Source organism: Ovis aries, chromosome 2 (genome assembly GCF_016772045.2).
Source record: "Ovis aries strain OAR_USU_Benz2616 breed Rambouillet chromosome 2, ARS-UI_Ramb_v3.0, whole genome shotgun sequence".
NCBI classification, from domain to species: domain Eukaryota; kingdom Metazoa; phylum Chordata; class Mammalia; order Artiodactyla; family Bovidae; genus Ovis; species Ovis aries.
This window is the reverse complement of record NC_056055.1, coordinates 47,093,762-47,165,850: the sequence shown is the minus strand read 5'-3', so window position 1 is coordinate 47,165,850 and position 72,089 is coordinate 47,093,762. Positions and strand designations below refer to the sequence as shown.

General features: G+C 38.9%; 1 pseudogene; it reads right to left on the bottom strand.

Annotated features, from left to right (window-relative positions):
- Positions 1-23,188: 23,188 nt before the first annotated feature.
- On the bottom strand, positions 23,189-59,999 carry LOC101102044 (nicotinamide/nicotinic acid mononucleotide adenylyltransferase 1-like; annotated as a pseudogene).
- Positions 60,000-72,089: the final 12,090 nt, after the last annotated feature.

Genomic DNA, 72,089 nt, shown 5'->3' with positions numbered 1-72,089 from the left:
ATCATTTACAAAGTGTTTCCATATTCTTTGCTCCCTGCTACTCTCATAATCCCCTGTTGGGGAGAATGGGCATGGGTCACCTTGCAGTGACATCTGAGCAAAGTTAAACAAGGTGTCCATAGTCGGACCCAGAGGTCCTACCTCCCAATCCAGGCACTATTGGTCCAGTGAAGCCCACACATGTCTGCTGGGCAACACCCATTTCCAGACCCCTTATGGCTTCATTCTACACACAGAATCTAGGAAATATCTGGGTTCTGCTCTCCTTCCCAGAGCTTCCCTGGGTGTTCTGTTTACTGTGGGATGGCCCCGCCACTGGTCTCCTTGAAATTTGTGGAACTGGGCCATCATGGCTGAAGAAGTGAGGGCTAACACCTGGGGCACACAGGACTGAATGTCAGAGCTTACCTTTCAAAGCTCCATTTCTTATACTGCTCCTGCTTCTTCCCCTTCACTCCATTTGATGCTGAGAGATAGAAAAAACAAGGACCCAGGACCCAATTCTCTCTCCTCTCTAGACAAGCATCAAACAGTGTCCATATATAATATGACGTTCTATGTGTCACTAACAGAGCTCTGTGGTCTTTCATTCTTTAAATTCATATTTAAAGTGTATAAAAATATTTTCTATTTCCCTTTTTTGAAGACTATAAGGATTTTCAGGGATTCCCTGATAGCTCACTTGGTAAGGAATCTGCCTGCAATGTGGGAGACCCCTGTTTGATTCCTGGATTGGGAAGATCTGCTGGAGAAGGGATAGGCTACCCCCTCCAGTATTCTTGGGCTTCCCTTGTGGCTCAGCTGGTAAAAAATCTGCCTGCAGTGTGGGAGATCTGGGTTTGATTTCTGGGTTGGGAAGATGCCCTGGAGAAGGGAAAGGCTACCCAATCCAGTATTTTGGCCTGGAGAATTCCATGGACTGTATAGTCCATGGGATCTCGAAGAGTCAGACACGACTGAGCTACTTTGACTCACTCACTCACTCACAAGGCTTTTCAAGTGAGATTCACCCTGGATCTTTCATCACTGTTGCTCTGCTCAAAAAACACATGCACTCACAGACCTATGGGTGAATCTGAGGTCCATCAGGTAACTCTATGCTTCTTGAAGCCAGAACTCCACTCCAGCCCCTGCTCTGAGGCTCTTAGGATTTGACATTTGTTCATGACTGGTGAACTGGTGCTCAGAGTTCTGTGTTTTGGCTAACATAAGTATCCAATCCTTGGCCCCTGGTCACTTTGTTTGGGGCATGCTATGGAGTCCCTATCACACCAGGACAATTGGTCTGAGATCTTTGGGTAGAAATCCTAGCGTTTACTCTCTCCCCTGCCCAGCCTGGTTTGTCCCTAGAGGCATGATGTTCTACTCTTCCTTGAGAATAGATGCCCTGTCCTTTCTCATTTCAAAAGCCTCTAGTTGATTTAGAAAAGTGAAAATAATAATAGAAAAGAAGAAAGAATCATGTGCTTGTGGGTCTGGGCCAAGTTTCCTTACTTTTCTGATGTTTCCATGTTTCCTAGGGGGAACAAAGGATGGGTTACTCTCAAGATAGGGAAGGATCAGGAAAAAGAGCCCCAGTCCACACAGAAAGGCGAGGATGGTATCTATCACCCAGGAAGTGGAACTGGAGTTCAGCCAAATATCAGAAGTGTTTTTCAGAAAAAAGAGAGGATTCTCCTTCATCTGAATCACACCACTGCCCTCAGGAAACTGAGCCAGGGTGTGCACCTGGGGACTAAAGTACTAGGCTCACATCATAGAGCTGTGGTCTGGTCACAAAGGGCTCTTGGGGGTAAGAGGGAGTAGCAGAGGAGGAGGCTGGACTATAGCCCCTCCCTAACCATCCAGCCCCGCAGCCTCATTCATCTCCCTTCTCTGAGCCTTCCCATCCTACCTTCTCATCCTGTTAGACAGAAATGTTAGTTAAGTTTCAATGCATTGCATCTCGAACTCAGAAAATACTGGATTTCCCCCCACCCCCATCAAATCTCTATTTGAGCCCCATAAATGGCTTTTAAAAATCTGGAGTTGTCCCTATAGTTTTGGTTGATTCCAGGAATTCTCACTCTCTGGATTCCCTTGTCAGTAACTCCAAATTTTCCACATAGTATATTTTTGCCTTGCACCAACGTGGGCATTGAACTAAAATTTCTTTCATATTTCTTTAGCCATGTGAAATTTGAAAATATTAAGAAAATTGTAAAATTTCATTTAATTTTCGCTAGATACAGATACAAGGTCTTGGAATTAAATCAATAACCATATGAAATTTACAAAGTTATGAAGTATAAAACAAATTCTAATAGTTAAAGCTTCAAAGTAGATTTTTCATAAGTTTCCAGCATCTTTGTTTCTGAAATCAATAAACTCAACAAAAACTTTTGGAACATTTTTTACAGATACATACTCATCTTTAATGAATCAGTCCAGTATTTTCAAATCTAAGAGAACCAAGCTTTTTCATTTTTCCTATTCAAATGTCTTCCTTCAGTAATTATTATACGTTGGAATGTTAGCAGAAAATTCTCCTGGCCTTTGTTTATCTGAGAATATTTTTATTTTGCTGCCTTTTAATGTTTTCCATTAGACTTGATGTTTCCAGCCATTATGTCTACAAGTATTTTTTTCTTCCTCCCCTTTCTCTTCCTGCTTTCTGATACTCTCTCCACATATGCCAGTGTGCTTAATGGGTCCCCTTGCTCATTTTTTCTCAAAATCTTTTCATTTTTTACATTGATTTCTATTAATCCATCTTCAAGTTTACAGTCTTTCATCTACCATCTTACACATGCTATCGAACTTCTCTAATCATTTTTTCATTTCAATTATCATAGTTTTCAATTCCAGAATTTATATTTGCTTCATTTTTAATTAATTTTTAGCTGTTTGAGTTTCTCTATTTGTTGCCTTATCATAATTTCATCTAATTCTTTAAATATGGTTCCTTTAGTTTTTTATAGTTATACTTATTTTTAATACTTTAATCTTTTTCTTCATACTGGAATTATAAATAGTATACTTACATGACTTATAATGATATGTTATATAAATGCTTTACTCACCACCCTTACAATGTTGGACTTTTCTGAATCTAACTGTTTACTTATCTGTTCCAGGGAGTTTTATACTTTGTTATATTTTTGTTTTACTAATTAACATCTTTTTATTTCAGCTTGTAGAACTTCCTTTAACATTTCTTGTAAGATCGATCCATTGGTGATGAAGTCCTTCACTTTTCGTTTACCTGGAAAGTTCTGTCTCTCCTTCATTTCTGAAAGACAATGTAGTTGTGTCATCTAGGAATTCTTAGTTGTGACATGTGAGATCTTGTTCCCTGACCAGGGATTGAACCAAGGCACCTTGCATTGGGAGCACAAAGTCTTAGTCATTGGACCACCAGGGAAGTCCCCCATAGTTTTTTATTTGTTAAGGAAAAAGAATTCTCTTTGAAAGCTCATATATCTAGTCCACACAGAAGTGGCCAGCAGTTAGTCTTGTCATGAAGATTTAGACATGAATCTGGCTATCAGAAGCCAGCCCAGAACAAGGACAATAAGCCATAAAGAGATAGAAAGCCAAGGATTATGGGATTTTCCTCTTTCAGGATGTAGGTTCCTGTAGTGTTTTATTTTTAATGGGAGTAAACATAGTAAGTTTTTTAACAGATTCACCCTGGTTGAGAAAAGGGATTTTGTACTTGTTATACAGAACTAATTAGAATGTGACAAAAGGCTGAAAAGGTTGGATGATATTCAAATACCACTTTGAATTTGGACTATATGTTAACTACTTACTCCATTTAACTTAAATATTGGCATAAAAACTTAAATTCACGTATGCTTGAAGATCCTTCCCCAAGTCATTAACCAGAAACGCATGCTGGTTTCACTTTAAAATCCTGTAATCCATCGCTCTCATGCCTGTGATTTCAGTTAACACTTATGGGCTGAGCAATCATACAGCCTCAGCCTCAACTTGAAAGTATTGATCACTTGTCAGCCATGTTAGGGATCATCAAATACATATCCACTCTGCCATATTTGAAATTGAATGCATGATCGCACAAGGGGCAATATTATCTAATAGGTTAAGCTAAATAAAACCCCAGCAATCATGTCTGACATCTTTGTCTCTTAATATGCAGTAATCCTGGTCTTTTCATAAGTATATTTCAAATTTGGCTACATAAATTCTTCTTCCTTCAGTTCAGTCAGTTCAGTCGCTCAGTCGTGTCCTACTCTTTGTGACCCCATGAATTGCAGCACGCCAGGCCTCCCTGTCCATCACCAACTCCCGGAGTTCACCCAAACTCATGTCCATCGAGTCAGTGATGCCATCCAGCCATCTCATCCTCTGTCGTCCCTTTCTCTCCCAGCATCAGAGTCTTTTCCAATGAGTCAACTCTTCACATGAGGTGGCCAAAGTACTGGAGTTTCAGCTTTAGCATCATTCCTTCCAAAGAAATCCCAGGGTTGATCTCCTTCAGAATGGACTGGTTGGATCTTCTTCCTTAATGTCAATCAAATCCAAGTTACCTCTTTTCTTTGACTTCTGCAGGAAACTCATAACTGTTACACCTGCAACCACATTTGACTCCTGTCATATCTTTTCCAATCACAGCTGGAGTAGTCTTTTCAAAATGTTTATCAAATTGGTCAACGCCCTTCATAATACATTTAATGACTTTCCATTGTTTATGGGCTAAAAAGAAGAAAGAGCCTTAACAAAACCTGCACGAGTCTTCAGGATAAGGTGTCAAACTCCACTTCCAATGTCACATTCCCCCACTGTATAGAAGTGTGGCTATATATACATACACATATCATAAAGTATTAGAGTAGGAAATAGCAACCCACTCCTGTATTCTTGCCTGGAAAATCCCATGGACAGAGGAGCTTTGGTGGGCTGCCAAGATATCCAAGGGTCAATTGTATAGGTATAGTGTTCATTATAATGATAAAATTGTATTTAATGTGTGTAATAATTATATAATTCATAAACATACTTATGTACTATGGATAATAGGGTTTCCCAGGTGGCGATAGTGGTAAAGAACCCACCTGCCAATGCAGGAGACTTAAGGGTTGCAGGTTTGATTCTTGGGTTGTGACGATCCCCTGGAGGGAGGTACAGCAATCCACTCCAGTATTTTCACCTGGAGAATCCCATGAACAAAGGAGCCTGGAAGGCTATAGTCCATAGCGTCCCAAAGAGTTGGACAGGACTGAAACAACTTTGGATGCACATTATGGATAATATCCACATATATATACAACCACTGAAAGAAATAGTTGGTGTTGTTATTCAGTCACTAAGTGGTGTCTGACTCTTTGCAAACCCACGAACTGCAGCACACCAGGCTCCCCTGTCTTTCACTATATCCCAGAGTTTCCTCAAACTCATGTCCATTGAGTCAGTGATGCCATCCAACCATTTCATCCTCTGTTGCCCCCTTCTCCTGTCTTTAATCTTTCCCAGCATTGGAGTTGTTTCCAGTGAGCCAGCTCTTTGTATCAGGTGGCCAAAGCATCAATTCTTTGGTGCTCAGCCTTCGTTATGGTCCAACTCTCACATCCATACATGACTACAGGAAAAACCATAGCTTTGACTATGTGAACCTTTGTTGGTAAAGTGAGATAAATATCATTAATGAAAACATAATAAAACAGTCAAAACATTGTTGAAATCGATTATATGCACCCTGGTCCAAAAACACATTACAGAGACATGAAAGTATTCTGCTTCTCCTTTAAATGATCCAGTCTGGGTGATGGGCTTCCTCCTGTTTTGAAGACTGAGACTAATTGAATTTATAATAAGGCTACATTTCTTCAGAGAGAAGTTATCTACCCTTTCCCCTGATATCTGTGAAGATTATGTTTTTTTTTATTGAGGTAAAGTTCACATGACATGTAGTTTACCATTTTAAAGTATGCAATTCATTGGAATTTAGTTCATTCATGATTTTGTGCAGCCATTACACCTGTGTGCTTAGTCATTTAGTCTTGTTGGACGCTTTGCTACCCCATGGACTGCAGCCCATCAGGCTTCTCTGTCCATGGGGATTCTCCAGCCTAGAATACAGGAGTGGGTTGCCATGCCCTTCTCCAGGGGAACTTCCTGACCTAGGAATTGAACCAGGCCTGCATTGCAGGCAGATTTATTGCCCCTAAAGGAGATCCCATACCTTTAAACAGTCACTTCCTATCCCCTTCTCTCTCAGCCTCTGGCAGCCACTAATCTGCTTTCTGTATCTATCAGTTCAGTTCAGTTCAGTCGCTCAGTCATGTCCGACTCTTTGCAACCCCATGAATTGCAGCACGCCAGGCCTCCCCATCCATCACCATCTCCCAGAGTTCATTCAAACTCACGTCCATTGAGTCGATGATGCCATCCAGCCATCTCATCCTCTGTCATCCCCTTCTCCTTCTGCCCCCAATCCCTCCCAGCATCAGAGTCTTTTCCAATGAGTCAACTCTTTGCATGAGGCAGCCAAAGTACTGTAGTTTCAGCTTTAGCATCATTCCTTCCAAAGAACACCCAGGGCTGATCTCCTTTAGAATGGACTGGTTGGATCTCCTTGAGCCCATGGGACTCTCAAGAGTCTTCTCCAACACCACAAAAGCATCAGTTCTTCAGTGCTCAGCTTTCTTCACAGTCCAACTCTCACATCCATACATGACCACTGGAAAAATCATAACCTTGACTAGATGGACCTTTGTTGGCAAAGTAATGTCTCTGCTTTTGAATATACTATCTAGGTTGGTCATAACTTTCCTTCCAAGGAGTAAGTGTCTTTTAATTTCATGGCTGCAATCACCATCTGCAGTGATTTTGGAGCCCAGAAACGTAAAGTCAGCCACTGTTTCCACTGTTTCCCCATCTATTTCCCATGAAGTGATGGGACCAGATGCCATAATCTTAGTTTTCTGAATGTTGAGTTTTAAGCCAACTTTTTCACTCTCTTCTTTCACTTTCATCAAGAGGCTTTTTAGTTCCTCTTCACTTTCAGCCCTAAGGGTGGTATCACCTGCATATCTGAGGTTATTGATATTTCTCCTGGCAGTCTTGATTCCAGCTTGTGCTTCTTCCAGCCCAGCATTTCTCATGATGTACTCTTAGATGTGCTTATTTTTGACGTTTTACATAAATTGAATTTTAAATATGTGACCTTTAGTATCAGCCTTCTTTTACTTAACTTTTTTTTTTGAGGTCATCCATGTTGCAGCTTGCTGGAGCTTGTCTCAGAATTTTATTACATATTGTAATTGAATAATATTTCATTATATGGCTAGACCACATTTTATTTATCTATATCCTGAATATACTCCCTGTGGGATTTTCTGTCTTCACCCAGTTCTCCTTAGGTACTGGTTTCTCCTGCACCCTAAGGCATTTGTATAATAAAGTTTCCTAATTAAAAAAAATTTCATTCAGTTACTTAAAATCAAGCTAATCAAATTCTTTAGTACAGAGTAAACAGTGGAAACAGTGTCAAACTTTATTTTTTTGGGCTCCAAAATCACTGCAGATGGCGACTGCAGCCATGAAATTAAAAGATGCTTACTCCTTGGAAGGAAAGTTATGACCAACCTAGAGAGCATATTCAAAAGCAGAGACATTACTTTGCCGACTAAGGTCCATCTAGTCAAGGCTATGGTTTTTCCAGTAGTCATGTATGGATGCAAGAGTTGCACTGTGAAGAAGGCTGAGCGCCAAAGAATTGATGCTTTTGAACTGTGGTGTTGGAGAAGACTCTTGAGGGTCCTTTGGACTGCAAGAAGATCCAACCAGTCCATTCTAAAGGAGATCAACCCTGGGATTTCTTTGGAAGGAATGATGCTAAAGCTGAAACTCCAGTACTTTGGCCACCTCATGCGAAAAGTTGACTCATTGGAAAAGACCCTGATGCTGGGAGGGATTCGGGGCAGGAGAAGAAGGGGAAGACAGAGGATAAGATGGCTGGATGGCATCACTGACTCGATGGACATGAATCTGAGTGAACTCCAGGAGTTGGTGATGGACAGGGAGGCCTGGGGTCGCAAAGAGTCAGACAAAACTGAGCGACTGAACTGAACTGAAAATAATCTTGTGTATGCAAAAGACCAGTGGTTTCTTATGTTATTTTTCTATCTTCATCCTCATACTATTTCTATTCCTTTCTCCACAAAAACTGTCAGTTTAATATGTTTGGTATGTGGTGGCAGCATTGTGAAATATGTGATTGTTTTGAGCGTGTGCTTTTAATCTATGTTAATAATTTTCCATTAGTATAACCCTTAGAGCAGCGGCTGTGCTTTGCTGGAACAGCTGTGAAGAGATACCCCACGCCAAGCTAAGAGAAACCCAAGTAAGATGGTAAGTGTTGCAAGAGGGCATCAGAGGGCAGACACACTGAAACCATACTCACAGAAAACTAGTCAATCTAATCACACTAGGACCACAGCCTTGTCTAACTCAATGAAACCAAGCCATGTCTATGGGGCAACCCAAGACGGGTGGGTCATGGTGGAGAGGCCTGACAGAATGTGGTCCACTGGAGAAGGGAATGGCAAGCCACTTCAGTATTCTTGCCTTGAGAACCCCATGAACAGTATGAAAAGGCAAAATGATAGGATACCAAAAAAGGAACTCCCCAGGTCATTAGGTGCCCAATATGCTACTGGAGATCAGTGGAGAAATAACTTCAGAGAACATGAAGCGATGGAGTCAAAGCAAAAACAATACCCAGTTGTGGATATCACTGGTGATAGAAGCAAGATTCGATGCTGTAAAGAGCAATATTGCATAGGAACCTGGAATGTCAGGTCCATGGATCAAGGCAAATTGGAAGTGGTCAAACAAGAGATGGCAAGGGTGAACGTCGACATTTTAGGAATCAGTGAACTAAACTGGACTGGAATGGGTGAATTTAGCTCAGATGACCATTACATCTACTACTGCAGGCAGGAATCCCTCAGAAGAAATGGAGTAGCCATCATGGTCAACAAAAGAGTCTGAAATGCAGTACTTGGATGCAATCTCAAAAATGACAGAATGATCTCTGTTCATCTCCAAGGCAAACCATTCAATATCACAGTAATTCAAGTCTATGCCCCAACCAGTAGTGCTGAAGAAACTGAAGTGGAACGGTTTTATGAAGACCTACGAGACCTTTTAGAACTAACACCCAAAAAAGATGTCCTTTTCATTATAGGGGACTGGAATGCAAAAGTAGGAAGTCAAGAAACACCTGGAGTAACAGGCAAATTTGGCCTTGGAATGCAGAATGAAGCAGGGCAAAGACTAATAGAGTGTTGCCAAGAAAATGCACTGGTTATAGCAAACATCCTCTTCCAACAACACAAGAGAAACTCTACACATGGACATCACCAGATGGTCAAAACCGAAATCAGATTGATTATATTCTCTGCAGCCAAAGATGGAGAAGCTCTATACAGTCAACAAAAACAAGACCAGGAGCTGACTGTGGCTCAGATCATGAACTCCTTATTGCCAAATTCAGACTTAAATTGAAGAAAGTAGGGAAAACCGCTAAACCATTCAGGTATGACCTAAATCAAATCCCTTATGGTTATACAGTGGAAGTGAGAAATAGATTTAAGGGTCTAGATCTGATGGATAGAGTGCCTAATGAACTATGGAATGAGGTTCGTGACATTGTACGGGAGACAGGGATCAAGAACATCCCCGTGGAAAAGAAATACAAAAAAGCCAAATGGCTGTCTGGGGAGGCCTTACAAATAGCTGTAAAAAGAAGAGAGGCAAAAAGCAAAGGAGAAAAGGAAAGCTATAAGCATCTGAATGCAGAGTTCCAAAGAATAGCAAGGAGAGATAAGAAAGCCTTCTTCAGCAATCAATGCAAAGAAATAGAGGAAAACAACAGAATGGGAAAGACTAGAGATCTCTTCAAGAATATTAGAGATACCAAGGGAACATTTCATGCAAAGATGGGCTCGATAAAGGACAGAAATGGTATGGACCTAACAGAAGCAGAAGATATTAAGAAGAGGTGGCAAGAATACATGGAAGAACTGTACAAAAAAAGATCTTCACGACCCAGATAATCATGATGATGTGATCACTAATCTAGAGCCAGATATCCTGGAATGTGAAGTCAAGTGGGCCTTAGAAAGCATCACTATGAACAAAGCTAGTGGAGGTGATAGAATTCCAGTTGAGCTGTTTCAAATCCTGAAAGATGATGCTGTGAAAGTGCTGCATTCAATATGCCAGCAAGTTTGGAAAACTCAGCAGTGGCCACAGGACTGGAAAATGTCAGTTTTCATTCCAATCCCAAAGAAAGGCAATGCCAAAGAATGCTCAAACTACCGCACAATTGCACTCATCTTACACGCTAGTAAAGTAATGCTCAAATTCTCCAAGCCAGACTTCAGCAATGCGTGAACCGTGAACTCCCTGATGTACAAGCTGGTTTTAGAAAAGGCAGAGGAACCAGAGATCAAATTGCCAACATCCACTGGATCATGGAAAAAGCAAGAGAGTTCCAGAAAAACATCTATTTCTGCTTTATTGACTATGCCAAAGCCTTTGACTCTGTGGATCACAATAAACTGTGGAAAATTCTGAAAGAGATGGGAATACCAGACCAGCTGACCTGCCTCTTGAGAAATCTATATGCAGGTCAGGAAGCAACAGTTAGAACTGGACATGGAACAACAGACTGGTTCCAAATAGGAAAAGGAGTATGTCAAGGCTGTATATTGTCACCCTGCTTATTTAACTTATATGCAGAGTACATCATGAGAAATGCTGGACTGGAAGATACACAAGCTGGAATCAAGATTGCTGGGAGAAATATCAATAACCTCAGATATGCAGATGACACCACCCTTATGGCAGAAAGTGAAGAGGAGCTAAAAAGCCTCTTAATGAAAATGAAAGAGGAGAGTGAAAAAGTTGGCTTAAAGCTCAACATTCAGAAAACGAAGATCGTGGCATCTGGTCCCATCACTTCATGGGAAATAGATGGGGAAACAGTGGAAACAGTGTCAGACTTTATTTTTTGGGGCTCCAAAATCACTGCAGATGGTAACTGCAGTCATGAAGTTAAAAGACGCTTACTCCTTGGAAGGAAAGTTATGACCAACCTAGATAGTTTATTCAAAAGCAGAGACATTACTTTGCCAACTAAGGTCCGTCTAGTCAAGGCTATGGTTTTTCCAGTGGTCATGTATGGATGTGAGAGTTGGACTGTGAAGAAGACTGAGTGCCAAAGAATTGATGCGTTTGAACTGTGGTGTTGGAGAAGACTCTTGAGAGTCCCTCGGACTGCAAGGAGATTTAACCAGTCCATTCTGAAGGAGATCAACCCTGGGATTTCTTTGGAAGGAGTGATGCTAAAGCTGAAACTCCAGTACTTTGGCCACCTCATGCGAAAAGTTGACTCATTGGAAAAGACTCTGATGCTGGGAGGGATTGGGGGCAGGAGGAGAAGGGGACGACCCAGGATGAGATGGCTGGATGGCATCACGGACTCGATGGACGTGAGTCTGAGTGAACTCTGGGAGTTGGTGATGGACAGGGAGGCCTGGCGTGCTGCGATTCATGGGGTCAGAAAGAGTTGGACACGACTGAGCGACTGAACTGAACTGAACTGAACTGGACATGGAACAGTGGGCTGGTTCAAAATTAGGTAAAGAGTACCTCAAGGCTGTATATTGTCAGCCTGTTTATTTAATTTATATGCAGAGTACATCATGTGAAATGCCAGACTGAATGAAACACAAGCTGGAATCCAGACTGCTGGGAGAAATATCAATAATCTCAAATATAAGACAACAACACCTTACGGCAGAAAGCAAAGAGGAACTAAAGAGCCTCTTGATGAAGGTGAAAGACAAGAATGAAAAAGTTGGCTAAAAATTCAGCATTCAAAAACTAAGGTCATGGTATCTAGTCTCATCACTTCATGGCAAATAGATGAGGAAAAAATGGAAACAGTGACAAACTTTATGTTTTTGGACTCTAAAATCACTGCAGATGGTGACTGCAGCCATGAAATTAAGTCATCTGCTCTGTGGAAGAAATGCTGTGACAAACGTAGACAGCATATTAAAAGCAGACACATTATGTTGTCAACAAAGGTTCATATAGTCTAAGCTATGTTTTTTTTTCAGTAGTCATGTATGGATGTGAAAGTTGGACCATTAGCATTGATGCTTTTGAACTGTGATGTTGAAGAAGACTCTTGAGAGTCCCTTGGGCTGCAAGGAGATTAAATCAGTCAGTCCTAAAGGAAGGTGAAGGTGAAGTCGCTCAGTCCTGTCCGATTCTTTGCGACCCCGTGGACTGTAGTCTACCAGATTCCTCCGTCCAGGGGATTCTCGAGGCAAGAATGCTGGAGTGGGTTGCCATTTCCTTCTCCAGGAGATCTTCTTGACCCAGGGATCGAACCTAGGTCTCCCACATTGGAGGCAGACGCTTTAACCTCTGAGCCACCAGGGAAGCCCATATCCTAAAGGAAATCAACCTTGAACTGATTTTGAAGCTGAAGCTCCAATATTTTGGCCACATGATGTGAAGAGGTGACTCATTAGAAAAGACCATGATTCTGGGAAAGACTGTGGGCAGGAGGTGAAGGGGCCAACAGAGGATGAGATGGTTGGTTGGCATCACCAACTCAATGGAAGTGAGTTTGAGCAAGATCTGGGAGATGGTGATAGACAGGGAAGCCTGGTATGCTGCAGTCCATGGGGTCTCAAAGAGTTGGACGTGACTGAGTGACTGAACAACAATAGCAACAACAACCCTTTTTCTGTATCTTACCCTTTCCCTTCAGCATTATAGATCTGCCTATGTTGCCATATGTACTTCTACTTTAGTGCTCTTTGCTCCAGAGTATTCTGTAGCTTGCACCACTCACAGTTTTCCCCATCCATTCACCTAATATTAAAGATCACATTATTTCAAATTCTCTGTCACAACAAACCAAGCCCTTTTATATGTTTCCTTAAGGACCTGTATAAAAATATCTCTGACATACATACCAAGAAGTGGGATCACTGGTCATAGGATACATACTTTATTTCATTGAATATTTTCCAGATTCCTTTCCAGAAGGCTCTGTAATTTACACTCACATAGAAGGGCTTGAAAAATTCTGCTTCTTCACATTTTGGGCCAACACATATTATTATTATCCATCTTCTTTGTCATTTTTTTCATGTCATTAATTTTATTTTTAATTTATTTTTTGATCAAAGGATAATTGCTTTACAGAATTTTGTGGCTTTCTGTCAAACCTCAACATGAATCAGCCATAAGTATACATATATCCCCTCCCTTTTGAACCTCCCTCCAATCCCTCTTCATCCCACCCCTCTAGATTGATACAGAGCCCCTGTTTGAGTTTCCTGAGCCATACAGCAAATTCCTGTTGGCTATCTATTTTACATATCGTAATGTAAGTTTCCATGTTACTCTTTCCATACATCTCACCCTCTCCTCTCCTCTCTGCATATCCATAAGTCTATTCTCTATGTCTATTTCTTCATTGCTTCCCTGTAAATAAATTCTTTAGTACCATTTTTTCTAGATTCCATATGTATGTGTTAGACACGATATTTATCTTTCTCTTTCTGACTTACTTCTGTATAATAGGCTCTGTATAAAGGCTCTAGGTTCATCTACTTCATTAGAACTGACTCAAATGTGTTCTTTTTTATGGTTGAGTAATATTCCATGTGTATATATAACACAACTTCTTTATCCATTCGTCTGTCAATGGACATCTAGGTTGCTTCCATGTTCTAGATATTGTAAATAGTGTTGCAGTGAACAATGGGATACATGTGTCTTTTTCAATTTTGATTTCCTTAGGGTATATGCCTAGTAGTGGGATTGCTGGGTCATATGGTGATTTTATTCCTAATTTTTTAAGGAATCCCCATACCATCTTCCATAGTGGCTGTATCAATTTACATTACCACCATCAGTGCAAGAGTGTTCCCTTTTCTCCACACCCTCTCCAGCATTTATTGTTTGTAGACTTTTTGATGATGGCCATTCTGAAGGGTGTTAGGTGATATCTCATGGTAGTTTTGATTTGCATTTCTCTAATAACGAGTGATGTTAAGCATCTCTTCATGTGTTTTTTAGCTATCTGTACATCTTCTTTGGAGAAATGTCTGTTTAGATCTTTTCCCCATTTTTTGATTGGGTTGTTTGTTTTTCTAGTATTGAGTTGTATGAGCTGCTTATATATTTTGGAAATTAATCTTTTGTCAGTTGTTTCATTTGCTATTATTTTCTCCCATTCTGAACGTTGTCTTTTCACCTTGCTTATAATTTCCTTTGCTGCGAAAAAACTTTTAGATTTAATCAGGTCTCACTTGTTTACTTTTGTTTTTATTTCTGTTACTCTAGGAGGTGGGCCATAGAGGATCTTGCTGTGATTTATGTCATTGAGTGTTCTGCCTATGTTTTTCTCTAAGAGTTTTATAGTTTCTGGCCTTTCATTCAGCCGTTTAATCCATTTGGAGTTTATCTTTGTGTATGGTGTTAGAAAGTGTTCTAATTTCATTCTTTTACATGTAGCTGTCCAGTTTCCCCAGCACCATGAATTGAAGAGGCTGTCTTTGCCCCATTATATATTCTTGACTCCTCTGTCAAAAATATGGTACCCTTAGGCACATTTTTTCCCCCTGGGCTTTCTATCTTGTTCCATTGGTCTATAATTCTGTTTTTGTACCAGTACCATACTGTCTTGATGACTGTAGCTTTGTAGTATAATCTGAAGTCAGGAAGGTTGATTCTTCAGCTCTGTTCTTCTTTCTCAAGACTGCTTTGGCTATTTGCGGTCTTTTGTGTTTCCATACGAATTGCAAAATTTTTTGTTCTAGCTCTGTGAAAAATGCCATTGGTAATTTGATAGGGATCTCATTAAATCTGTAGATTGCATTTGGTAGTATAGTCATTTTCACAATATTGATTCTTCCTACTCAGGAACAAGGACTATCTCACCATCTGTTTATGCTGGCTTTGATTCCTTCCATCAGTGTCTTATAATTTTCTGTGTATATTTATCATTTTCTCTATAGTTCATCTCCTTAGGTAAGTTTATTCCTAGATATTTTATTCTTTATTTTGCAATGGTGAATGGGATTGAGTCCTTAATTTCTCTTTCTGATTCATCATTGTTAGTATATAGAAATGCAAGTGATTTCTGAGTATGGATTTTGTATCCTGTAACTTTGCTAAATTCACTGATTAGCTCTAGTAATTTTCTGATACTATCTTTAAGGTTTTCTATGTACAGTATCATGTCATCTGCAGACAGTGAGAGCTTTACTTCTTCTTTTTGTATCTGGATTCCTTTTATTTCTTTTTCTTCTCTGACTGCTGTAGCTAAGACTTCAGAACTATGTTGAATAATAGTGGGGAAAGTGGGCACCCTTGTCTAGTTTCTGATCTTAGGGGGAATGTTTTCAGTTTTTCACCATTGAGAATAATGTTTGCTGTAGGCTTATCATTTATGGACTTTACTATGTTGAGGTAGGTTTCTTCTATGCCCATTTTTTGAAAAGTTTTAATCATAAATGGTTACTGAATTTTGTCAAAGGTTTTTTTCTGCATCTATTGAGATGATCATATGGTTTTTATCTTTCAGTTTGTTAATATGGGGTATCACATTGATTGATTTGCATATGTTAAAAGAATCCTTCCATCCCTGGAATAAACCCAACTTGATCATGGTGTATGAGCTTTTTGATGTGTTGCTGAATTCTGCTTGCTAATATTTTGTTGAGGACTTTTGCATCTATGTTCATCAGTGATATTGGCCTGTAGTTTTCTTTTTTGTGTGTTGTTTTTGTCTGGTTTTGGTATTAGGGTGATGGTGGCCTCATAGAATGGGTTTGAAAGTGTTCCTTCCTCTGCAATTTTTTGAAAGTGTTTTAGAAGGATAGGCATTAGCTCTTCTCCAAATGTTTGATAGAATTCTCCTGTGAAGCCATCTGGTCCTGGGCTTTAGTTTTTGGGGAGATTTTTGATCACAACTTCTGTTTCAGTGCTTGTAATTGGGTTGTTCATAATTTTTATTTCTTCCTGGTTCAGTCTTGGAAGATTGAACTTTTCTAAGCATCTGTCCATTTCTTCCAGATTATCCATTTTATTGCCATATATTGTTCATAATAGCCTCTTCTAGTCCTTTGTATTTCTGCATTATCTATTGTAACTGCTCTTTTTTCATTTCTAATTTTGTTGATTTGATTCTTCTCTCTTTTTTTCTTGATGAGTCTGGCCAAAGTTTTTTCAGTTTTGTTTAATCTTCTCAAAGAACCAGCTTTTGGTTTTATTAATCTTTACTATTGTTTCTTCTATTTACTTTTCATTAATTTTTGCTCAGATCTTTATGATTTATTTCCTTCTACTAATTTTTTTTTGTTCGTCTTTTCCCAGCTGTTTTAGCTGTAAAGTTAGGTTGTCTATTCAATGGTTTTCTTGTTTCTTGAGGTACAATTGTATTGCTAAAAACTTCCCTCTTAGAACTGCTTTTGCTGCATCCCATAGGTTTTGAGTTGTCATGTTTTCATCATAATTTGTTTCTAGAACTTTTTTTGACTTCCATTTTGATTTCTTCAGTAACCTGTTGATTATTTGGAAATGTATTGTTTAATCTCCATGTGCTTGTGTTTTTTTTACAGCTTTTTTCTTGTACTTGAGATCTAGTCTCATAGTGTTTTGGTCAGGAAAGATGCTTAATAGGATTTCAATTTTATTAAATTTACTGGGGTTTGATTTGTGACCCAAGATGTGGTCTATCCTGGAGAATGTTCCATGTGCATTTGAAAAGAAGGTGCATTCTTCTGCATTTGGATGGAATGTCCTGAAGATATCAATGAGATCCATCTCATCTAATGTATCATTTAAGACTTGTGTTTCCTTAGTAATATTCTCTTTTCATGATCTGTTCATTGGTGTGACTGGGTGTTAAAGTCTCCTGATATTATTGTGTTACTGTTAGTTTCTCCTTTTATGTCTGTTATTGTTTGTCTTATGTATTGAGGTGCTTCTACGTTTTCCTCTTGGACAGATCCCTTGATCATTATGTACTGTCCTTCTTTATCTCTTATAATCTTCTTTATTTTATGCTCTATTTTGTTTGATATGAAGATTGCTACTCCAGCTTTCTTTTGCTTCCCATTTGAATGAAATATATTTTTACATCCTCTCACTTTCACTCTATATGTGTCTTGAGGTCTGAAGTGGGTCTCTTATAGACAGCATATATATGGGTCTTGTTTTTGTATTTATTCAGCCAGTCTGTGTCTTTTGGTCAGAGCATTTAATTCATTTGCATTTAAAGTAATTATTGATATATATGTTCCTATTGCCATTTTCTCAATTGTTTGGGGTTGATTTTGTAGATTTTTTTCTTCTCTTGTATTTCTTTACTCTATGAGTCCCTTTAAAATTTGTTGTAAAGCTAGTTTGGTGGTACTGAATTCTCTTACCTTTTGCTTGTCTGAAAAGCTTTTTATTTCTCCATCAATTTTGAATGAGATCCTTGCTGGGTACAGAAATCTCGGTTGTAGATTTTTCCCTTTCAGACTCTAAATATATCCTGCCATTCTCTTCTGGTCTGCAGTTTCTGCTGAAAGATCAACTGTTAAACGTATGGGGTTCCCCTTGAATGTTACTTGTTGCTTTTCTCTTGCTGCTTTTAATATTTTTTCTTTGTGTTTAGTCTTTGTTAGTATGTGTCTTGGTATGTTTCTCCTTGGGTTTATCCTGTATGGGACTCTGCACCTCTTGGACTTGATTGACTATTTACTTTTCATGTTGGGGAAATTTTCACCTATAATCACTTCAAAAATTTTCTCATACCTTTTTTTCTCTTCTTCTTCTGGTACTCCTATAATTCAAATGTTGCTGTGTTTGATATTTTCCCAGAGGTCTCTGAGACTATCCTCAGTTCTTTTCATTCTTTTTGCTTTATCTGCTCTTCAGAAGTTTTTTTTTTTAGCTATATAAATTTATTTAAAACAGTTGGAGACAATTTTAAAAGTATAAGATCAATACAAGTTGAGTTAACACATAATTTAAACTTTTATGCACATACCAAAATGGCCTCAAATATTTTAGAAACAAAAAGCCTTAGAAATGCAGATAAAGATTGACAAGTTTGCATTACAGTGGCAGATTTCAACTCACTTCTCTGTTATTATACAATAAAACACAAATTGTGGAAGATTTGAAAACATTTGAATAAAATTGATAGAATAAACATATATACATCTCTGTATCCCAACAGAGAATACACAGTCTTGTCAAATTTATATGGGACATTTATAAAAATTGGCAATTATTAGGCCATAAGGCAAGTCTCAGAAACTTTCAAAGAATGCTCTTCAGAAGTTATTTCCACCGTTTTATCTTCCAGCTCACTGATTTGTTCTTCTGTTTCAGATATTCTTCTATTTACTCCTTCTAGAGTATTTTTAATTTCAGTAATTGTGTTGTTTGTCTCTGTATGTTTATTCTTTAATTCTTCTAGGTCTTTGTTAATTGATTCTTGCATTTTCTCCATTTGGTTTTCAAGGTTTTTCTTTTTATCATCTTTATGTCATTATTCTGAAATTTTTTCAGGTAATTTGCCTATTTCCTCTTTATTTATTTGGACTTCTGTGTTTCTAGTTTGTTCCTTCATTTGTGTAGTATTTCTCTGTTTTTTCATTATTTTTTTTTAACTTATTGTGTCTGAGATCTCTTTTTCCCAGACTTCAAGGTTGAATTCTTTCTTCCCTTTGATTTCTGCCCTCCTAAGATTGGTCCAGTGGTTTGTGTAAGCTTCATATAGGGTGAGATTTGTGCTGAGTTGTTGTTGTTGTTGTTGTTTTCCTTTTTCCCCCTCTGATTAGCAAGGCTGAGTGGGGTGGTAATCCTGTCTTCTGATGACTTTTTCATATTTTTGTTTTGTTTGTTGTTTAGATGAGGTGCCCTGTACAGGGTGCTACTGGTGGTTGCATGATGCTGGGTCTTGTATTCGAGTGGCTTTTTTGTGTGTGAGTTCTCACTATTTGATACTCTCTAGGGTTGTGAGAGTTGGACTGTGAAGAAGGCTGAGCGCCGAAGAATTGATGCTTTTGAACTGTGGTGTTGGAGAAGACTCTTGAGAGTCCCTTGGACTGCAAGGAGATCCAACCAGTCCATTCTGAAGGAGATCAGCCCCGGGATTTCTTTGGAAGGAATGATGCTGAGGCTGAAACTCCAGTACTTTGGCCACTTCATGCGAAGAGTTGACTCATTGGAAAAGACTTTGATGCTGGGAGGGGTTGGGGGCAGGAGAAGGGGACGACAGAGGATGAGATGGCTGGATGGCATCACTGACTCGATGGACGTGAATATGAGTGAACTCCAGGAGTTGGTGATGGACAGGGAGGCCTGGCATGCTGCAATTCATGGGGTCGCAAAGAGTCAGACACAACTGAGCAACTGAACTGAACTGAACTGAACTGAGGGTTAGTTCTCTGGTAGTCTAAGGTCTTGGAGTATATTCCCAATCCAAAAGCTTATGGCTTGACCTCTTCATCTAGGACTGATGAGATGAAAACAATCTCTTTGTTTTTCAGACCTCCTGTTGTAGTTATTTCCAAAATCTGGTCAACTACATCTTCAGTTTCTCTGCATCCAGTGTGCCTCAGGAACCACAGTTCCTCTTTATTGGCCTTATTTGTCATTTTGATGGATGTGAAGTGTAGCTCATTGTTGTTGCTAGTTTTGCATTTGCTTTATTTAACATTTTCTCTTTTTAAACTATAGATTCAGATCTGACTATATGATTGCCCAATTTTAAGTATTTTTTTCGCTGCAGAATTATAAACCCTCCATCAGGTGTAGGTATGAAATATAAATGCAAAAAAGTAAATTATTCTGTTTTCATTGCAAATTTAACTTTAGTCCTGTTTCTATCACAGAATGACTTTCATGAACATGAACTAGTATATAAAAAGCTAACTTAGTCCTCTTGCTTTATAAGTTGGTGAACACTCCACAAAATTTTAGTCAATAGAAAATTATATAACAAGCTTATGTTTTTAGTATAAAGCTAAACTGGGGCTTCCCTGGTGACTCGGTGGTGAAGAATCTGCCTGCCAATGTAGAAGACCAGATTTGATCCCTGAGTTGGGAAGATCCCCTGGAGAAGGGAATGGCTACCTATTTCAGTATTCTTGCCTGGAGAATTGCATGGAGAGAGGAGCCTGGAGGGCCACAGTCCATGTGGTCATGAGTCGGACACGACCTAGCAACTAAACAACAACAATGACTTTAATTATTATTTGGGAATTCTACTTTGCTTAGAGTCTATATAAAAGGACAAGAAGTAAAAAAGCATAAGAAAAGGGACCCTTTTTCTGTTTAAATTAACAAATGGCAGATTCAGAGTGAGCTGGAATAGAAATAGTAGTGCTCTTCAGAAACTCCAGAGTTTTGGATTGAGATCACTGGGTGTTCTTCTACAAGCCATTCATCAGTGCCCCAAATCCTGAGCTGAAGGATCTTCCAGGGCGAGCCAGTGTGGCATTTCTCACACCCATTCATCTTTTTGATGATTAAGCTCTCAGTAAAGGCAAGGAGATCCAACCAGTCCATTCTAAAGGAGATCAGTCCTGGGTGTTCTTTGGAAGGAATGATGCTAAAGCTGAAACTCCAGTACTTTGGCCACCTCATGTGAAGAGTTGACACATTGGAAAAGACTCTGGTGCTGGGAGGGATTGGGGGCAGGAGGAAAAGGGGACGACAGAGGATGAGATGGCTGGATGGCATCACCGACTCGATGAACGTAAGTCTGAGTGAACTCCGGGAGTTGGTGATGGACAGGGAGGCCTGAGTGCTGCGATTCATGGGGTCACAAAGAGTCGGGCATGACTGAGCGACTGAATTGAACTGAACTGAAAGGCTAAAATCATTCATATTTCATAAAATCCTTGAGTAAGATCTGTCATTCTCTATGGTTCCTTCTGTTCTAGGAAGGATGATGTCATCTTTGAAGTTGTTCCTAAAGACCAATGGTGGATGACCAGTACTAGAACATGAGCCACAACAGATTAGTGTGAAGAGAATGTACCTAAGACATGTAAGGGAGAGGCTTTCTACCTCTCGGGCAGCGGGGGCAGAGGGGAACAAAAACCCCTGTGCAGCTTTCTAAAGGACTTAGACCCCTTTCCCTTCCTCCAAAGGTGGTGCTGCTGGCAAGTGCGTCTTGGCAAAGTTTCACTGGATTTCAGATGTGTGCTGGAGAACAAATTATAGGTATAAAGTTTTTGCCAGAAGCACTCACAGCCTGTATTTTGCAGAGCTGGAGATGACTGATCAGTGGTACATTTTACAAGATTGCTCTTTTAAGAATTACTTCGTTGGCCATCCTGGGGGAAGACTGCACAGAAAAATATATGCATAGAATGTTAGTTCTCTTCATCACTGTAGTAAGGATCTTAAATGCACCCGTGCTTGTCACTCTGTTTCTCTTATGTGGTAAAGCCAGGATGTTCATTTTGAATTCTTTTTTGTAGTTTGATTAAATGTTCTTCTGGTTGTAGTGCTGCTGATCCCTTGTTTTAAAGCTAAAGCAATGGTAATCACTTTGTAATGTATAAAAGGACTGAATCACTGTATTGCGTACAATGTTGTGGGTCAATTACACTTTAAAAACCAGACAGAAAAACTCCTAAAAAAAGAGATCAGATTTGAGGTTACCAGAGATGGGGGAACTGGATGAAGAGAATCAAAGGGTAAAAACTTCCAGTTATAAGATAAAAAGTACAAGAGTTGTAATGTACAACAGGATCAATATAATTAACACTGCTTTGTTTTATATATGACAATTATTAAGAGAGTAATTCCTAGAGTTCACATCACAAGAAAACATATTTTTTTTCTTTTTACTTTGTATCTATATGAGAAAATGATGCTTGCTAAACTTACTGCAGTAATCATTTCATGATATATTTAAATTAAATAATTATACTGTAGGCTTCAGTCAGTCAGTCAGTCAGTTCAGTTGCTCAGTCATGTCTGACTCTTTGCGACCCCATGAATCGCAGCATGCCAGGCTGCCCTGTTCATCATCAACTCCTGGAGTTTACCCAAACTCTTGTCTATCGAGTTGGTGACGCCATCCAGCCATCTCATTCTGTGTAGTCCCCTTCTCCTCCTGCCCCCAATCCCTCCCACCATCAGTCTTTTCCAATGAGTCAGCTCTTCACATGAGGTGGCCAAAGTATTGGAGTTTCAGCTTTAGCATCAGTCCTTACAATGAACAACCAGGACTGATCTCCTTTAGGACGGACTGGTTGGATTTCCTTGCAGTCCAAGGGACCCTCAAGAGTCTTCTCCAACACCACAGTTCAAAAGCATCAATTCTTTGGTGCTCAGCTTTCTTGACAGTACAGCTTTCACACCCATACATGACCACTGGAAAAAACATAGCCTTTAAACAGACCTTTGTTGACAGAGTAATGTCTCTGCTTTTGAATATGCTATCTAGGTTGGTCATAACTTTTCTTCCAAGGAGTAAGCGTCTTTTAATTTCATGGCTGCAGTCACCATCTGCAGTGATTTGGGAGCCCCCCAAAATAAAGTCTGACACTGTTTTGACTCTTTCCCTATCTATTTCCCACGAAGTGATGGGACCAGATGCCATGATCTTCATTTTCTGAATGTTGAGCTTTAAGCCAACTTTTTTCACTCTCCTCTTTCACTTTCATCAAGAGGCTTTTAGTTCCTCTTCACTTTCTGCCATAAGGGTGGTGTCATCTGCATATCTGAAGTTATTGAGATTTCTCCCTGCAATCTTGATTCCAGCCTGTGCTTCTTCCAGCCCAGCGTTTCTCATGATGTACTCTGCATATAAGTTAAGTAAGCAGGGTGATAATATACAGAGCTTAGGCAGTGCTGTATGTCAGTTATACCCCAACACAGCTGGAAAGACAAAAATAGAGATAAAAGGATTTGTACATCCTGAAAAAGAGAGACCATATTGAAAACATTCACCTTGGCAACTTCTGATAGACAGACAAAACTGATTTTGATTTACTACTGATTTTTATCAAACTTTTAAGTTTTAGTTTAAGTAACAGGATCACAATTCTTTCCCCCAGTTACTAACACTTTGATTGTCTCAAATTCCCCAAAGGAAATCCAAAATATCATGCTGTAGAATTTTTTATGACTTAGAATCTGCACTATTTTTCTGCAAAGGAGCCAGTATCATCCCCAAATGCCTCTCTTCACTCTTGGAGTCATAAAAATTATGCTTTTCAGTATACTCTTGGACAAGATCTAGTACCAAATAGTGAATGCTCTAACTCCTTCTGAGGGCTTGCTGGGTCTTTGTGAATAAGATGTCATTGGTAATCCATTCATTCACCAGAAGAATGTTGTTCTGATGGTTTCACAGAACTTCTGGTTCACAGATGAATTTCTGAACAACAGTTCCAGCCTGAGTAATACCTATGAGCTCATACTTTCTTACAATTTGGGTGAAATCCTCATTCTTCCACAGGTTGGGATCACCAAAGGACCCCAATAAATCTGCCCCACACAGCAAGATTACCTTTGGCACGCCTTTTGCTTCTGACCCCATGGATTTCTTTTGACTAAAATTTTGACTTTGTTCAGCCAACTTCCTCCTACATTCCGATCTTTCTGGCATAGGTGAGTCCTTCTGGTGATCACAGCTACTAGCCTCCAATTTCTCTCGATGGTGTCTGAGCACCTTAGCAGTCTCTAGCCACTCATTCTGAAGGTTTTCCCATGCACCCACTTCCACCTACTTTGAATTCTTGGTGGCAAGATATGCAATGATAACTCGGCAATGGGCAAAGAAGAGTTTGATGCTTCTTATATACCTTGCTGAAAGGATAAATTGTGCCTTGTCTAACTGTATATTTTCCTATTGTGTTCATGTAGTTCTTGACCAGTTCAAACAACCTGAGGTGCATGTTGATGACTGAAATAAAAAAACCACAAGCAAGAACCATAGTTGTCTTCTCAGAATTTTCTAGGCTAACAATCTTCAGTTGTTGGTCTAAGTGCAAAACCCTGATACGTCCTTTGTCATTTCTACAAAGGGAATTCTGTCATTCTGAAGCATTTTTCAAGGTTGGGTATCGGAGTCATTCCAACTTGTGTGTCAACAGTCTTCTTCAAGCTGAGCTAGAACAGAGGATCCACATGCATATTGTAACTCATGTCCTCAAGGTTGACTGACAAGAATCCTTGTATCTCATTGCTTTAATTTACTTATCTTAGTTTATCAAATGGAATTTTAAAGTAGTTTGGGGCTGGTGCATGGGGATGACCCACAGAGATGTTATGGGGAGGGAGGTGGGAGGGGGGTTCATGTTTGGGAACACATGTAAGAATTAAAGATTTTAAAATTAAAAAAATAAAAAACTAAAACAAACAAACAAAAAAATAAAGTAGTTTTCTTGTTATTGCCCATTCATATCCTTTGTTGATTTTTAAAAATAAGAACTCCTTAACTTTGTTGCTTTTGTGTTGTTATTTGTTGTCATCTTGTTGTTGTCATCATCTTGGTAGTTCATTTGTAAGAATTTTTGGGTATTTTCAGTTCAGTTCAGTTCAGCTGCCAAGTTGTGTCCGACTCTTTGTGACCCCATGAATCGCAGCATGCCAGGCCTCCCTGTCCATCACCAGCTCCTGGAGTTCACTCAGACTTACATCCATCGAGTCAGTGATGACATCCAGCCATCTCATCCTTGGTTGTCCCCTTCTTCTCCTGCCTATTTTAGACTTTGATTCATTGTCTTTTACATATGTCCCAAAAACTTACAGTATGCTTCATACATGTTGTTCCTTGTCTGTTAAAGTGTTTTAAAACACTCTATGGGTATCAACTGTTGATTGAAAATGTTAATTGTCTTTAATGTTTTTGGTGTATTTATATGGTTTTCCCTATCCTTAGGTTAGCTTTTTTTTTTTCCTTACTTTTGCTCTTTAATCTATTTAGAGTTCAATTCTGTCTCCAATAACTAGGTAAATAAAGAGAGGGAAAGGGAAAAAGCTTCCTTACAGAAGAATTCCAATTAATAAATGTGGGCAGAATGAGGAAAACCAGAAATTACCACTAGAACATCACAGTTATATTGTTGCAGGCAATATCCATGGATGAATGCCAAATACTTATTAATTGCTATGGTGATTGTGACATATGTCTGCAAGTTCTTTGTTATTTCTCTCTCCAGGAGGTGAAGGTAAATTCCCCTCTGTTAAGTGTGGGCTGGACTGTGACTGTCTTCTAATAAATAGAGAACAGAAAGGAAAAAATAATAACTTTAGAGCAGAAAATATGGGCAGACACCAATTAACCTAGTGACCAAATTAAGGTTGCCAGTAACAAATCATTTTGACATCATACATCTTCTGATAAAATGTGATGAGACAGGCAAATCACCCTTATTGTATTTTTATAAAAATAAATTCTCCCTCCAATTTTTCCAAACTCCATCTAATCAAGGGACAGCAATAGACAAACCCAAACTGAAGGACATTTTACAAGATACCTGACCAATATTCTTCAAAAGCATCAAGAGAAATAAGACAGATTGATAAACTGTCTGATTAAAAAATATTTAGAAATGTGATGACTAAATGCAGTATGTGGTCTTGAGAAATCAGTGGAAAAATGGGTTACATTCAAACAAACTTTAGTTGATAGTAATGTATCAATGTTAATTCCTTAGTATTGATGAATGTGCAATGGTTATGTAAGGTAACACTGGGGGAATCTGAATGAAAGATAGATATAAAGAAACTCTTTGTACTCCTGGAAACTCTTCTGCAAATCTAAGTGAAATTTGTCTAAATAAAAATATAAGTGAAATTTGTTTAAATAAAAATGTATTTCCAGACGAATGGATAAGAAAGCAGTGGTACATATACACAATGGAGTATTACTCAGCCATTAAAAATAATACATTTGAGTCAGTTCTAATGAGGTGGATGAAACTGGAGCCGATTATACAGAGAGAAGTAAGCCAGAAAGAAAAACACCAATACAGTATATTAATACATATATATGGAATTTAGAAAGATGGTAATGATAACCCTGTATGCGAGACAGCAAAAGAGACACAGATGTATAGAACAGACTTTTGGACTCTGTGGGAGAGGGAGAGGATGGGATGATTTGGGAGAATGGCATTGAAACATGTATACTATCATGTAAGAAACGAACCGCCAGTCTAGGTTCGATACAGGATATAGGATGCTTAGGGCTGGTGCACGGGGATGACCCAGAGAGATGATATGGGGAGGGAGGTGGGAAAGGGGTTCAGGATTGGGAACTCATGTACACCCGTGGCAGATTCATGTCAATGTATGGCAAAACCAATACAGTATTGTAAAGTAAAATTAAAAAAATGTATTTCCAATTAAAAAAATTTTTTTATAAAGCTTAACACCTTGCAAGTAGTATAAAAAATCTCGGGGGATTTTTCATAGCAATATGATGTGCGTTTTGGAGACTGACAAACTTGACTTAAAAATTGTCTTTCACTACCCTGTATGCGGGACAGCAAAAAAGACACAGATGTGTATAACGGACTTTTGGACTCAGAGGGAGAGGGAGAGGGTGGGAAGATTTGGGAGAACGGCATTGTAACATGTATACTATCATGTAAGAATCTAATCGCCAGTCTATGTCTGATGCAGGATACAGCATGCTTGGGGCTGGTGCATGGGAATGACCCAGGGGGATGTTATGGGGAGGGAGGTGGGAGGGGGGTGCGTGTTTGGGAACGCATGTACACCCGTGGTGGATTCATGACAATGTATGGCAAAACCAATACAGTATTGTAAAGTAAAATAAAACAATAAGAAAAAATTTAAAAAAAAATAAAAATTAAAAAAAATGTCTTTCAGTAAAAACAATAGGGCAAAAAGACATACTTTACTTAAAACCAATAGTTACAAAAAAGCAAACAGGAGATTGTACAATACCATGCATAGGAAGGGATCTTGGGTTCATAGTATCCTGGACACTCAGGATCCTGGGCACTCCCACAGGTAGAAAGGTGCTTTCAGTGAGCTTGAAACAACTTCACTTCAAAGTTGTTGTGAACATATCTCACAGCTTTGTGCTGTCCCTGAGTGCTGGGGGTGCCAGTCAGAGTGACTCTAGTCATTGTCCACATCTTGTCTTGAATCCTTGATTCTAAGACAATGGTCATAAAGACTGGATAGACAGCAAAGTGACACATTAGTTTTCAGAATTTTGAGTGTTACTGATTCCTGCATCTGTGGTGTTGCCTGTTTCCCTTTCTGGCAGCGGGGGTACTCAGAGCAGAGAATACCACTTGAGGACAAAGTGTTGCAGCTCACCTGGTTCTAAAGACCTTGTAATTCTCTGAGAGGGGTGGGAAGACTAGGCAGGTGCTGCTCTGATGAAGTCAGAGGAGTATGCAGGGAGGAAGACCTGCTCTCTGCCACTGTGTCCAGGTCTTACCCATCCCTCCCAATCTTGTCACAAACGTTTTTGTGACTTTCCAGAGGGAAAGACCAGATGAACCTTATCCCTCAGTGAAAGAGGAGGAAAATGGAATGTGTGCCACCTCCACCACAACAAAGATTGTGTGCCCCAGGTATGCACTTTCTGTCTAGCTCCTATTGGGTTCTCTATTTCTGTTGGCAGTAAACACTGCAAATGTTTCCGGAGTAAAAATCATTGTCATTTCTGGAAGTAACTGCCCCTGAAGGCTTCTTTTTCCTCTTTTCTCAGTCTCTAAAATATAGGATCATTCTTCAGATGCCTTTCAGTTATTGCAGACTTTGAGTACTCCCATGTTAATCTATTTCCTTATAAATCCTTCTTGTAAAAATCAATTTCTCCTTTTGCCCTCCTACTGTCTGCTCATATTCTTTAATTCAAACACTTATAATAATTTATTAATTCATCATACTACTTTTAGCTTCTTTAGTTTATCCTAGGAATAGCTGAAAAAACCAATTTTTTGTATAAGCTATGGCTTGACAGGCATATTTTTCTGGTCAAATCTGTGCAACACTCTCTATTACCTACAAGCACCCTTCTAAAAGTCTTGGTCTAGACGTCCAGCCTTGCTGTCCATTATTTTTCAACATTATGTCCATTGTTTCTCAGCCTGGTTTCCATGGTTACCTGCAGGATTCACAGTAGGTAGTGAGGAGGCATAATTACCACAAACTGTATTTGTTGTTCAGTCACTAAGTCATGTCTGACTATTTGCAACCACATGGACTGAAGCACAGGCTTCCCTGCCCTTCACTATCCCCCAAAGTTTGCTCAAACTCATGTCCATTGAGTCAGTGATGCCATCCAACCGTCTCATACTGTTACCCCTTCTTCTCTTGCCCTCAGTCTTTCCCAGCATCAGGGTCTTTTCCAAAGGGTCAGCTCTTCACATCAGGTGGCCAAAATACTGGAGCTTCAGCTTCAGCATCAGTCCTTTCAATGAATATTCAGGGTTGATTTCCTTTAGGATTGACTGGTATGATCTCCTTGCTGTCCAAGGGACTCTCAAGAGTCTTCTCCAGCACCACGGTCTAAAAACATCAATTCTTCAACCTTATTCAAGGCCCAACTCTCACATCCATACATAACTACAGGGGAAAACCATAGCTTTGACTAGATGGACCTTTATAAGTAAAGTGATGTCTCTGCTTTTTGATACGTTGTCTATGTTTGTCATAGATTTTTCCAAGGAGCTAGCATCTTTTGATTTCATGACTGAAGTCCCCATCCACAGTGATTTTGGAGGCCCCCCCCCAAAAAAAAAATTCTGTCACTGTTTCCATTTTTTTACTGTCTGTTTGCCATGAAGTAAGGGGACTGGAGGCTATGATCTTAGTTTTTTGAATGTCGGTTTTAGGCCAGCTTTTTCATTCTCCTCTTTCACGTTCATCAAGAGGTTCTTTAGTTCCTCTTCACTTTCTGCCATTAGAGTGGTATCATCTGCAAATCTGAGATTGCTGATATTTCTCCAAGCTCTCTTGATTCTAGCAGCTTGTGATTCATCCAGTCTGACATTTTGCCTGATATTCTCTGCATATAAATTAAATAAACAAGGTGAAAATATACAACCCTGAAGTATTCCTTTCCCAATTTGGAACCAGTCTGTTGTTCCAAGTCTGGTTCTAACTGTTGCTTCTTGACCCACATATACGTTTCTGAGGAGACAGGTAAGGTGGTCTGGTAGTGCCATCTCTTTAAGAATTTTCCACAATTGTGATCCACACAGTCAAAAAATTTAACATAATCAATCAATGAAGCAGAAGTAGGTGTTTTCCTGGAATTACCTTGCTTTCTCTATGATCCAATGAATGTTGGCAATTTGCCCCTGGTTCCTCTGCCTTTTCTAAACTCACCTTGTATTTTTGGAAGTTCTCAGTTCATATAGTGCTAATGCCTATCTTGAGCATAACCTTACAAGCACGTGAAATGAGTGCAATTGGTAATTGGAACATTCTTTGACATTGCCCTTCTTTAGGATTAGAATGAAAACTGACCTTATCCAGTCCTGTGGCCACTACTGAGTTTTCCAAATTGCTGACAAATTGAGTGCAGCACTTTAACTGCATAAATCTTTCAGGATTTGAAATAGTTCAACTGGAATTCCATCACCTCCCAGCAATCTTAGTATTAAAATGCATTCAACTTTATCCATGTATTTTATATCTATGTTGTCACATGAATCAATGGTTTGTTCCTTTTGTTAAAGAATAGTATTCCACTGTTTGGAAGTACCATGCTTTGTTAAACCACTCATCTGTTAAAGTACTTTTGGATTGTTTCCACTTTGGGGTGATTGTGAAAGAAGCTAGTTTTATAAACTTTTGAACTGGTAACTTTTATTCATTCACAAAATGGAACCAATGAAGGTTGGTTATCCCTACACATTCACCTTCCCTACTAGCCCTCCTGGCCACGAGCTGTATCTGAAGGAAGAAAGATAAAGGGAAATATGATTTTTCCCTACCTGCTTCCTTGCCCCCAAGAGGAAAAGCAAATGGGCCTGGAACAACAACAACAAAAACAAAAAACCTTAGGGGATAGCATCAAAATCATTACTGCTCATATAATCAAAGCTATGGTAAAATGTGAAGGTTGAATTCTCCTTCATAAAGTGAGAAACAATCAGTCAGAAAATAGAGACATATTGTGAATTAAGACTTAGAGTTTATTGCTGCTCCTAAGTCACTTCAGTCGTGTCCGACTCTGTGCGACCCCATAGACGGCAGCCCACCAGGCTCCCCCGTCCCTGGGATTCTCCAGGCAAGAACACTGGAGTGGGTTGCCATTTTCTTCTCCAGTGCATGAAAGTGAAAAGTGAAAGTGAAGTCGCTGAGTTGTGTCTGACCCTCAGTGACCCCGTGGACTGCAGCCTTCCAGGCTCCTCCATCCATGGGATTTTCTAGGCAAGAGTGCTGGAGTGGTGTGCCATTGCCTTCTCTGAGAGTTTATTGACTGAGGTATATTAGAGGAATGCCTCCGTCATACTTTGCTGTATTTCCATCCTTTGGAAAAATTCTCATTAAAAATGTCCCTCAAGTCCTCAAATTCTCACAAACTGTCCCAGAAGTTAGTTCTGGTTATATTTCCTTAAGTGTAGGTACAGGGTAATGAGAAATACAACGTTAAAGTTAAGAAATAGCATAGGTAAAAAAGCAATAATGTAAGACAACAGAGGGTAATTACATATAGGTCTCGAACTAGAAAGTAATCCAAGTTCTTAATTCATTTATTCTGATGCAATTTAATAAAGGACTGAGAACTCTTCAAAAAGTTATAGAGAAATGAGATACTGCAAATTAAATTTACATTTGAAATGTTAGCAATTTATCTAATATATATCCGCAGGATATTCTTCACTGAATAAATCTTAAGGGTGGATTTTTGATTTTATAAATTAAAACAATGATTCCCACTTAAACTGGATAGTTGGGCTTAAAAGTTGAGATCTGTGACTCAAATGAAATTGTCTCCAAGTCTCCTCCTCCTCCTCCTCACCTTCTAGTGTCCAGGATATACTCCCCAGTGCCACCTCTGATCTTTGTTTTCTCTCATATGTTGACCTTGCCTTCTGTCTCTCACATTCATTCACAGCACATCAGTTATTATTACAGTTAGCAGTTAGATGTATGGTTCTTGGCCCGTAATTCTATCATGTCTTTATTCATTTTGAAAACCTCCACTGACTCCCTTTTACCTGGGCAATGAACCTGGATGTACTTGACATGCAAGGCCCTCTGCAGTCCAATCCCAGATATTTCCTAAATGCACATTGTACCCCACACTCCAAGCAAATCAGTCATCGAACTGGACCAGCAGTCAGCAAAAGTCACTGCAGGAAGCACTCTTCTCTGCCACTGTTTCTATGACTGGTTATAATGTCTGCTTAGAATGGCTCTTTCCTACCTGTACATATTCAAATCCTCTATATATTTCAAAATTCAGTTTGCCATAAAGGCTATTGCTATGGACTGTAGGAAATAAAACTTTACGATATGAGCTAAAGCAGTAGTTCTTATACATGTACCACCTTGTGAACCCCATCTCCAGATTCAAATCATGCACATCTGTGTCTTTTAAAATGTCTTTCTTAAGCGATCCTAAGAACTCCAAATCCAGCTCTGTGCAGGCTCTGTCGGTGTTTGGGAGGCACTGGGTTAAAAAGAAGAGGATGTGATTGATAGCACAGGTGTTCACATCAAAACTTTGGGGACTGAGTACTTTCATGAGTATAAAGGGAACACGTTATGCTGGCTTATTTACTTTGTACTGAAGCTCCAATACTTTGGCAACCTGATGAGAAGATCTGACTCGTTGGAAAAAATCCTGATGCTGGGAAAGACTGAGGGTGAGAAGAGAAGGGGGCAACACAGGATGAGATGGTTGGATGGCATCACTGACTCAATGGACATGAGTTTGAGTAAACTCCAGGAGATGGTGAAGGACAGGGAAGCCTGGCAGGCTGCAGTCCATGGTGTCACAAAAAGTTGGACATGACTTGGCTACTGAACAACAGCAAATACATTTCATATCAAACTAGGAATATAAAAGAGCTGTTAAAGGTAACAAGAAAGCCCTGCAGCTTAAACTCTACTTAATAATAAAAGACTGAAGGGTAAGGAAACAGGCAAGGATATCTGCCCTCCTGATTCTTATTCCATATTGTACTGGAAGTTTAGCAATTTCAATAAGTCAAGGAAAAAAATTTTGAAAAAGGAGGAAATAAAATATTGTTTGTAGACAACATGATTGTCTATGTAGAACATTATTATTGTTTAGTTGCTGAGTCGTGTCTGATTCTTTTGTGACCCCATGGACTGTAGACCACAAGAATTCTCTGTTAATGAGATTTTCCAGGCAGGAAAACTGGAGTGGGTTTCCGTTTTCTTCTCCAAGGGATCTTCCCAACCTTAGGATTGAACCCACATCTCCTGCATTGGTGGTGAATTCCTCACCACTGAGCCACCAGGGAACCCAGAAAGTTCCTAGGACTACAAAAAAGTTCCTAGAATGCAAAAATGAGTGAGCAATATTGCAAGTTAAAAGTCGACTTGAAGAAATGAAATATACTTCTATATTTGAAAGAGTATTATTTAAAGTATTCAATTCAGTTCAGTTTAGTCACTCAGCCGTGTCCGACTCTTTGAGACCCCATGAACTGCAGCATGCCAGGCCTCGCTGTCCATCGCCAACTCCTGGAATTCACGCAAACTCACATCCATCGAGGTGGTGATGCCATCCAGCCATCTCATCCTCTGTTGTCCCCTTTTCCTCCTGCCCCCAATTCCTCCCAGCATCAGAGTCTTTTCCAATGAGTCAATTCTTCGCATGAGACGGCCAAAGTACTGAGTTTCAGCTTTAGCATCATTTCTTCCAAAGACACCCAGGACTGATCTCCTTTGGAATGGACTGGTTGGATCTCCTTGCAGTCCATGGGATTTTCAGGAGTCTTCTCCAACACTGCAGTTCAAAAGCATCAATTCTTTGGCACTCAGCTTTCTTCACAGTCCAACTCTCACATCCATACATGACTACTGGAAAAACCATAGCCTTGACTAGATGGACCTTTGTTGGCAAAGTAATGTCTCTGCTTTTGAATATGCTGTCTAGGTTGGTCATAACTTTTCTTCCAAGGAGTAAGTGTCTTTTAATTTCATGGCTGCAATCACCCTCTCCAGTCATTTTGGATCCAAAAAAATAAAGTCTGACACTGTTTCCCCATCTGTTTCCCATGGAGTGATGGGACCAGATGCCATGATCTTTGTTTTCTGAACGCTGAGCTTTAAGCCAACTTTTTTGCTCTCCTGTTTCACTTTCCTCAAGAGGCTTTTTAGTTCCTCTTCACTTTCTGCCATAAGGGTGGTGTCATCTGCATATCTGAGGTTATTGATATTTCTCCTGGCAATCTTGATTCCAGCTTGTGCTTCTTCCAGCCCAGCGTTTCTCATGATGTACTCTGCATAGAAGTTAAATAAGCAGCGTGACAATATACAGTCTTGACATACTCCTTTTCGTATTTGGAACCACCAGTCTGTTGTTTCATGTCCAGTTCTAACCATTGTTTCCTAACCTAAGTTTCTCAGGAGGCAGGTCAGGTGGTCTGGTATTCCCATCTCTTTCAGAATTTTCCACTTATATATATATAATACTTTAATATAATATAACACTATATTATATGTATAATATAATATAATAATTTAAAGTATTATATTATATATATAAGTGATTATATATATATATATATACAAATATAAATATAATTCTTAACCAGGGGTTCATAATGTCTGAAGGCATTTTTGGTTGTCACAATGGGGGTATGTATACTACTGACATCTAATAGGTAATTAGATCTATCTACTAGGTAATCACTGACTAACTATGTTAAAAACCTAATGAAATATGCATAGGATCTATATGCTAAAAACTGTAAACAGAGATGAAAGCAATCAAAGAAGGTCTATAAACAGAGACACATACTATGTTCATGTGTTGAAATATTCAATACAGTTAAGATGTCATTTATTCTCAAATTCATCAATAGAGTTAATGCAATCCCATATAAAATAGTGACATAAATTTTTATAGATAAGACAAGTTGATTCTAAAATCCATGTGAAAATTTAAAGCAGGGGTCACCACACTACAGCCGTTGAGTCAAATTGGGCCTGCAACCTGTTCGTATATGGCACATAAATGAAGAATAGATTTTATATTTTACAATGTTAGGAAAAAATCCAAAAAAGTATATTTTATAAGTTAAATTATTTGATATTCATATTTCAGTGATCATAAACTTTTATTTGAACACAATCAATCGTACTCATTTATTATGAATTGTCTACGGCTATGTCAGGCAGCTATGCCCTCATAGCTGCCCTGGGTTTTGGGCACCTTTTGAAACTGGAGAAGGAAATGGCAATCCACTCCAGCACTCTTGCCTGGAAAATCCCATGGATGGAGGAGCTTGATAGGCTACAGTCCATGGGGTCGCAAAGAGTCGGACACGACTGAGCGACTGCACTTCACATTGAAACTGAAGTCGAGTGGACCTGTTCCCCAACCCCATCCCTGCTCTCTGGTCCTTGGGTGGGTGTGGCAGCCCTGATGATCTCTAAAGCATCTTCAGAGTCCTTCCTCTCTTGTCTTAAAGAGTAATGCATATTCATAGCTGAATATGGTCGACCATGTAGAGTCTAAGAAGTCTGGCAGTTTTCCTTCCTCTTATTTTCCCAGCTTGCAGTACTTCCATTGGCACGATTCCATATCTGATCCTGTTTTTGATAAGATGATTAAGTCCTTGGTTTTCACCCACTCTATCCTCATTATCAAAAAGTTGATTTGCCACATTGTTAGTGTCCCTTCCCTAACACAAATTCTTGTAATATGAACAGACGGATAATTTCTGCTTCCTTTTTGCTTAACAGTTCCATCTGCAATTTATTTTTCTCCTCTCCATTTTACTATAAGCAGCCAGGAAGACCCAAATGACTCATTCAACACTTTGCTTAAAAATCTCTTTAGCTAAACATCCAAGTTCATTGCTTGGAAGTTCTACGTTCTACAAAATACCAGAGCACAAACACAGTTCAACCAATTTATTTGCCATTTTACACAAGGATAAAAGTTGTAATCATTGTCCAATAACATGCTCATCATGTCCATCTGAGACTTCATCAGACTGGCCTTTACTGTCCGTGTTTCTACCAATGTTCTATTCACAGTAATTTAGGCATTGGATGACATCACCGACTCAATGGTCATAAATTTGGCTGAACTCCAGGAGTTGGTGATGGACAGGGAAGCCTGGCATGCTGCAGTTCATGGGGTCACAAAGAGTCAGACACGACTGAGTGACTGAACTGAAGAAGATGAAAACTTTCTCTACAGCTCTCTTTTCTTTCTGAGCTTTTACTAGAATCATCTTTGGAAGTCTGTTCCCAGCAATCTAGACTTTGCTAGCATGCACTTCAAAAGTCTTCCAGTCTCTACCCATTCTCCAGTTTCAAAGACATTTCTACCTTTTTTTTATGGTATTTTGTTACAGCAAGACCCTTACCTCTTGGTAAACAATTTCCGTCTTAGACAATTTAGGCTGCTATAGTGGAATACCATAGAGTGAGAAGCTTGTAAGAAACACACATCTTTCATTGCTCTCTGTATTCTCAATACATGGGCATAATCTCTGTGTTCCAAGAGTGTGTCTTTGACCCAGATGCTCAGGTTAGGCAAGACTGGGATGGATGGTCTCCTGAGCCCCCTTAGTTTCTTCAGTGAACACAGAGACCCATCTACAAAAAGTTAAATCACCAATTCCCACTTTCCAAATGCTGTCATATTCAGACATTGGCATTGTTGAGTATGAATATGCCAAATGTAGAAAGCTGTGTTAAAATGGTAAAGAAATGAACTGGAAGCATTTTGGAACTAAGCATACCAAAATAACTCATCTACTTTAAGAGGGTTAGAATGTCAAAGGACTTATATTTTCTCCTACACACATTTTTAAAATTTCAGGATTTTTATAACATACACTGATTTTGAAAATAAAAAAGTTAATAAAAAAATAATATATGTGGTTCATGTATAACTGAATCACCTTGCTGCACATCTGAAACATTGTAAGTCAACTATACTTCAATAAAATTTGTGTATTATGGAATTACAAAAAATTAATAGTGGATTCCTATACAATATCAGACTTCGAGTGTTCAAAATACTTTTTGTTTGAATATGTAATTGTCATTTTCATTTAGGTTGGGCCCATGCTCTATTACAAGTTTTGATTTACCCTATTGGGTCAAAGAGAAAATAGAAATTCCATCTGTGGGCAGTCAAGTATCCTGGGACTGTCCCTTTTCTTTTGGAGCCTCTGCCATGCACAGTGTCACACCCAGGTCATCATTCTCTTATTAACTAACATTTGTGCAGTGTTGCACAGATCTTGACAGCACTTTTCCGTGACTCACTCATGCCCAAACTTGGTTCTGCACTCATTCTACAAAGGGCTGTCCAGTTGGCAAGTACATTCGTATTATTAATTCATTCAGCATCAGTGGTTATCTAATTTAGGCAATAAATAAATAGGAAAAGATAAAACCAGTTTCTTGGCTCAGGGCAAGGAATGAGAAACATATTCCATTAGAGTAAGAATAAATATAAATATGGATACATATTTATTATATTTATGCTGCATACCAAATAAAAAATACTCTGCATCTGCAGTAGTTAATGACTCCTAATTTGTGGTATCGCTGTTGGTTTTTCTCTACTGAGAAATAAGAAAAGACCTTCCTCACAGTGGTTTTAAGTTCATCTTTGTTCTGGAGTTCACACTCACTCTGCCATGCCTCTCACCCTTGTGTGCAGAAGGTGTTGTTGGCACCTACATTTTCATGATGCTAAGGCTTTATTGCTACAACGCCCAGGGCTCTGTCTGAAACTTTCTCTGCCTACGAAAGAGCATGTCTAGTTTATATATATATAAGCTTCCATATATATATATGGAAGATCAGAAGTGCCAGGAAATTAATGTCCCTGGGTTGCCGTCTCATTTCTCAGTCAGTGATACAACTGGTGGTACAATAGCTACTTCATCCTTCAGCTGGGACAACTCTGAGGTGTGTTGTCCCTCAGGGTCCCCTGTGTGCCTGAGCCATTTCTCATATTAGCCACTTGCTCATCTGTGCATCTTGAGTTGCCTTCCTTTCTTCCCTCTCACTTTGTAATGTCCCCTTCTCATGCTTCTTTGGAACTGTCTCCTTAATATTCCATGCCCCTCATATGCTGATCTCGCGCTGCTTGGGAGAACATAGGCCTCTCTGGTCCCGCGCAGGTCTGGTTACTGTGGCTGCCCTATGTATTCGAGACTTTCACACTCATTTCAGAGGTGGCTTTGTCTCTCTTTCTGTGGATCCTCAAAGTTTAGTCTTTAACGTTAGTCACCTAATGTGAAGAGCTGACTCATTGGAAAAGATGCTGAAGCTGGGAAAGATTGAAGGCAAAAGGATAAAGGGGCAGTAGAGGATGGAGATGATTAGATAGCATCACCGACTCAATGAACATGAATTTCAGCAAACTCCAGGAGATAGAGGAGGATAGAGGAGCCTGATGTGCTACGGTCCATGGGGTCACAGAGAGTCAGACATGACTTAGTGACTGAACAACAACAAGAAGAGAACTTTATTTTATTTACATCTAAAACTCCATTTTACCCCTATATTTAAAATAGAGAACCAAGAGGGACCTACTGTATAGCATAAGGCACTCTGCTCAATGTTATGTGGCAGCTCCGATGGGAGGGGAATTTGGGGGTGAATGGATACTTGTATAGGTGTGGCTGGGTCAGCCATACTCTAATAAAAAAAAAAGTTTAATAAAAAATTGAAAATAAATAAACTCTGTTTTACTCAATAAAGTTTCAAAATACCTATTGGTGATCGTAGCGCAGCCGCAGAATCCTTGGTAGCCAAACATTCAGTGTTTTCTTTCACTCCCTCACCTTCTCCTGAGTCCATAGTTCAGTGGTGGAACTTCTAGCACAAAGAGATGGCCAGATTAGGCCCACATGACCAAGCTCCCAGGATTGAACTGGAGGTGTGTTTTGATGTTTGCAGTACTTTGCTATCAATAGTTCCCCAAGTGAATGCTGTTCAATATCTAGAGATGGGAGTTGAATTTGGTAGAGGAACCCCAGATCTTCTGACTCCTTAATCCTATTTAGTGGACATGGTTTTAAAAGTCTTTCTTGAGTTAATGTTTGAATCATGACCCAAATATCTATCACTCATCTGCAGGAATAGGCTGAATAAGACTGCTGCTATTGATGGGACTTTGTTATCACCTAGCAACACACAAGTATCTGTGACCACAGGCATTATCGAGTCAGGAATAACTGAAAGTCAGGTGATGCTGGTGTTATATGAAGAATATAAGGGTGTAAGGAAATTACTCTGTATTGGTTGCACCTTGGGGAGACACAACCTGCTTCACTACTTCAAATCTCATTCACATTCACTGTTGCTGAAACAAGACTCCAGTTCATTAGCGTCCTACTGCTTGCTAGATTTCTTCTAACCAAGGACTATTCAAGCATCTCACTGGCAGGACTCCCCGCTGCTGCAGTTTTAAATAATGAACACACAAATGGTTTTATCTTCCCATTTGCTAAAGATTTTAGAGTCTTTCCCATGGTAAGTATAAAGACTTCTAATTTTTTCATACTTTATAGCATAAAAATGCATCACTATGGAGTATACAGCAAGAGATTGGTATTATTGACCAAAATTTATGTTATTTATGCTATTTGCTTTTTTTTTTAATTTTAGTTTTTATTTTTAAATTTTAAAATCTTTAATTCTTACATGCATTCCCAAACATGAACCCCCCTCCCGCCTCCCTCCCCATAACATCTTTCTGGGTCATCCCCATGCACCAGCCCCAAGCATGCTGCATCCTGCGTCAGACATAGACTGGCGATTCAATTCACATGATAGTATACATGTTAGAATGTCATTCTCCCAAATCATCCCACCCTCTCCCTCTCCCTCTGAGTCCAAAACTCCGTTATACACATCTGTGTCTCTTTCCCTGTCTTGCATACAGGGTCGTCATTGCTATCTTCCTAAATTCCATATATATGTGTTAGTATACTGTATTGGTGTTTTTCTTTCTGGCTTACTTCACTCTGTATAATCGGCTCCAGTTTCATCCATCTCATCAGAACTGATTCAAATGAATTCTTTTTAACTGCTGAGTAATACTCCATTGTGTATATGTACCAAAGCTTTCTTATCCATTCATCTGCTGATGGACATCTAGGTTGTTTCCATGTCCTGGCTATTATAAACAGTGCTGCGATGAACATTGGGGTACATGTGTCTCTTTCAATTCTGGTTTCCTCGGTGTGTATGCCCAGAAGTGGGATTGCTGGGTCATAAGGTAGTTCTATTTGCAATTTTTAAGGAATCTCCACACTGTTCTCCATAGTGGCTGTACTAGTTTGCATTCCCACCAACAGTGTAGGAGGGTTCCTTTTCTCCACACCCTCTCCAGCATTTATTGCTTGCAGATTTTTGGATCGCAGCCATTCTGACTGGTGTGAAGTGGTACCTCATTGTGGTTTTGATTTGCATTTCTCTAATAATGAGTGATGTTGAGCATCTTTTCATGTGTTTGTTAGCCATCCGTATGTCTTCTTTGGAGAAATGTCTATTTAGTTCTTTGGCCCATTTTTTGATTGGGTCGTTTATTTTTCTGGAATTGAGCTGCAGAAGTTGCTTGTATATTTTTGAGATTAGTTGTTTGTCAGTTGCTTCATTTGCTATTATTTTCTCCCATTCAGAAGGCTGTCTTTTCACCTTGCTTATATTTTCCTTTGTTGTGCAGAAGCTTTTAATTTTAATTAGATCCCATTTGTTTATTTTTGCTTTTATTTCCAGAATTCTGGGAGGTGGATCATAGAGGATCCTGCTGTGATTTATGTCTGAGAGTGTTTTGCCTATGTTCTCCTCTAGGAGTTTTATAGTTTCTGATCTTACATTTAGATCTTTAATCCATTTTGAGTTTATTTTGTGTGCGGTGTTAGAAAGTGATCTAGTTTCATTCTTTTACAAGTGGTTGACCAGTTTTCCCAGCACCACTTGTTAAAGAGATTGTCTTTACTCCATTGTATATTCTTGCCTCCTTTGTCAAAGATAAGGTGTCCATATGTGTGGATTTATCTCTGGGCTTTCTATTTTGTTCCATTGATCTATATGTCTGTCTTTGTGCCAGTACCATACTGTCTTGATGACTGTGGCTTTGTAGTAGAGCCTGAAGTCAGGCAAGTTGATTCCTCCAGTTCCATTCTTCTTTCTCAAGATTGCTTTGGCTATTCGAGGTTTTTGTATTTCCATACAAATCTTGAAATTATTTGTTCTAGTTCTGTGAAAAATGTGCCTGGTAGCTTGATAGGGATTGCATTGAATTTGTAAATTGCTTTGGGTAGTATACTCATTTTCACTATATTGATTCTTCCAATCCATGAACATGGTATATTTCTCCATCTATTAGTGTCCTCTTTGATTTCTTTCATCAGTGTTTTATAGTTTTCTATATATAGGTCTTTAGTTTCTTTAGGTAGATATATTCCTAAGTATTTTATTCTTTTCGTTGCAATGGTGAATGGAATTGTTTCCTTAATTTCTTTTCTACTTTCTCATTATTCGTGTATAGGAATGCAAGGGATTTCTGTGTGTTGATTTTATATCCTGCAACTTTACTATATTCATTGATGATCTCTAGTAATTTTCTGGTGGAGTCTTTAGGGTTTTCCATGTAGAGGATCATGTCATCTGCAAACAGTGAGTTTTACTTCTTCTTTCCGATTTGGATTCCTTTTATTTCTTTTTCTGCTCTGATTGCTGTGGCCAAAACTTCCAGAACTATGTTGAATAGTAGCAGTGAAAGTGGACACCCTTGTCTTGTTCCTGACTTTAGGGAAATGCTTTCAATTTTTCACCATTGAGGATAATGTTTGCTGTGGGTTTGTCATAGATAGCTTTTATTATGTTGAGGTATGTTCCTTCTATTCCTGCTTTCTGGAGAGTTTTTATCATAAATGGATGTTGAATTTTGTCAAAGGCCTTCTCTGCATCTATTGAGATAATCATATGGTTTTTATTTTTCAATTTGTTAATGTGGTGAATTACATTGATTGATTTGCGGATATTGAAGAATCCTTGCATCCCTGGGATAAAGCCCACTTGGTCATGGTGTATGATCTTTTTAATGTGTTGTTGGATTCTGATTGCTAGAATTTTGTTGAGGATTTTTGCATCTATGTTCATCAGAGATATTGGCCTGTAGTTTTCTTTCTTTGTGACATCTTTGTCAGGTTTTGGTATTAGGGTGATGGTGGCCTCATAGAATGAGTTTGGAAGTTTACCTTCCTCTGCAATTTTTGGAAGAGTTTGAGGAGGATAGGTGTTAGCTCTTCTCGAAATTTTTGGTAGAATTCAGCTGTGAAGCCATCTGGACCTGGGCTTTTGTTTGCTGGAAGATTTCTGATTACAGTATCAATTTCCGTGCTTGTGATGGGTCTGTTAAGATTTTCGATTTCTTCCTGGTTCAGTTTTGGAAAATTGTACTTTTCTAAGAATTTGTCCATTTCTTCCACGTTGTCCATTTTATTGGCATACAACTGCTGATAGTAGTCTCTTATGATCCTTTGTATTTCTGTGTTGTCTGTTGTGATCTCTCCATTTTCATTTCTAATTTTATTGATTTGATTTTTCTCTTTGCTTCTTGATGAGTCTGGCTAATGGTTTGTCAATTTTATTTATCCTTTCAAAGAACCAGCTTTTGGCTTTGTTGATTTTTGCTATGGTCTCTTTTGTTTCTTTTGCATTTATTTCTGCCCTAATTTTTAAGATTTCTTTCCTTCTACTAACTCTGGGGTTCTCCAACTCTTCCTTTTCTTGCTATTTGCTTTTAACTGAACAGTCTTTTCCTAATCAATGTCTATGATACATGAAGGGGATAAACTATTTTTGGCCCATATCAATTTTTTGTTAGCACTTTTGTAAAAATACTTGGAGTTTTGGACATCTCATATTTTGCTGTTCATATCCTCTTTGGGTAATCTGTTAATATCCCCCTTGATATCTAATTTTCCAGCACTTTAATCAATGTCTGTCATCTTCCAAATCTGTTTACAAATGATTAATCACTTTCTCGGCCAACTAGAATTCTAAATAGCCACCAGTCAGTGGTCACTGAAGCTTTTAATAAAGGACTTGATCAATATTTGTTGTATCAATGAATAAGTCAATTAATAACTCAGAGCACTACTTTTCTCTAAAGTGACCTCTGACACATCAAGGACATATTATTTTCTTTATTCTTCAGGGTGAATATTTCTTGCATTGTACTCTTCATTTAATCTGTGCATGCATGCATGCGTGCTAAGATGCTTCAGTCATGTCTGATGCTTTGCAGCTCCATGAACTGTAGCCCTTCAGGCTCCTCTCTCCATGGAATTCTCTACACAAGAATACTGGAGTGGGTAACCATTCCCTTCTCCAGGGATCTTCCTGACCTGGGGATCAAACCTGGATCTCCTGCATTGCAGTCAGATTCTTTACCATCTGAGCCACCAGGGAAGCTGTGCATATAATTTAACTATTAAATTTTCTAAGCCATTATATATAATGTACTGAACTAGCACTCCACTCTAAAATAGCTATGCAAACATAACAAGCCAATTAATGAGTTATTATTCACATTAAAACATCCCTCTATTTTGCTAAGCAAATGAAAGCAATCCTGCTTTATTTATAGCTCATAGAAACAAATTAATAATTCATTTTTAAACCAGTTAGATGTCAGATTGCAAAGATGAGAGAAAGATGGTGTAGAGGGACTTTTGCAATGATATGTCTGTGCCTAGGGTGGAAGTACCACAATTTAAGAAAAATGTGAGATGTCAAGAAAAAGAAACAAAACGGGAAGTGACTCATTACAGGGACAGAGGCATTTGAGAAAAATCAGATGATATTTGTTTAACTTGTGCTTTGGGAGAATTAATAGTTAAAAATTATTGGGAAAATGTAGATGATATTATTATTATTTAAATATTTTCCATTTTTATTGAGATAAAATTAACATACAGCACTGTATAACTTAAGGTGTATAGCATGTAGATTTCATTTACATACATGATGAAATGACTATCACACTGAATTTAGTGAACATCCATTATTTCATATAGATAAAAAGTAAAGAAGTAGAAAAATTTTTCTTATGCTGGAAATTCTTCAGATTTACTCTCTTAACAACTTTTGTGTATAACATATAGCAGTCTCAATTATATCTATCAAGATGTATATAATGTCCCTAGTATTTAAATATCTTATAACTGTTAGTTTGTACGTTTTGAACACCTGATTCAATCCTTCTCCCCCACCAACTCTGGTAATCATAAATCTGATCTCTTTTCCTATGAGTTGGTGTGTTTCTTTATTTGTTTGAAGTATAATTGACCTATGACACTATGTTAGTTCCTGTTATACAATGTAGTTATTCAATATTCCTATATACATTTCAATAAGTCTAGCTACAATATGTCACACTAAAAAGATATTACATAGTTTTATTGACTTTATTGACTATACTTCCATACATACACTTCATATTTGTGAATTATTTATTTTGCATCTGGAATTTTATACCTCATAATCTCTCTTATCTATTTCTCTCCTCTCTCACCCCTCTCTGGTCTGTGACCTCTTCTTTGTTCTCTGTATTTAAACTCTTGATTTTATTAATTTTTGTTCTTTTTTTTTTTTGGTTCCATACATAATTGAAACCATACCTTATTTGTTTTTCTTTGTCTGACTTATTTCACTTAGCATAATACCTTCTGGGTCCATCCACATTTTCACACATGGCAAGATTTCATTCTTTTTATGGATGAGTAATATTCCATTGTGTGTATGTACACCACATATTCTTTATCTGCTCATTTCCTGATGGGCACTTAGGTAGCTCCCATATTTTGGCTATTGTAAATAATGCTGTAATGAACATAATGGTGCACATATTTTTTCTACTCTGTGTTTTTTTTTCTTGAGAGAAATACCCAGTGGGCTTCCCTAGTGGCTCAGCAGTAAAGAACCCACCTGCAACGCAGGAGCACAGGAGATACAGGTTCAATCCCTGCATCAGGAAGATCCCCTGGAGAAGAGCATGGCAACCCACTCCAATATTTTTGCCTGGAAAATCCCACGGACAGAGGAGCCTGGCGGGCTACAGTCCATGTGGTCGCAAAGAGTTAGACATGACTGAAGTGACTTAGCACACACAGACAAATACTGAGGAGAGGAATTGCTGGATTTTATGATAGTTCTATTTTTATTTTTTTAAGGTATCACCATACTGTTCTCCATTGTGGCTGCACTAATTTACATTCTTACCAATAGTGCATGAGTGTTCCCTTTCTTCTACATCTTGGCTAACATTTATTATTTATTGTTATTATAACAGCCATTCTGACAGGTGTGAGGTAATATCCCATTGTGGTTTTGATTTGCATTTCCCTGATGGCTGGTGGTGTTGAACATCTTTTTAATGTACCTATTGGCCATATGTATATCTTCTTTGGAAAAATGTGCATTCAGATACTCTGCCCAATTTTTTAAATTGGGTTTTTCGGTTTTTTAATGTTCAATTTTATGAGTTCTTTGTAGGTTTTGGATATTATTTTAATTAGGAAACAAGGGTCAATGTTTTGTCTTTAAAGTGAAACCTCAAGGAATAACATGAGAACATTCTAGGATTCCAATATATACCAAAATGCACCATCAGTCTTGCTAACAATACCTAGAAAGGAAAGAATTACAAAGATTGTATTTTTAATTACATTGGAGGGCTATAGAAAGCATGAGAACCAGGTGAAGAACAATTGTCAAGAAGGGATGACAATTCCAGGCAAGCTGAAAGTTTCCCTACCCTTAAGGGGTATTTGCTAGTTCTGGGCATTGGCTGAGAAACTGGGCTTGGCCAAGGTCAAGGACAACCTCTGGGAAAAAGAGAAAGTGGCAAAGCTCTTGGCGGTTACACAGAGTCATACAATGGGAGTCCTCAAGGGTTTTAAGCACATTCTGGCTTTCCTCAGAAGACATTAGCTGAATTTTGCATGGAAAGTGAAAGAGCTATGCCAAAACTTCTGAGAAACATAGTAGGACTTCGGTAGTCTCAGGGTCTTTAGGAAACAAGGATCTATAGTAGTCAGGGCCTGGAAACAAGATATCCTGAGATGAGACCTCTAGGGGGAGGAGTGAGTTGACCCTGAGGCTCTGTCCTTGCTTCTAGCCTGAGGCTCTGTGCTACATTTGGCATAAGACTTTGCTGGGACTAAAGTGACAGAGTTGGGAACTTGAGGGACCTGTAACATATAGTGGGTTCTTCACTCAAGACATTTATGAGATTTTGAAGCTGTTGTCTGGCTGGCTCAAGAGTAAGCTGTAAAGAGGATATGGATCTTCTGCAACCACTAGATATACTGGACTTTCAGTTGAAAGGAACAGAGGTAAACTGAACAAAAGTAGAAAGTTCACTAAAACCGCTACCCAGTCCTGATGGAGTGCAACTCTGACACGTGTAAAGTGAAAATGAAGTCGCTCAGTCGTGTCCGACTCTTTGCAACCCCATGGACTGTAGCCTACAATGCTTTTCCATCCATGGGATTTTCCAGGCAAGAATACTGGAGTGGGTTCCCATTTCCTTCTCCAGAGGATCTTCCCAACCCAGGGATTGAACCTGGGTCTCCTGCATTGTAGGCAGATGTTTTACCATCTGAGCCACCAGGAGAGACATGTGTAAAGGTGAGCATCATTTTAAAAAAAAAGTGGGGAGTGAAAAAGTTGGCCTAACACTCAACATTCAGAAAATGAAGATCATGGCATCCGGTCCCATCACTTCATAGGAAATAGATGGGGAAACAGTGGGAACAGTGTCAGACTCTATTTTTTTGGGCTCCAAAATCACTGCAGATGGTGATTGCAGCCATGAAATTAAAAGACGCTTACTTCTTGGAAGAAAAGTTATGACCAACCTAGATAGCATATTCAAAAGCAGAGACATTACTTTGCCAACTAAGGTCCGTCTAGTCAAGGCTATGGTTTTTCCTGTGGTCATGTATGGATGTGAGAGTTGGACTGTGAAGAAGGCTGAGCGCCGAAGAATTGATGCTTTTGAACTGCGGTGTTGGAGAAGACTCTTGAGAGTCCCTTGGACTGCAAGGTGATCCAACCAGTCCATTCTGAAGGATATCAGCCCTGGGTGTTCTTTGGAAGGAATGATGCTAAAGCTGAAGCTCCAGTACTTTGGCCACCTCATGCGAAGAGTTGACTCATTGGAAAAGACTGATGCTGGGAGGGATTGAGGGCAGGAGGAGAAGGGGACGACAGAGGATGAGATGGCTGGATGGCATCACTGACTTGATGGACGTGAGTCTGAGTGAACTCCAGGAGCTGGTGATGGACAGGGAGGCCTGGTGTGCTGCAATTCATGGGGTCACAAAGAGTCAGACACGACTGAGCAACTGAACTGAACTGAAGTTTAAAATTTACCGTGCTGTCCAAGATCAAAATAACTTCATCTTCCTCATTCCTCTTTTGCATTTTCTTTAGAAAATTTGAAATTGTGAGTGCTTTTTCTGTCTTTATGAGATGAATACACATTTTTTAACTTTATTTTTTAATTGGAGGAAAATCGCTTTACAATGTTGTGTTGGTTTCTGCCGTGTAGCGTTAGTCACTCAGTCATGTCTGACTCTTTGCAACCCCATGGAGTGTCGCCCACCAGGCTTCTCTGTCCACGGAATTCTCCAGGCAAGAATACTGGTGTGGGTTGCCATTTCCTTCTGCAGGGGATCATCCTGACTCAGGGATTGAACCCAGGTATCCCCCATTGCAGGCAGCCCTAATTATATGCGTATCACCTCTTTGTAAAGCCTCCCTCCCCCTGTCTACCCACCCTTCTAGGTCATCACAGAGCATTAGGCTGGGCTTCCTGTGTAGACACATCTTTTTGAAAGTTAAATGAGACTCTTGCTGGTTTTACATGCTAGGAATGCCTTTCTTGGAGATTTTGGAGCTCTCTGAAATACCAACAACAAGAAGAAAGTCCTCCTTGTGTGTATTTCAAAGAGATGTCCTCCTGTCTCTGGGACCTCAGGCACTTAGCTTCAAGTTGTGACTTCCTGCTTATTGAAAAGATGACAGAAATTCATTTTTCTTTTTGATACATAAAGATGATTTACATGTATGCAATGGGTTGCGTCTACCTGCTTATATAAAAGGCCTCTTTTACATATACCTCTGTGGAGCTGTTTTCTGGGTTGGCAGATTTTAAGTATTTTTCCAGCACCCGACATAGGGAATCAACCTTCATGCTTTGTGTATAGGAAAGGAAAACTCCTTCAATAGTGGACGATGTCATTGGGTCCTTTAATGATGGGCCAGGCACACTCTCAAATTCCAGACATGTAAAGAAGCAAGATGATGTAACTGGTAATCATGAGGAAAAAGCAACAATAGAAACAGAATCACAGATAGTCCAGCTCTTACCTGTGGTTGACAAGGACTTTAAAATAACTAATTGAATTATGGATTTCTCTAGATATATGCCCAGGAGGATTAAAGGATCATATTCGAAAAGATACATGTACTCCAGTGTTCACTGCAGCACTGTTTACAATAGCCAAGACCTAGAAGCAACCTAAATGTCCATAGGCAGATGAATGGATAACAAAGATGGGTACATATATACGATAGAATATTACTCAGACATATGAAAGAACAAAGGTGGGTCATTCATAGAGATATGGGTGGGCCTAGAGTCTGTCATTCAAAGTGAAATAAGTCAGAAATAGAAGGACAAATATTGCATATTAATTCATATATGTGGAACCTAGATAAATTGAACAGATGGACATTTTTGCAGGGTGGGCATAGAGAAGCAGAGGTGGAGAAGGGACATGTGGACGTGGAGGGGTGGTGAAGGTGGGACGAACTGAGAGGATACATGGTGCCATGTGTAAGATAGATAGCTAACGGGAAGGTGCTGTGTAGCACAGGGAGCTCAGCTTGGTGCTCTGATGATATAGATGGGTGATTGGTGGGGATGGTGGGAGGCACATCTGTTTTGCCAAAAGTTTGCACTTTCATCTCAGATTCAAAGGATTTGTTAACAAACAGCCATTTGTTATATACAGATAAACAATACAAATATTTATCAGAGAACTATCTAGTCTACTTTCAACACACTAGTGTTAAAAGAAAAAAAAAAAAATAGCAGAGGAGAGCAATAGTACATAGATCACCAAACTGGATCTGCCAACATCCAGACTTTGAAGCTCTGTGTAACAGCAGTCCAGAGTTCTGACTGGGAAAATGTCCCAGGCAGTCTGCTCCCTGGGTGAGACTTAGATTGCTGCATCTCAGGCCCTTGCTTATAATCCTCATGTCACAAACCTATATCATTATTAGCTTGTGAGCAAAACTGCAGCTCTGGTATTATGTTAAGTTTTTACAATCCTGTTTGCTTTGTCCTGCAAATCTTGGAATGTTGCTAAGTCCAGGGAGTAGTTGGACAGACCTCCTCTAGGCACTTAACAAATTCCAACATCCACTCCCTATCTATCATGTTTTTCTTAGGACACTCCCAGGAGGTGTGGCTGACACCCACAGAAGTGCTCTGCTCTTTTGCCTCTGAAGCCTGAATAAGACAATTTAATTTTACTGACAACATCCAAGAGGGAGGGGATATATATATATATATATATATATACACACACACATACATATAACTGATTCACTTCATTGTACAGAAGAAACTAATGTACAATTGTTAAGCAATTATACTCCAATAAAAAAGAATAAATATATTCATATATATGTTTAACTGAGTCACTTTGCTGTATACTGGAAACTAAAACAACACTGTAAATCAATTATTGTTCAATTAAAATATTAAAATGTGAAGTAACTGATTCATTTAAGAAACAAATGAAGAAGAGAAAAATGGAAGGTTTATCAGAAAATTTCAGTCTATGAAAAAAATCAAATGGTCATTCTAGAACTGAAAAATACAATATCTGAAATTATGACAACGGTAAGCTTAAGAGCAGTTTGAACAGGATTGTTGAACTAGAAAGCAAATCAATAGAAAATATCTAAAATGGATAAGAGAGTGTTGGAGCCAGTGTGGGAAAAGCAGGAGAGACTACATCTTGAAGCCTGTTATCCATCCCAAAGACAGGATGCGAACTGGGCCTGAACCCTGCCCAAGAGTGAGGAAATTGTTGCTAGTGAAACACAGGTCTCTTGGAGACGTCCCCCCCTACAGATGACAAACAGAGATTGTAGCTGAGGTCAGGCTGTCCCTGATAGATTAACCATGGAGACATCCCCCTTGATGTATAATCATTGTCCTCCCCCTCCCTTTAACCTTAATTGTTTGTTCTCTTAGCACCTATTTGTTGTAAAATTCAATCATATACAACAAAGAGGTTGCTAACATATAATCAGTCATGGAGCGAAGGGTATAAAACTGGGCCTCTAAGAAACATCAGAGTCCTTGTTGGAAACTGATTCCCCTTGGACCCGCTGGTATAATAAACTGTACTCCACTGCCTTGAGTGTCCTCTGAGGTGTGTTTTGAGACTCCAGATTCCACAACAAGAGAAGATAGGAATCAAGGAAAATAAAATCATAAGAGACATTTAAGATATCCTCAAAATTTCTAAGATATGTGTAATTGGTCTCAATAGGAGAAAAAATAATAAAACAGAGGCAAAAATCAAAGTATTTAAAGAGATACTAGCTGAGAATTTTCTATGATGAAAAATTTTAACACAGATTTTTGTTAAATCTTAAACAGGATAAGGAAAATAATACATTGGTACTTCCTAGTCTCAAACTATTATAAGTTAGTGACAAGGAGAAAATATTATATGCAGCTAGAAAATAGTCAAAGCATTGAAACATGCCTTGCATTTCTCATTGCTTTACCAAATCATTTAAAATATAATTACAGAGGAAACTGCCACATAAAGAATAATCAATATTCTATTTGAAAATCATAAATATAAACTTTTACAGGTATTTTTTCCTAATGAGGAAGATTTTTAAATTAAATTTTGAGTTTATTTTGCTCATATGAACATGGCTCTGAGTGCAGGATCTACAACAAAAATGGTTCCTTTGAACAAGAAGGTAAAAATCATAAAGCACAGATACTGTCAGGTGGAAAATCATAAATATGAACCTCCAAATGGAAGTGTTCAGCATAAAAAGAAATATGAAGCAAAATCAAAAGTGGAGGTAGAAACTGGGACTCCAGATGAATTGGAGAGTTGGAGCTATACATTTTATTTCTCTGATTTATTGTGCAAGGCATTGCTGTGATTTTTTAAAATTTTCACTGAAAAGATATATATCTCCTTAAATTGAGTTATTTATAGATGTGAATACACTTTCAAGGAAAAGTGTACTATATGTCAAGAAAGTATGTGACATAATTGCTTGTCATCTGAATTTATGCAAATACAAATATCCTGAAGTTCATTGACTGATCTCTTTTGTATATCATATGTCCTCTCAAGTGATGACTACATAGGAAAACCGATGCCAGCAACAGACACTCCCTGTAGATCAGAAAAAACAGGCTGAGAAGGCTCAAATTTGAAAGTGACCTAAAGGGTGATACTGGAGAGAATTGTAACCAGGCATGTGGACTGTTTTCATTGTTGCTATTGGACTGAATCTCAGGAGCTTGAATGATGGAGACATTGTTACACAAAGAAGCTCAGGACCTTGTAATATCAAAGCTTCATTTCAATGCTCCCAAAAGTATTAGTGCATATATTTAAAATTTTCATTTATCACAGATAAATTTAAAATTGATTTGTAAAAAAAAAATCACAATTTTCAAGATTTCAAAGGACATGGAAAATTTCCCTCCTCTGATTCTGCCACCTCTGTCTATCTTATCTACTATTAATGAAGTTTTGTGCACATCCTGTTGGGTTTATTGATCAATTAATACTCAAGGCATTTTGGGGAATCTGTATATACTAGCTACAGATTTTTCTATGCAGTAAACACTGTTTATATATAAATCATAAATTTATCCAACTAATCTGTTGAAATAATTCCAATGAAACTGTGAAGACTAAGGATACCCAAAATTTGTAGTTTCAAGTCCAAAGTAAAATAGATTTTCCTCTATTATATAGACAGGATTTCATCAATCTTATCTACAAAAGTGTTCATGTGGATATATTTCTTAAAACTGTATAAATGTTGCATTTTTATTCTTTGGCAAAATGATGTTACAAAGAAATTGCCTTATCTTCTGTTACTTTTCAGTTCTGTCATCTTCATATATGCTTAGTCCTTACCAGTCTCTTGCATTATTTCATTTTGCTCCTTTTTTTTCCCTTTCATTTTCCTTGGTATATCAATGTCTTAGTGTAGTGCAAATGAAATACCACATATTTTATTGCTGTCAATTTACTGTGGCATTTTGTATTTTGGTTGTGTATATTACTCAGATTCAACTCCACCTCCCTTTTCATTCTTTTACAATTTGGCATCAACATTTTAAAAACTCTTTGCTACATTAAATTTGTTTCAGAAAACTGTGATTTGACACAATTCAATTATGAGTCACATATATTCTCACCAAGTTGGTCTAATACACATTAAAAAAACAACAATAGACTATACTAATTTAGCTAAAACAATATGATAACTCAAGTCTTTGTGGTCAATTCTGAGCCTCCTGATAAAAACTGATCAAAAAGGAAGGCTACCAATGTATTCTCCTATTATCACTGAAGACAAAAAACATTACAACTCTCCTTTGTCTTTCTTACTTCCCCTTATAACTTTGTAATTTCTTTCTGGCTCATCTTCTCTGGCTCTGGTTGTTGCGAGAGCTGGATACATGAGTTCTAATGAGAACAACACTATATGCAGATTTGCCCAGCTAAGCCTGCAGTTTATGGTGACAAAAACACTGAATCTAAAGGCAATATACAGAATCAATAAAAATATTTTTTTGAAGATTAAAAAAAATTTTATTATTGTTTTTAAATTTTACTTTACAGTGCTGTATTGGTTTTGCCATACATTGACATGAATCCACCACGGGTGTACATGAGTTCCCAATCCTGAACCCCCCTCCCACCTCCCTCCCCATATCATCTCTCTGGGTCATCCCAGTGCACCCAAGCATCGTGTATCCTGTATCAAACCTAGACTGGCAATTCGTTTCTTACATAATAGTATACATGTTTCAATGCCATTCTTCCATCATCCCACCCTCTCCCTCTCCCACAGAGTCCAAAAGTCTGTTCCATTTATGGTGGATGTAAATAGTATATTTTATTATAGGAAATCTTTGAAAAGTAATACAAATAATCATATCATTTGACTATGAGGATACAGTCTCCATGTCCATGGAAACCTGGTATAGTAGAAAGAACATAAAATCAGCAGGAATTCAAAACCCAGTTCATTTCTTCCCGGGTATGTTATCTTTGCAAAGATGGGTCAGATTTTCCAAGTATTAATTTTGTTATAAATAAAATCAATGAATAATATTTACTTCCAGGGGATGTTCTGAGAACTAATAAAGAGAAATAATGAGAAATCTTTTAATACAGCACTTGACACAGGTTCCCACCAAACGTCATTCATTCTTTTATTCCCCATCCTACCTCATTCATACAGGTACACATACATAGAGAATAAAGTCATCATTGGAGAAAGGTAGCATTAAGACAAATGATCATATTTATATTGTTTATTAACTAAAGGATTTGAGAAGCATAGAGGTAAACTTCTCCCTCAGTTTGAGTTTTATTCCTAAATCTTGTCCTCTTGTTAGAAGACCTGCTTGGATTTAGGTAACTGGAAAAGAGAAAAATATCTATTGATAGAAGTCAATAGAAAAAATTCAGTCCAGAGTTAAGCTCTTACTTTTAAATTTAGGCTTTCCTCATGGAAAAAAGCTAAGTTATTAATGGCTACTGTGAACAGATGATTTAATTTGTTGTTGTTTAGTCGCTAAGTTGTGTCAGACTCTTTTGCAACCCCATGGACTGTAGCCCACCAGGCTCTTCTGTCCATGGGATTTCCCAGGCAAAAATACTGGGGTGGGTTCTCCAGGGAATCTTTCCAACCCAGGTTTTGAACCCATGTTCCCTGAGTCTCCTGCATTGGAAAGTGGATTCTTTATCACTGAGCCACCAGGGAAACCCAGTGATGCTCTAATATATGCCAGTAACTCTGGGTGTGAATGCACACTCATTAGCTCATTTAGTCTGCACACAGTTCTGTGATAAATGTATTGTCAACTTCAGTTTACAGGTGAGGAAACTAAAGCCTAGTGTGATTAGATAAATGTGTCAAAATCACACTCAACCTTAATCTTTTGAATTTTTTTTAACAGCATCTTTTTGATAGAGAACGCAAAAACACCAATATGAGGTTCAAAGCTTTCATAATAAAAAATCATAGTCGAGGGAATACTGTCATTAGAAAGGAAGAAAGGAAGGAAGGAGAAAAGGAAGGAGGGAAGAAAGCAGGGAAGAAAGGAATGAAGAAATTTTCTTTTTTATGGCTTAGAGTTTTTTGGTTTTGATTTAGTGATTTTCAATTTATAGCTATTTCTTAGACTCTCAAAAATATAGGACACTCCTTCTACTAAATCCAAGGCCAAATTAATATTTTGCTCATTTAACTGAACAATCAGTCTTGCGTGGCAGGTCAAATAAAGCTGGAATCTTGTCATTATTGTAAAGTAAGCAGGGGAGGATACCCCTGCTGGAGGATCCCACCATCAGGAGCAATACTACCAGGCTGTCAGCCCCCTTGCAGGGCTTACAGATGTTAGGGTTGCCAGAAAAGAGCAATTTACACAAGCACGGTATGGAACAATGCTTTACTCACATAAAGAAGAGACAGATCAAGATTAGCCTCAATAGTGAATGATCTCCTATGGCCCTTGGGTCCCACCTGCAGCCCATGTAAGGTGATGCTGTGCACGTGCCCTCTGGGTTTCAGGGGAACCACTTCTTCCCTGATGGGAACAGATAAAGCAGTGGGCTGGCCAGGTGTCATGTGATGTACACATTTAAACAGAACAAAGAACATGCTAAATTTAGAACAGGTGAAGATATTAGCAAACCAAGTAATAAGCCCAGTGCAGGCTATAAGGAAAGAAATGTTCCAAGCCTGAGGCCACACTTATTAGATTATATAAGAGTTGGCAGGTTATGCACTAACATCTTGCCCAACAATACTATTTATTGAAATAATACCTCTATTTTGATATTCATAGGATGAAAAAGATTATATTATATTTTTCCTCTGAAGAGTATATGTAGGGTGATTTTTAAATTGGGTCAAGTAATTTTTTATAAAAAAATTAAAATATATATCATAAATATGATGGTAGGCACATCTAAAACTATCTAATTTGTAGTGATTTGTCTGGTAAAAGGAGTCAAGATAAATTAGAGTTGACAATACTAATTGATTGCAAGTAAAAATACTGAATCACAGTTTGTCAATATTGAAAATGGCAATATTGAAAATGGCAATATAAATATGCAAAATTTTATAATTGGTAGAAATAACTGGTCCAGAATAATACTGACAAAAGATAAAACTGCACATGGTAAAACATTTTGGATAAAAGTTGACAAATTTTAAATCTGTAAGACCTTGGGTAATTTCAACTGATTAACTAAAGCAATGTCCACACACACAAAAAATGCACTATGAGAAAAGCTAGACTGAGTAAAATATATGATGTTACAAAAGGAATAATTAAAAAATCAATCATTTATCTACAGTTAACAGAGAAAGAAAGGAATGGAAATATTTGAGACAGAATGAAATAAAAAATTTAAAAAATTAAATTTAAAAAATTAAAAATATTTAAACTACATTGCAAAGCCTTTTATCAAAGAATTAATAGGCTATAAATAATTTTTATTGGGAAAATAATCATTTCAGATCATTGCAATTGAACATTCTGTTTACTGTACCCTCAGGGAGGAAATAGCAAGGTCAAAACCTGAATTAAATGAAAATGACAGGGACTAAAAAATGAAATCAAGGCAGCTTATAACAGCAGGTTTCCTACCCTTTGCCTTCCATTTTAGAAGCTTTCATCTTTCCCTGATAAAATAAACAAACTTCAAAAGAAACGGAGCCCTTGACTTGTCTCTGAAGATATGGTGATAACTTTTTCCCCCCCTACCAAACCCAACACACTTTGTAATTTCTTCTCTTTTAAAATGACTTTTAAATTTTGGCATCCTTTTAAAAGATTTTTTCCATATTCAACTTGTTACTGTGAATTGGCCTCAATTCCTAACTCCTGAATATTTTTCAAAAACATCTGAGGAAACCTAGAAGTGTAAATTTACATTTTGGAAATGGCAAGGATAAGTCAGACTTGATTGAAAATCTGGCTGTACATCTTGCTAGTTATATGACTTCAGAGAATTATTTTCATTTCTTGATCCTCAATTTCTAAATTTGTAGTGAGAATTCTCGACATATGTGATAAGGATTAAGTAAGACAGTTCTTATAAAATGCTTTATGTGCAATTAATATTCAATGAGTGGGCATTTTTCTTTCTTCCCATAAGACCAGTGTGAAGCAGACCCCATTCATTAGCTGTTTACTTAAACATACCTTCATTCATCTTTACATTCCAAATGGCTTACTATTCATATTATAGTTTCAATATGTTAACTTACAAATTTCATTGTTAAATTCATGAACTCTTTTACATGTGTGATTCTGGGTTCCATGCATTCTTTGGATTAAGAGTCTCATTATTTCAATGAGTATTTGTTGTAGAGAGGTGTATGCTTTAATAGATTTTATTACTATTTAATTTGGGACTGCCAACAGATCAGCAGATGATGGTCATTGAAAAGATAGTTTATTATATTCACAGATTACAACAGGAGGGAACATGCAACACCATGGAGAGCCACATGAGAATCACCATAATGAGGGCAGGAGGCAGAGCAAGTGAATGGAAATTATGGACAAGAGATATTATTGTGGTTTCCTTGGGAAAGAACGTGCATTTCATGATAAGCAGGCTTAGGAGTGGCTACTTGAAATAATTCCAGTGGGCTCTGAGGCAGAGGAGTTGTTCTTAATTGTCAGCTACCAGGCCCTGGAGCAATTAAGGCAGGGGACTAGTGGGCAAACATGTGAAAGCCCTGTAAGGGAAATGATTAGATGTGCAGTTAATAAGCTGTTCAAGAGTGGGAACTGATTGGCCTCTAGCTAGAGCTCTCTATGCTGGATCAAGATAGCATTTTTAAAAGTACATCACAGTGTGATGGCATCACTGACTCAATGGACATGAATTTGAGCAAACTCTGTGAGCTAGCAGAGGACAGCAAAGCCTGGTGTGCTGCAGTCTATGGGGTTGTAAAGAGTCAGACATGACTGAGCAACTGAACAACAGTGTAATAATGATGAGGACAAGACTCATTCTTTCAGGATTATAGTTTGTCCCCATGGAGGCTGGTTCTTAAATCAAGGAGCTCAGCTGACTTCAGGCTATACTACAAAGCTGCAGTAATTAAAACAGTATGGTACTGGCACAAAAGCAGACACATAGATCATTAGAACAGAATACAAAGCCCAGAACTAAACTCACACACTTTGGTCATTTAATCTATAACAAAGGAGGTGAGAATATACAATTGAGAGTCTCTTCAATAAGTGGTGCTGGGTAAGCTGGAAAGCTACATGTAAAAGAAAGAAATTAGAGCATTTTCTAACACTGTAGATAACAATAAATATAAAATTGATTAAAGACCTAAATGTAAAACTGGATATCATAAAACTCCTAGGTGACAACATAGGCAAAATACGTTTTGATATAAATCAAAGCATTATTGTTTTGATCTATGTTCTAAGGCAAAAGAAATAAAAACAAAAATAAATAGAATTTAATTAAATTTAAAAGTTTTTGCACAGTAAAGGAATCCATAAGCAAAATGAAAAGATTATGTACAGAACAGGATAAAATATTTTCAAGTAGTATGACCAGAAGGGATCAATAACCAACATAAACAGCTCATACAACTCAGTATTAAAAAAAAAAAAAGAAAACCAAATAACTTGATTCAAAAATGGGAAGAAGAACTGAGTAGACATTTTTTCAAAAAAGGGCATGACTAATAGGCACATTAAAAGATCCTCAACATTGGTAATCATCAGGGAAATGCAAATCAAAATCACAGCAAGATATCATCTCACAACTGTCCATCATCAAAATGTCTACAAATAAAAAATATTGGTGTGGATTTGGAGAAAACAGACCCTTTGTACACTGTTGTTGGGAATGTTGATTGGTGCAGCCCTGTGGAAAAGAGTATGGAGGTATCTCAAAAAATTAAAAACAGAACTACAATATGACTCAGCAATTCTATTTATGGCTGTATATCTGATAAAAACAAAAAGAGTAATTTGAAAAGGTACATTGCAGTACCCCAGTGTTCATAGTTGCATTATTTATAATAGCCAGACATGAGAACATCCTAAGTGTCCATCAACACATGCATGAATAAAGAAGTGATTTATATATATATATATATATATATACACACACACACACATACACACGCACACACACACACATACAATGAAATACTACTCAGTCATAAGAAAGGAAGACATTTTTGCCATTTGCAGCAGTATCAGTGGACTTGAGGGTGTTATGTTAAATGAAATGTCAGAAAAAGATAAATATTTTATGTTATCTCTTATATGTGGAATCTAAAAATACAGTAAACCCTAGTGAATAGAACAATAAAGAAGCAGACTCACAGATATAGAGAACAAACCAGTGATTATGGGAGACAGGGGCAAGAGGTGTGCAGGAGTGGAAAGTACAAACTATTGGGTGGAAGAGGAATTCAAGGATATATTCTGCAACATGGGAAACATAGATAATATTTTGTAATAATTGTAAAAGGAAAGAAAACTTTAAACATTTTATAATTAAAAAAAAAAAACAACCAGAAACTAAATCAGGGAGCTCAGGAGGCCTAATGCAGCCTGAGAATTTGGGCTGTCTTATTGCCCCTTCTCTGGGGAAAGACACTGACACCAATGTGCCATTCTTAATAGTTGAAAAGTCACAGAATAAATTGTCAGACTCTTCTCTCATGCCATGTGCTAAAGACTGCACCAACAATTTGGAGAAGGAACGTAGGTAGATTTGCACTTCAGAGGAAAATAAATTTCTTCCTGGATCTTTGACTAAGCTAGAATGCATGAAAGAATATGGGATGCAAGAAATTAAGAAGTGCACCTCTTGGGAAAAGCATTTTCTGCTGAGAAAAGAGCTATGTAGATGTGATGTCTGTCTTTCCTGTGTGGCTGCTGGATTTTGTCTAAAAACAGTCTAGTGACAACAGGCATTGGCCAAAATATTGTATTGCTCAGTGAACACTTGAATCAAGTTAAAGGTAACCATAAGTGGTAGCACATTCCAAAGCAGTGTGCAGTTAACAACAGTTTCATCTGAAACTCCAAATAAGGCCTGAAATCTTAGTGTAAAGATGCAGAAAATGAAAATTCACAAACCTGTGTTGCATTTTTACCTTTTTCATCCAGGGCCTACTTATCTATGAGGTATGACAGGCCATTGAACTGGTTTAATTTTCATTTCTTTTAAAATTAGGAGAAAGCATGAATTAATAATAATGTGTTTCGTAAGAAGTTGAGCCTGAATTACATTTGTCTCTAGACTAAGACACCCATACAGTGTATCTGTTACTATTTTGTAATGGAGGAAGTAGCCCATCAGACAAAAATGCTCACTGTGTTAGAGTGGGCACCCTAAAGATGCCCACAGCCTAATCCCTAGAACCTGTGAATGTATCACATCCAACAGCAAAAGGGACTTTGCACATTGAGGATCCTGAGATGGTAAGAGAATCCTGGACTACCCCAGAGGCCTCAGTGTGATCACCAGGGTACTTACAAGACAGAGCAGATGTAAGAGAAAGCAGTAGGAGATATGATGATAGGAATAGAGGTGGGAGCAATGTGTTTCATAGGCTGAGGATGTGGCCATGGGCCAAGGAATGTGGGCTTTCACTAAAAGCTGGGAGTGGGTTTCCATTTCCTTCCATTTCCCCTCCAGGGAAGAAAATGGAACACAAATAACACAAATTATTATTGAACACAAATCCTGGAGGATGAATTTATGCAAAATTAATAATAAACATAAAAATGTTACTGTAAACCATAAATATGCTGATGTTACAAATTAAACAGTAGAAAGCAATAGTTGATAGAGATGCAATAGTTGATAGAGGCAGACTTCTAATTGGTGATAAGCTCAAAGATCAATGTTTAAACAGATACTCCCAAGTATTTTCTTAATCAAAACATGAGGGATCAATGGTGAGGAAAAAATTAGAGTTTCTGTCCCCATGTAGTCACCAATTCCTAGGAAAGGTAGCCTCAGAAAGCAAATCTTTAAATAACACATCAGCAAGTTTTTTTTAATCGCAAATAATTTGAAGGTAAGAAGCAAGTTTAGGAGAAAATTGGGGAATCTTATTTGCATAAGCAAAAGAGATGTTCCTGTTCAGAGTTGAATACCATTTTGGAGCCAGTCAATCCAGGCTGAGGAAGCACATTCTAGGCAGAGGGAATAAATATTGTATCATTCTATCTACTTGATAATTAAAATCCTCCTCTGCTGAGATCACCCTTTGAGGAATATTCATATAAAACACAAATATCTTTGTGTCTTTCAACTATTCAAAGAAGTCTGTCCATATACCTCTTACCCGATTTTCTTTGTGACTAATTTACCAATCATGACTTTTTCAAGTCCTTGCTCATTCAGCATGTCTGGCCATTTCCCCTCCCAAGTGTTTCTCCCTCAGCCAAGCTCACTGCCTCAAATTCTGTCCCCAGGGAGGATTTCCCTTCACCACCATCCTTCAAAGATGTCCTAAAGATAGGGTGAGGGCAGCAGCTGTCCACTTTTAGGTAGTGCCTGCATATTGTGCAGAATCGTTCACAAGCCAGGCTTGCCTGAGCCTTCCCCTGTCAGTTCTCCACCATAGTGGGGAAGACCCCCATGGTCACAGGTACAGGATGGGAGAGAAAAGGTAGTGTAGCAGAAGTGAGGACTGTAGGCTTTTGAGCTACTTCCTCATGTAACTAATTGTGCCTTCTGGACCTGCTCTGGCCTGGTCACATATATACCACTTCCATTTGATGCTGGAGTGTTGCTATGCACATCCTGTATTGCAGCTTGGTGGTTAAGATACCACTTAGTTTGTGATGGGCAGCTCAGGTCATATGGTAACTTGATGGCCCAATGTGAAGCATTCAGTTTCTACAGAGGTTGCAGATGTTTTGTTTCTCTAAAGTAGACTGGTTACCTAGATGATAGAAGGATCTTGCTCCACAAAATTCTTAAGTCCTATGCATCAATTCACTTTTAAGGGCCTTCAGAAGGCGCCAAAGGACGTCCACAGCTGCCTCAGACACATCAAGCACAATTGGATCTTCTGAATCTTATGGTCCAAAGCAGCCAGCATGGCAACCTGGACCTATTACATAGCCCTCTCTTGTTCTGAGTTCCATTCTAAACTAGCAGCTTTTGGAGTCACTTCATAAAAAAACCTGGAGTTACACATCCAAATGAGGAATATGCTGCTTCCAAAACCCAAAGAAGTCACTAGATGCTGTGCCTATTTCTTGACTGGGGCCAGATGTCACAGCTTATCCTTTACATTAGAAGGGAGATCTTGACATGGCTCACACCACTGGGCCCCTGGAAATCTCACTGATATTGAAGGCCACTGCCTTTTGTATGATCTATTTTCCATCCTTTGACACATAAATGCCTTACCAACAAATCTAGAGTAGTTGCTATTTCTTGTTCGTTAGAGCCAACCAGCGGAGAAGGCAGTGGCACCCCACTCCAGTACTCTTGCTTGGAAAATCCCATGGACGGAAGAGCCTGGAAGGCTGCAGTCCATAGGGTCACTAAGGGTCGGACACGACTGAGTGACTTCACTTTCACTTTTCACTTTCATGCATTGGAGAAGAAAATGGCAACCCACTCCAGTGTTCTTGCCTGGAGAATCCCAGGGACAGGGGAGCCTGGTGGGGCTGCTGTCTATGGGGTCACACAGAGTTGAACATGACTGAAGCGATTTAGCAGCAGCAGCAGCAGAGCCAACCAGCATAGAGGCAGCAATGTAACAGACCTGTGTGATATCTTCTGAAAGGGAGAGTCAATCAGTTTTAGACTAAAGTAAATTATGGCATCAGGCTGGAAAGTTGATATACCCATGAGGTAGAGCAGTGAAAGCATATTACTGACCTTGTCAACTGAAAGCAAACTGCTTCTAGGGGGCCTATGGACAAGGATAGATAAAAAGGTGTTTTCCAGATTAAATACATACACGTACATACCATTTACCAGGGTGAGTGTTCACTTGCTCAAGCAATGAAACCACATCTGGAACAGCATCTACAACTGGAGTCACCAGCTGGTTAAGATTATGATAATTCACTGTCATTCTCCAAGATCCATCTGTCTTCTGCATAGGCCAAACAGGATGTGGTAGGAATTGCCACCCCTGTATCCTTGGTGGTGGAAGTAAACTCTGCAACCAACCCCTCTATGAATGTGTTGTTAAATTTTATTTACTATTTTTCTAGGTAGTTTTCATAGCTTTTACTTTGCCTTCCCCTCAATAATAACCCTCCCTCCACAAGTCAAGGGACAAATGTGAAGAATCAGATGCTGCTAAATATGTCTATTCCAAGTATACAGTTCAGAACTGCAGAGATAGCCGCATGATTGGTTCAGACACCCACTGGGCTCACCGTGAGACAGAACAGAGCTACAACTCCATCGATCAATTGACTTCCATAAGGCTGTATGCTGACTTTAGGGCCACAGCAAAGTTTTAGGTCTCCTAGAATTAGTATTAGTTCAAAGCCAGTCAGTAGTTCCCAAAAGGTCTAATATTTCCTTTTTCCCAATGCATAGTTACCCTGGTAAAAGGCCAAAAGTCATCTTGGGGAAGGCTGAGATAAGGATTGATAGCACAAACTTTTAGTAGTGCACTGGGGTCCTTCCTCAAGCAGACCCAGCCTCACCTTCATTCCAGGGATTCTGGGTGCATAAACTGGCTTGTTTCTGGGAATGGATTGAAGGGATGTAATGATCTGCTTTTATGACTTAGGCTAGACTTTTATTCCTTTGCTGCTTTTACACTTAAATATAAATTAGTAGGCTTCCCATCTACTTCACTTCCAGGGACACTGTGATCAACATTCTGATTGCTGCTTTGACCCTACTGTTCATTAAAGTAACCATGCCCACTTTGCTTTTGATAATTGAATATTGCCTCTTGGCTCCTATCACCCCAGGATTCAATTACCTTCATTGCATTTAAGTTTCCCAATGCAATTACTGAGTGAAGCAACAACAGAGTCCTCAAGGTGTCAACTGAAAAAGAAAAAAAAAAGCACAACCTAAAAGTGCAGAATTATGTTTTATTGGAATATCACTGAGGACTTCCTGGGCTACAACTTCTCTGAGGACTGTTTCAAACAGAAATAGGATATATAGCAGTTTCTGGAAAAAAAAAGAAAAAACCCAAAAAAAACACCCAGGTAGTAAAATATCAAATGTCAATAAAAAGAAGACAAACAAGCAATAAAACAGACATCTCAAGTTAATGAATTTAGCACTTTTCTTTGTATGAGAAGCTGCAAGAGTCCGGGCTTAGTAAAATTACTCCTTTGATATACATCTCAACCATCTAGGGCCAGGGCTTCCCAAGTGGTGGTAGCGGTAAACAACCCATATACCAATGCAGGAGACATAAGAGATGCAGGTTCCATCCCTAGGTCAGAAAGATCCTCTGGAGGAGGGCATGGCAACCCACTCCAGTATTCTTGCCTGGAGGATCCCCTGGACAAAGGAGGCTGGCTGGCTACAGTCCATAGGGTCATAGAGTCAGACACAGCTGAAACTACTTAGCACACATGCACATCTAAGGTCGAATCCTGATTTTCTAACATCTTGAATACCCTCAGGGTACACTATCAGTGGTGGCTCCAGTGGCTGATGGCTTGATGGCTGCAATATTCTCTGTCTAATGGTATGGCAGGGGACATTCTTTGTCTACAAAGGATATTGATGTGGTCTTCTCATAAATTTATTCCTCATAGTATTGGTGGAAGGTAAAACTTCTGGATCCCACCTCCCCCTCCAGCACCCCCGATCAGGTGTGTATGTCTTAAATGATAAATCCACCCTAACATTCCTCTCTCATTAAGCTTTTGTAGTTCTTCTCTCCATTAAACTGATGCAAGTCTAGCATTTCCAGTGTATCCATGCCGATGGGGGGGTGGGAGGTGATGGGGTGCCGAGAAGCCACCTTTTGGTCTATGTATCAGCTGACCAACCAGCCAAATTTTCCAGAGTGCTTTCTAAGCTGCAAATTAAATGCAGTCTTATTTAATGAACACATAAATTCAACCTCATCCAATCTTATAAGACATTCTTTCTTCCATCATCCCATGCCTTTAGTACCCATTTCCACACATTTCCCAATATTTTTTCTGTGTAACTTAGAAAGTCATTATTTTGGAATTTAGCACCCTTCCTCATGAGTCAGAGTGTGCACCTTTCGGGACCTGCTGGGGCTAAGTCTAGTAAAAGTTCACAAGTAAAGAAATGTGGTAGGTATGGGTCCTGAGGAGAATAAGCATTGTCTTACATGACAGCTGTGTCAGGGGATGCTACTTCGACTGGGGTTGAAGAGGCCATCTACGTTGATGCTGGGGCCACTGGTAAGAAATATTTATCACAGTTTAGGAGCTGAGTGTCCCCAGCTTCATCAGGATCTTCCCACAAATCCCCATCCTAACTTAGAGGGTCTAGTTCTTTCCCAATCAAAGGCCTCGTGTTAATTCAACATGAGATGCCCTTTCAGGCAGCAAGTTCAACTTGCACTGCAATTCAACTAGATGCATGTTGAGGTTCTGTGCTTGATTTTCAACCCTGTACTACAGGAAATAGTAGTGTCCTTTAGGGCACACATAGAACCTCTCAAGTCATTTATGAGGCACTTGAGCTGGGAATTCAGGTTCGTCCATTTCTTTCAGTGACATAAGGAGCAACAGAACAAAATAACTACATAAATTAGTTTTCCAAAAATGTCATTACATTCATCCCAGAGAAATTAAATCTTATGTCCATGAAAATATTTGTACATGACTGTTTCTAGCAACTTCATTTGTAATAGCTCCAAGCTAGAAACAACAAAAATGTTCTAGAATAAGTGAATGGTTAAACAAATTGTGGTACATGAATACCATGAAACACTGCTTAACAATAAAAAAGACTAACTGGAGAATACCTGGACGGCTCTTGTAAAACACTGTGCCAACCTTAGAGGTTATTATTTGAAGGCCATATATTACATGAATACATTATATAGCATTCTCAAGAAGACAAAAAAGGAGATTGATAAGTGGTTGCCAAAAGTTTAGGGATGGTGCATGGGGGCCAGGGTGGGAAGATGGTAAATGTACCTATATAGGAGCAACAGGAAGGAGACCTTTGTGGTGATGGAACAGGTGTGTATCCTGATTGTGGTGATGCCAACACATGTGATAAAATGATACATCTACATTGTAGCAATGTCCACTTCCCAGCTTTGCTAGAGTCCTATTTTTATACAAAATGTAAGCAATTAGGAAAACTGGACCAAGATGACTTGAAGTCTCTGTCTTACTTTTACACATCCTTGGCTATCTATAATTATTGCAAAACAAATCACTAAAAAATTAATGTGCTCAAATAAGAAAAAAATCTGCATAAAAGTTTTTTCTTGAGGGTGCTAAACTGTTCAAGACAACTTCAACTCTGAGGCAGTCATTTTATCATTGGTAACATAATAAAAGAAGCAAAAATTGTATTAAGGGATTATATTTGGAAATTTTAATGTAATTTTTGACACACTGTATTAGAAACATTACTTTCTGCTGAATAATATTTTCCAACTTTTAAGGTAGGTTAACCACAGGTAGATAAATCTAGTAATCAATGAATAACATTAGGATAGAAAAACAGTCTCAAGATAAATTATATCATGCTATATGGAATTTTTCATTAATTTAAGCATCTCTGTAGATCTCTGATGTCAAGGTGACAAGGCCAAAGCTGCTGAAAACTAATGATGATTACAAGAGGTTACATGGTAAATTGTGAATCGATGAAAACAAAGATTTACAGAGCTGATACAGAATTTAAAGCCTTCATGTATAGCTTGAGAAACTCTGAAATTATATTTCCAAGCTTGCTCAGGACTGGGGACCAGGCCAAACCCAGACTATTGGGCTCCTAAAATGTGATTGTCCCTGAGAGCCATACTCTGTTGCATTCCTGTACATGCCCCTCTCCTCACAAGTTTAGCCTTCATAGCACTGTGACGCTTTGGCCAGATTTCAGGGCACAGAGGGGCCTTCCCAGGTGGCTCAGTGGTAAAGAATCTGCCTGCCAACGCAGGAGACATGTAAGACATGGGTTTGATTCCGGGGTCGGAAAGACCCCCTGGAGGAAGGACTGGCAACCCAATACTCTTATTGAAAATCCTTGAAAATCCTTGAAAATCCTATATACAGAAGAGCCTGGCAGGCTACAGTCCATGGGGTCACAAAGAGTTGGACACGACTGACCACATGCACACAGGGCACAGAGAGTCTGCCATGAACTGAGAGTATCTCTCCCACCCAGGCACCTGAGGGCTGGCAGAGATCTGCTTCTCTCTAAAGACTCCATCTTCAATGAGCTCTATTACAGTTAATGAGCATCTCTGTAGCTTAAAATAGTTTGGAAAGAAAAATATTTTAGAAAGTATCTAATTGGAACTATCCCAATCACATAGTTTTCATCATCAGCCTTTGTGATTCCAGGCTTTTATAAGCCCAATTATTCTGACATATTTTTAGGGAGAAAGGAGAGTGGGTTTTTTCCCTACTTTAATTATACTCCTTAAGTCATCATAGTTTCATATTATTGAATGTACAGACAGAAAACATCCACATATTCACAGTTGGAAAGATTTACTTTAGAAATGCTCTTTGAATGCATTTTCACTACCAAAATCACAAAAATAGCTTCTGTAATAAGGAGGAAAATGTTACTTGTTTCTCTAAAACCAAATATGATATTGACCAAGTGGTAGGCATTCAATGAACATGATGCCCGAGACCATGTGTTGTGGGGATAAAGGCCTGGGATAGGAGTGCTGAACAGGTCCCTGGTCTCTGATTGAGTTCCCTTCAGCTTTTCCATTACCCTTCATTGTAATGGTGAAGGGGCTTGCATAACTCAATAAAGCCATGAACCATGCCTTGCAGAGCCACCCAAGATGGATGGGTCATAGTGAAGAGTTCTGACAAAATGTGGTCCACTGGAAGAGGGAATAGCAAACCTCTTCAGTATTCTTGCTGAGAAAACACCATGAACGGTATGAAAAGGCAAAAGATATGACACCAGAAGATAAGCCCCTCAGGTTGGAAGGAGTCCAATATGCTACTGGGGAAGAGCAGAGAGCAATTACTAATAGCTCCAGAAAGAATGAAGCAGCTGGGCCAAAGCAAAAACGACAGTTGTGGCTGTGTCTGTGGTAAAAGTAAAGTCTGTCTGGTGTAGAAATTAAAGTTTGATGCTGTACAGAACAATATCACATAGGAACCTGGAATGTTAGGTCCATGAATCAAAACAAATTAGATGTGGTCAGGCACAAGATGACCAGAGTGAATATAGACATTTAAGGAATCAGTGAACTAAAATGGGCAGGAATGGGCAGATTTAATTCAGATGACCAGTATACCTACCACTGTGGGCAAGAATTTCTTAGAAGAAATGGAGTAGCCCTCATAGTCAACAAAAGAATCTGAAGTGCAGTACTTGGGTGCAGTCTCAAAAACAACAGAATGACCTTGGTTTGTTCCCAAGGCCAATCATTCAACATCATAGTAATCTTAGTCTATGCCCCAATCACTCATGCCAAAGAAGCCAAAGTTGACCAGTTCTATGAAGATCTATAATAACTTCTAGAACTAGCACCAAAAAAAGATGTCCTTTTCATTATGGTGGATTGGAATGCCAAAGTAGGAAGTCAAGAGATTCCTGGAGTAATAGGCAAGTTTGGCCTTAGAGTACAAAATGAAACAGGGCAAAGGCTAAAGAAATTTTTCCAGAGAATACACTGGTTATAGCAAACACCCTCTTCCAACAACACAAGAGACAACTCCACACATGGATATCACCAGATGGCCAATTCTGAAATCAGATTAATTTTATTCTTTGCAGCAGAAGATGGAGTCATTCTATATGGTCAGCAAAAACAAGACCTGGAATTGACTGGCTCAGATCATGAATTCCTTATTGCAAAAATCAGGCTTAAATTGAAGAAAGTAGGGAAAACCACTAGGCCATTCAGGTATGACCTAAATCAAATCCCTTATGATTATACAGTGAAAGTGATGAATAGATTCAAGGGATTAGATCTGGTAGACAGAGTGCCTGAAGAACTATAGACAGAGGTTCATAACACAGTGTAGGAGGCAGTGACCAAAATCGTCCCCAAGAAGAAGAAATGCAAGAAGGCAAAGTGGTTGTCTGAGGAGTCTACATATAGCTGAGAAAAGAAGAGAAGTGAAAGGCAAGGGGGAAAGGGAAAGATTAAACCCACCGAATGCAGAGTTCCAGAGAATAGCAGGGAGAGATAAGAAGGCCTTATTAAATGAATAATGCAAAGAGGAAAACAATAGAATAGGAAAGACTAGAGATCTCTTAAATAAACTGGAGATATCAAGGGAACATTTCATGCAAAGATGGATACGATAAAGGACCGAACCAGTAAGGACTTAACAGAAGGAGAAGAGATTAAAAAGAGGTAACAAGAATACACAGAACTGTACAAAAAGTCTTAATGACCCAGATAACTGTAGTTGTGTGGTCATTCACCCAGAGCCAGACATTCTAGAATGTGAAGTCAAGTGGGCCTTAGGAAGCATTACTAGGAATGAAGCTAATGGAAGTGATGAAATTCCAGCTGAGCTATTTCAAATCCTAAATAATGCTGTGAAAATGCTGCACTCAATATGCCAGCAAATTTGGAAAACTCAGCTGTGGCTATAGGACTGGGAAAGGTCAATTTTCATTCCAATCCCACAGAAGCTTAATATATTAGAAAGTGTGAGGATTCTGTCATTCAGTTAAAAAATATTTGGAGCTTACTTTGTGATAGTCAGAATGAATGTATAAGGCTTGGATGGTGTTCCTAGGTAGCTCAATATTTAGTGTGGCATCTTCATTCCAGTTCTGCTATTAATTAACCATGTGAGCACTTTGGAGTCTGTTTCATTGGCACTAAAAAGGAAAATGAGAGCACACGGCCTGATTCTCACAATAAATGTGTTATCTATTTAACTTAAGTTTTAAAATTTGATTCTTCAATTACATTCTAATTCTAATAGAGTTTGTTTACAGTAGGCAGTCCTGTAGACAGCTCTCTTCTGGGAAGACATGAAAATACAGTGAGAATATTCAGAAAATGAAGATCATGGCATCCGGTCCCATCACTTCATGGAAAATAGATGGGGAAACAGTGGAAACAGTGTCAGACTTTATTTTTTGGGGGGCTCCAAAATCACTGCAGATGGTGACTGCAGCCATGAAATTAAAAGACGATTACTCCTTGGAAGAGAAGTTATGACCAACCTAGATAGCATATTCAAAAGCAGAGACATTACTTTGCTGACTAAGGTCCGTCTAGTCAAGGCTATGGTTTTTCCTGTGGTCATGTATGGATGTGAGAGTTGGACTGTGAAGAAGGCTGAGTGCTGAAGAATTGATGCTTTTGAACTGCGGTGTTGGAGAAGACTCTTGAGAGTCCCTTGGACTGCAAGGAGATCCAACCAGTCCATTCTGAAGGAGATCAGCCCTGGGATTTCTTTGGAAGGAATGATGCTAAAGCTGAAACTCCAGTACTTTGGCCACCTCATGTGAAGAGTTGACTCATTGGAAAAGACTCTGATGCTGGGAGAGATTGGGGGCAGGAGGAGAAGGGGACGACAGAGGATGAGATGGCCTGGATGGCATCACTGACTCGATGGACGTGAATCTGAGTGAACTCCGGGAGCTGGTGATGGACAGGGAGGCCTGGCGTGCCGCAATTCATAGGGTCACAAAGAGTCGGACACGACTGAGCAACTGAACTGAACTGAACTGAACTGAACATTAGCCCCAAGCCAGGCATTATTTCAAAATCTTTAAATGTATCATTTCATTCAGCCCGACAATGAATGAAAGGCAGATTTCCCTTCTTGGTGTTCCTTGCAGCCGATGTAAGCGCATGAAACTTCGGCTCTGCCAATGGGATCCTGCAACCCAAGACCAGAGTTAGGAACAAGTGGAGCAAAGCTAAAGGAGCATGGGATTTTGCTGTGGTGATGTAGGTTATGGAGTCCTTTGAGGGCGGGCGGGTGCAGCCAGCAGGAGCCATGGCCTATTCAGGTATACAGATAAGTCCAGGAATCAAACCCTGTGACTCCTGCTTTGCAGGTGGATTCTTTACCTGCTGAACCACTGGGGAAACAAAGTGTGTACATGAATAGATGTAAATTTGGGAAAACGGTGCTTATTATTTTTTTGACTGTCTGACACCCACTGTCCCCTGGCTCTGGGGAATTTCTCCAGATATGATTTTCTATTGAGAGGCAATATGCTTCCTGCTACTATGGAAACCATTTCATTCTCCCTGCAGATAAGAGCAGGGTTGTGACCTGCACTCTGTGTTAAGCAGGTTGTTAGCTTTTTCTTCCACCATTATTATTTGGGGATAAGAAAACAATATAATATCTATCTCCTTAGCAAATTTTTAACAGCACAGCACAGTGTCATTAAAACTAAAAAGCACTATGCTGTACAGATGACACCACCCTAATGGCAGAAAGTGCAGAGGAACTAAAGAGCCTCTGGATGAAGGTGAAAGAGGAGAGTGAAAAGCTGACTTAAAGCTCAATATTCAAAAAACTAAGATCATGGCATCTGGTCCCATCACTTCATGGCAAATAGATGGGGAAACAATGGAAACAGTGACAGATTTTATTTTCTTGGGCTCCAAGTCACACTGCAAACTATGAGTGCAGCCATGAAATTAAAAAGCCCTTGCTCCTTGGAAGAATAGCTATGACAAACCTAGACAATGTATTAAAACCTGAGACACTTTACCAACAAAAGTCCATATAGTCAAAGCTATGGTTTTTCCAGTAGTCATATACAGATGTGAGAGCTGGATCATAAAGAAAGCTGAACGCCAAAGAATTGATGCTTTCAAGCTGTGGAGTTGGAGAAGACTCTTGAGAGTCCCTTGGACTGCAAGGAGATCAAACCAGTCAATCCTCAAGGAAATCAGTCCTGAATATTTGTTGGAAGGACTGATAGTGAAGCTGAAACTCCAGTACTTTGGCCACCTGATACGAAGGGCTGATTCAATGGAGAAGACCCTGATGCTGGGGAAGAATAAGGGCAGGTGAAGGGATGACAGAGGATGAGATGGTTGGATGGCATCATGAACTCAGTGGATATGAGTTTGAGCAAGCTCTGGGAAATAGTGAAGGACAGGGAAGCCTGGCATGTTGCAGTCCATGGAGTCACAAAGAGTTGGACATGATTGAATGACTGAACAACAACAATGCTGTGCAGAAGATCTCTAGGATGTGTCCATCTTGCATAACTGGAACTTCCTTCCCTTTAACTAACACTTTGACTTTTCTGCCTCCCTTCAGCCCCTGACAATCACTATTCTACTCTATGCTTCTGTGAGTTTGACTATTTTTAGAATTCTTACATAGGCAATATCATGCATTATTTGTCTTTCTGTGTCTGACTTATCTCATTGAGCTTAATGTCTATCACCAACTCAATGGACATGAGTTTGAGCAAGCTCCGGAAGTTGGTGATGGACAGGGAAGCCTGGCATGCTGCAGTCTTTGGGGTTGCAAAGAGTCGAACATGACTGAGCAACTGAACTGAACTGACTGAATGTTCTCCAGGTTCATTCATATTGTCACGAATGGCAGAATTTCCTTCTTTTAAAAGACTGAGTAGTATCCCACCGTGTGTACCTCACATCTCTTTTATTCATTTGTCTGTTGATGGACATTTAGGTTACTTCCGTATCTTGGCTATTGTGAATAATCTTGTTGCAGTGAATATAGGTGTGAAGATGTCTTTATGAGATTCTTATTTTGATTCTTTTAAATATATGCCCAGAAGCAAGGGAGGTTCCTCAAAAAACTAAAAAGAAGAGGATTGTTAGCTTTTGGATGGTTCTGCACAGACAAAGATAAAGAGTACAGCACAGTCCCACCCAAAGGCAAATACGCTTCTGCCCCTGTACCCACTCCCACCCTTTATCCAGGGTGTTTGGTTTCTATTTATTTCCCAAGTTCAGTCCTTCAGCCTCTCGTTGATTCTGCAAACTCATATTTTCATAAATTCTCCTTTTCTTAAGAAAAATTATCAAAGCATGTTGTTCCCAACAAAGAATTATATTGTTCCTTACTGTCAAAAGGAATTGTAACATTTATAATTGAGTTTACTGAATTGCAGTATAGTACAGTTAGGCTCATTGGAAAAGACCCTGTTGCTGGGAGGAATTGGGAGCAGGAGGAGAAGGGGACGACAGAGGATGAGATGGCTAGATGGCATCACCAACTAGATGGACGTGAGTTTGAGTGAACTCCGGGAGTTGGTGATGGACAGGGAGGCCTGGCGTGCTGTGATTCATGGGGTCGCAAAGAGTCGGACACAACTGAGAGACTGAACTGAACTGAACAGTCAGGGCTTGTAGTTTCATTATTAAGGAAATCCTGGTTTAGT